The sequence below is a fragment of the Saccoglossus kowalevskii genome, chromosome 8 (assembly GCF_978046115.1).
Source record: "Saccoglossus kowalevskii chromosome 8, keSacKowa6.1, whole genome shotgun sequence".
In the NCBI taxonomy this organism is placed as follows: Eukaryota; Metazoa; Hemichordata; class Enteropneusta; family Harrimaniidae; genus Saccoglossus; species Saccoglossus kowalevskii.
This window is the reverse complement of record NC_140648.1, coordinates 35,719,895-35,780,842: the sequence shown is the minus strand read 5'-3', so window position 1 is coordinate 35,780,842 and position 60,948 is coordinate 35,719,895. Positions and strand designations below refer to the sequence as shown.

Sequence of the window (60,948 nt, the reverse complement as noted above, 5' to 3'; positions counted from 1 at the left end):
GCACCACAATAAACATTCATGTTGTCTCTAACATCTTAAAGTGGTCAACGTACATCTTTTTTTTTTTTTATCTCTGCCCTTTACCGAGCAATTATCGTCGTTATCAACCGTCACATAAAATAATACAAAAGAAACTAGTATTCAATGTTTTTTGGAAAAAAAAGTGGGTATCGAATTACTGGCAGCTGAACCAATTTACCAAAAAGGGTTACTCCATTACTATTGCGACTAATTGTGCACAGGAAATCTGTATTATTGCAAAGCTTTTATTTTTGGAAAACACATTAATAATTTAGCAGTAGACATGTTTGTAACATTGATCAGGCTCTCTAGAAAGTAGTTCTTATTGACAATGACGTCATGGCAAAGACATTCCGCGAAATGATGTTACACATGAATGTATGACATTTTCTTTATTGACATTAATACGAGATTAATTGCCTTTTATACATTTTTGACCAAACGTTCTACGCCATCAAAGATTGTTAGACGTAACTTAAATGAATAACGTTTGGAACTATTTTTTTCGCGGAATCGAAAGTAACTAACAGAGTGGGTTAAACGTCACATGCTAATTTAAATTAAAATGGCGAAAACAGACGACGTTTGAATTCAGACGATATATGTTATGTGTAGTTGTAACTTTAGTTTGCGTAGCCGTCCAAATGACTTCAAAATCAAAAACAGATTTTTCGAGACATGGACATTCAACAAGACCTTGATAAACAATTGAAAGCTGTGTTTGATGCGTTCGATCCGAAGCAGCGAGGATACATAAGCACGGAACACTTCGTCGGTCTGGCTGTTCAATACACAAACAAGCAGGTAGCTATAATGAATTAAGATTGTCTCAGATGAATTTACCGTGCGTTGATGTTTATTGTCGCACGTTCTTGATATGTTGTGTACTCGTATACGATGTATATATGCGATGTGTTTTCTTAGAGCCAACCCGACGACGAGCGTGTTCGTCACCTGTACCGGTGATGGAATGTTTACGTCAAGTCGTTATATTGGTTTCTTGTGTATCACTGCGAATTAATGTGTCACTTGATATCATTTTATTATCTGCTCCGCTAAATACGGAAGCGCAAGAATAAAAAAAACTTGCAATCCGGAACAAATTAATAAAACTGGCGTGGCGGTAAGGGCGTAGACACAATTTGGACCGTTATCTTGCTTGAACCCATGACGTAATGTTTTTATATAGTGCAATAAAAACAACCATACTATTAAGATACTAACATCACGTGTTTCCAACTAGCTGTAGTGTTTATGTATATGTTAAGGCTCAGATTATGTTATGACCCTGAGATCTTATCAGTGAAATGAAAATACCAAATAATCAAGTAGTATAACAGAAATCAATGATTCGGAGATAATGATTTCCATGGTTTTCTCATTTTGTGAATCCAGTGAACTGAAATTGGCAAAAATAAATGAACGGTACTGTGACTATTACACTTGATCAATTTGTTATTGTTTGCTACACACAACAATGTCTTTGAATTCAAGTACATCTTAAAGAAAACAATTGTTATGGATCTCATTGAACATAGCGTATGGATTTTAAGGTCATCTACTATTCAAAAAATATACAGTATCACAACTTTTGGTTCCTTAAGAGTATTAATTTGAACATAAGTTCAAGTACAAATTTTTTTAACAGTTTCTATGTAGCAATTCATGTTAAAAGCATTATTTCCTAAAAATAAATACTGCTGATCAGAATGTTCTATTAATTCCTAACAACCAGTACACAGTACCGTTCACAAATACATGTAGCTTACCAGATTGGGGTCTGGGTGTTTGATTAATTTTTGTTGCAAAAAAAAAAACAAAATAATAAAACCACATTTTAAAAGTCAAGTCAATCTAATGATGTATTTTAATGGTAGCTAACTACTTTTTATAATAAATAGCTTTTTTTTAGACAAATTGATACGTTTTTACTTTTTCACCACCAGACTTTATCACCCAAATTTTTCTGCTCTTTTTTTTATATTCTTTAATATTTCTGAAAATGATCCCTAATCTTGGAGCCAACAGACAAAATTTGAGTAAATTTTTAATTTTTACTCAAACAATTTTGCTATTTTTGTCCAAATCTTCTGAAGGAAAGTACAGACTATAATGGGACTATTCTGTGAATTTGTGATGAAAGTAAGGAACTGGTGGTGAAAAGGTTAAAATCATAATATATTGGAGGCATAACAGTAAATAACAATTATTTTATTCCCACAGCAAATAGATGAACTTCTTCTTCACTTGGATGTAACCAACTCTGGAAAGATCAATTTTACTGATTTTAGTCACGGTGTAAAAACAATTTTACAAGATAGCCAAGGTAAGAATGAACAAGATCTCCATTGGACAACCTGGTTTATAATATAGTAATCAAATTACCCAAAATCAAACAATTATAGCCTAAATTGTAATTATTTAGTATGAAATTAATGTAATGAAAAAATGTAGGACGAATAATGCAGCCCAGACTAAACAGTTTTTTTGGTTTGAAGGAATGTCTACTTTGCCTCTAATGATAATGGATTTTGTTATCAAGGTTGATCAACAGTTTTATGGATGTGGGTGAGATTGAAGTGGATGTACAGAAGCTTTCTTATAAGAATATGTTCCATCATCCCTATATTAGCATAGGGAAAACTACTGAAACTGGCATATCTATGCAATTTGTTCATTATCAGGAAATATAAAAAAAAATGAAATGTTCAGTGGAACAGGTCTTGTTTCACTTTTCTTCATATTTTAACTCCATGATCTGTGTAAAGTAAAATAACATTTAAATTTTAAAAATATGGTCCATGATTTCAATTTTTGTGTTCACACATTGTATATCAATAAGCAATATATTCATTAGAATAGAATAGAATAGAATAGAATAGAATAGAATAGAATAGAATAGAATAGAATAGAATAGAATAGAATAGTGCTTTATTGACACCGTAAAGAAAATATTATATTTCTTTTTTGGTTGTGTACATCAATGAAGTTGAAAAATTGTAATGTAAAAAGAAAACATAGTAATGTATTAAGTAAAAAATATATAATAAAAATAGCAACATTAGACTATACTACTAGTATGTTGATTGTGAAACTAGTCCTTTCACACATACTTTGATAATAAGTTTTGACATTGTTAGTCAGTGTTTGTTTTTTTACATTGAAAAAAGAATTTAGTTAGAGCATATATAATTGTCTTATCTCTTGATTGCATTATATAGTCAAATTTTTAGCTCCGCTGTCGACTTTGTCGAGCAGAGCTTATCATATGAGTGATTGTCCGTTGTCATCGTCGTCGTCCTTCGTTGTTTGGCGTCCGTCGTCCGTGTTAATGTTTTACTTTTTCGACTTCTTCTTGAAAACTACAAGCCTGAATGCTTTGATACTTGGTGTATATGTACCTTGGGTAGACCTCTCTTAGATTTGTTCATTTCATGATGATATCTTCAATTCTCTAATTTTGGTGAATATTTTTGTTATTTTTGGTAAAAAGTGATATTTTCAACTTCTTGTTAAAAACCGCAAATCCAATTGCTTTGATATTACATATATAGATACTACATGTGGACCACTCTTAAATTTGTTCATTTCATGATGATATCTTCAATTCTCTAATTTTGATGAATATTTTTGTCATTTTTGGTAAAAAGTGATATTTTCTTCTTGTTAAAAACCACAATCATTTATGGTGAAAAATGATATTTTTGAATTCTTGTTGAAAACAGCAAGTCCCATTGCATTGATACTATGCATATTGTTCATTCTCTAATGATATCTTCTGTTCTTTAATTGAAATGTGCATTGCCAACAGTGGAGCTATCTCAGCCAAGAGGCTGCTTGTTATCTTTTGTTTTTGTTTCTGAAGTCTTGCTTGATTAATCCTATGGCATTGTACAAAGTGTTCCTATATTCTGTGTATAAATTACAATCTATTAGGTGGTGTATTTCATCTTCTATTTGGTTACAATGTGTGCATAGTCTCTCTTCCATTGGTGTCTCGGGTCTTGTATAGCAACCTGTTTCTATTGCTAATCTATGATTACTTGTTCTCTTATATGATCTTGACTATTTATAAGTGTAATGTATTGTTCCATGTTGAGATTGTCTTTATATGTGTGATAAGTTCGTAACTTTGTATCGTCTCTCATATTATCTTTCTTCCACAATGCACTGTGATACTCCATTAAGTATCAGTTACCGAGCACTTCCATAAAAATGGAATTATTGGTCTTAAGATACTGTAGAGATGTCTGAATAAATAGTTCACTGCTAAGAATTCTTTCATATTTTTCCAAAATTTGTGCAAATTTGTTTATTAAAGTGGTTTTCCTTATCATGTGATTACTTTGAAACACACAGTTCATCTAAGACATCTAAGTTGATGACTTAATAAGTTAAATTAAAATAAAGAAAAAACTTCTGATGAAGTATTTAATGTGTTGTGGTGCCAATGTTATAACCATGGAGGTTACCTCCATGTTATAACTAATGCCATTGTCTATTATTGTGTTGTATTTTAATGTTCTAACGTCATACTCCAAGGTTTATATTTGATGTTTAAATGAGATAATAAAATGATCTTAAAGATTTTGTAGTACTATAGACCAAAGTGTCCATTCACTATTTATTGTGCATCAGGGGTATATGTAATAGATTTTAAACCTGGCACACTAAGAACTATATGTTCAGACACAATTCATTCAAGTACACGTAAGCAGACAGTGACCAAAATCTTGCGTAAAGCTGCTTAAGCTAACAGCTACAAATGAAATTTGCCTGAGGTAATAAGCCTGGTGTGTGCAAGGCTTTGGGTTTATATAATTATACATTTTGTATTGTCTTCTTGTTTGGCACTGTGTACTGTATGATATACTTGGTTACTTGTTGCTAAGTAACTAGTTGGCAAGGACCAGTCATTTGCTGTTGAAGAGAAGTTAAAATTATGGCATTGTTAACTGATGAAATATACATGTACATGCTATAGAATGCTATAGAAGATAGAAGCCTACTCATAAAAATACCAAGAATTTATTCATTTTGCAATAAATTGTACATTATAAGGATAATGACTGAAAAAAGTTGAGAAAAATATGGTTGTATTTTAGTGAATAGTTGCCAATTTGTCAGTATTATATTGCTTTTACCAAATGTTTGAAACCTTTCCATGGCAGGGATATTATATCATATCTTAAATTGTAGGATTTTGACATACACTGAAAAAATCATATATTGGTATTGATGGCATACTTTTTGTACCTTTCTGAATTATTCCAAAAATCTTCTATAGAATTATTTTAAAAATAGTAATTTTTGAAAAATATTAGGACAACAAAAATGCTATTTTATTGTGCCATGGGACATTAGCTCTATGATTGTACATAAACTAATGTCATGTGATTTATGACCAATTTTCTCAAAAATTACGAGTAAGTTCCTACCTAATAAAAAAAAACTACGGCATAGTGTTTCCAGCAGATCACAAGGTAATCCTGATCTGTGCATGATATTCCTTGTCAAACATATACATGTTGGTTTAGAAAAATTGTAAATAAATCAAGCTAGTATATCACATGATATGGTGGGAAGCAAATCAACTTAAGTCAGTACAGACTCATTTTTATAAGCTATAGGAAGTAGAATTCTAAAAACATTAGAACCCAATCATTACGTAGTTGATTTAAAATACTCACATAGAACACCCATGATGCAATGTTGTGTTTCTGAGTCACTGATTGGTTATCTACAGTGGTAGAATATTAGATGCCAGGGGTTGGCTGAGCAACTATGCAAAAATAACTTTTTTATAATTAAGAATTTTGAAATGATGTATTGCGGCAGACGTTGTACATATGAGATTCAATTTGAGAGCATGAGGCTGCTGAGCTGAAAAGGTTTATAAATGATTTATTCTAATCATACTCAATATTCTGTTTCATATGAATGATGATATGTATGAATTACAACATAGATTTATTTGGTGAAGTGTATGTGAAATTAAATTTTGCATATGATGTTGAGTTGTCATGGCAACAAACTCAAATCAGACATAACATTAAATATTATGAATTAAAGAACATACAATTGTAATATTTTAATTAATGTGAATTTTTTTAGTTATTTAATCACTGCATTAACCCCATTTTAGATCTATGGCTTGATATAGTATGTATACTGTACAGTAAATGACTGTATGCAGAATTGATTCAATCAAATCTACCTACATACATATGTAAGCTGAAATGAAGAGTGAAGCCAAAACATGAGTTTACTGAGTACATATAATAGAACATTCATTTTAGTATTTTGTATTGCAAAGACCAACAGTAACAGCAAACTCTATGAACTTAGCTAAGCTTAATTGTTACATTTATTGTACCTATTGTCAAACAGAACTCATAAAGCACACAATAGTTATTATTTGAACAGTTGCCAAGTACTTCTTACAAGGAAACTTGATACTATGCCATAGATGTTTGAAGGATTCAGCAGTCTTTATAGTTGGCACATGATATAGTATCACACATGTTTTGTTATACTAGTAAACTCTTGAACATTTTTTCAGGAATTTAATGTTTTACCACCTGTAAAGAATTTTGTGGAAGTCACCAGACTCCATTTCATGTCTCTGTTACCGTACTCCAGTGAAATGTTTGCTGCTACAATATTTTCTGATTATCCTAATAATTATCTTGCAAAATGAAAGCATATATAAGAACACATATAATTAATGTTATAGCTGAAACATGTGTTGAATGCATTGATTGCTGTGTGTCAGTTCAAATATCTGATTTATTTATCATGGTTTACATATAGTGGTAGTATTGTTGTACTCTAAAAGATAGCTTTATATTGTGTCGAGTAAAGACATTTTTTTTTTCACAATGGTGATGAGTTTTGAGTTATAGCACCAACAGTCAGTTTCTGTGTGAGTCGAGGGATTTCTAGCTTGCGTAATTTGTTTGCTGATTTCCCTGGTTCCTGATGTTCTTACAAGTTATTTACACGCCAAAATCAACACCCTTACGTAGACGAAATTGGAATGTTTCACACTTGAGCGTGTAAGTTCCTATGGTAAAAGCGGAACTTTAAAACTTGTTCAAAAAGTTGGCACGAGGTTGATGCACAATACGTGATACTCACAATTCTTAAACTTTTATGTTATATTTGAACAAGTATAATTCATATTTTAAGTTGATGTTAAAAAATCCTAGATTATGCTCACATCTATTGGCAGGTGTATACATTGTATACACATGAATACTGCTATAAGTATCATAACCACATTTATACAGTTTTTAGCAAAAAAATTGTGAAAATACTCATTTTTGATCAAAAATTAATCAAGAATAGTTGTTTGCAAATACTTATACATAATGCATGAATCCATATGTAGAGTTGTTTTTTTCCTGACTCTGCAAGATGGTAATTAAATTTATTTTACCATTTCAAATCATTCACTTACCAGCCTCCCAGGTAGTAAAGGTAGTAAGCAACATTCTGTGTTTATTCTTACTTGACTTCTATGATTACCTGTACATGTATATCCAAAAGATTCACTGGAATAACAGCCTGAAAGATTTATGTGTGCTTTTAATCATTATATATTGCAAGCAAAGATAGATCAGGATAGGGTGGAAATTTGATTCTATTAGGCCAAGGAAAAATATATTCAATCAACAGCGAAGCTTATCATATGAGTGATTGTTCGTTTGCGCCGTCCAAGTCAACTTTTCACTTTTTCGACTTCTTCTTGAAAATTACAAGTCTAATTGCTTTGATACTTGGTATATATGTACCTTGGGTATCCCTGTCTCAGATTTATTCATTTTATGATACATTTAATTCTCTAATTTTGATGAATATTTTTGTCATTTTTGGTAAAAAGTTATATTTTTGACTTCTTGTTGAAAATCGAAAATTAGATTGCTTTGATATTTTATATATATGTACTACAGGTAGACCTCTCTCAGATTTGTTCATTTTGTGATGATATTTGAAATGTGCATTGCTAACAGTACGCTATCTCAGCCAAGAGGCTGCTTGTTTGTAATTCTCTTTATTTTGTGTAGAAATTAAAAATATACATGTACATCACAGGTTTTTATTATCGGTAAGTGTTTTTGTTAGAATATCCCCCAAAAAATCAGTGTCCGTAAAAAATTAAAAACATAATTTTGATAACAATTTAAACAAAAAAAATAATTTCTAATCCATTTTAGAAAACATTTTTGCTAGGAAAGAATTGACCAGCTTTGTTATTAGTCCAAGAAAAGTGTTCCGCTTGAAATGTGTCTGAATCCCTTTTTTAATATGCAAAAATGTAGGAATGTACCAAGAAAATTGTTTTTCTGGAGTAAATTGTAGTGAATTTCACTTATGAATGGGTCAAAAAGTGCATGGAGATTTTATGAAAATGTGTGAATGTTAACATAATGATGTCGTTTGGTCACAGTCGCGCAATAAATAATGGACTATTTTGGCCGTAGTTACAAAATGTGTCACTGAAGTACTCACACACGTGCATGATTCCAAGAGTTTGTGCTGTGAAGAAACGCCATTGAAAAATAAAGTATTGTGTAATTTGTAGTGAGTATTAGCTCCCTTCGAAATTCCTATTGCCATCGGGAGTATGTCTACTACACTTATGCTAACCTAGGGGGTTGCAGGATTTAGTTATTCTGACCCAGGGGGATGCAAGATGCAGTTATGCTGACTTAGGGGATGCAGGATGCAGTTATGCTGACCTAGGGGATGCAGGATGCAGTTATGCTGACTTAGGGGATGCAGGATGCAGTTATGCTGACTTAGGGGATGCAAGATGCAGTTATGCTGACTTAGGGGATGCAGGATGCAGTTATGCTGACCTAGGGGATGCAGGATGCAGTTATGCTGACTTAGGGGATGCAGGATGCAGTTATGCTGACTTAGGGGATGCAGGATGCAGTTATGCTGACTTAGGGGATGCAGGATGCAGTTATGCTGACTTAGGGGATGCAAGATGCAGTTATGCTGACCTAGGGGGTGCAGGATGCAGTTATGCTGACCTAGGGGATGCAGGATGCAGTTATGCTGACTTAGGGGATGCAGGATGCAGTTATGCTGACTTAGGGGATGCAGGATGCAGTTATGCTAACCTAGGGGATGCAGGATGCAGTTATGCTGACTTAGGGGATGCAGGATGCAGTTATGCTGACTTAGGGGATGCAGGATGCAGTTATGCTAACCTAGGGAGTGCAGAATTCAGTTATGCTGACCTAGGGGTTGCAGGATTCAGTTATGCTGACTTAAGGGGTTGCATGATGCAGTTATGCTGACTTAGGGGATGCAGGATGCAGTTATGCTGACCTAGGGGGTGCAGAATTCAGTTATGCTGACCTAGGGGGTGCAAGACTCAGTTATGCTGACCTAGGGGTTGCAGGATTCAGTTATGCTGACCTAGGGGGTGCAAGATTCAGTTATGCTGACCTAGGGGGTGCAGAATTCAGTTATGCTGACCTAGAGGGTGCAGGATTCAGTTATGCTGACTTAAGGGGTTGCATGATGCAGTTATGCTGACCTAAGGGGTTGCAGGATTCAGTTATGCTGACCTAGGGGGTGCAAGACTCAGTTATGCTGACCTAGGGGGTGCAAGATTCAGTTATGCTGACCTAGGGGGTGCAGAATTCAGTTATGCTGACCTAGAGGGTGCAGGATTCAGTTATGCTGACTTAAGGGGTTGCATGATGCAGTTATGCTGACCTAAGGGGTTGCAGCATTCAGTTATGCTGAGCTAGGCGATACATGATGCTGCAACATTGTTATAAATTGTTGAGATTTTACCTCATGTAAATGCCTAATTTACTACATATCACATCTGAAAGACCACCATTTCGACATTGAACTATAAAAAAACAAAATTCAAGTTGAAAATCAAATCATTCAGTTTTTTGTGGCAGACTTTCTGTCAGTTCATGCCTTTTATGTATTATGCTTGATTTCACTGTTAATAGGATTGTATTGAGACTGTCTGGTAATTTGACTGCTTTATACATTCTGATCTAAGTTACTATGCCCTCATTAGTTAGGTGTATGATGTATACTTTGGTCACTTGGGATTCTCAAGCATTTAATTATAATAACTCCCACTAGGTTTCAATTACATTGTATTTTGTGAGTAATTGATACATTGTTAACCTTATGTGAATGCATATATAATTACTGGCACCAATTCTAATAAGTTCCAGAATATTGGAAGTAAATAATTATATGGAGAGAAAAAAATTGTACTGCATTATTTTAATGGTAATTTTGGCTAAGCACTATAAAAATTGAAAATGCGAAAAAAATGATTGTTTCCATGGAAACAAAAATATTCTCTAGTGGCCATACTGAATTCAAAAATACATGTATTAATTATTAAACCCGTATGTTATTTCAAAGATTTCAAGAGTAAAAGGTTATTTTCATCTGATCAAACTAGGTTTTATGAATACTAGACTATAAAGCTACAGAAAAAACTACTCGGACTGATAAATATAATATATGAAAAAATGGTGGTAGAATTCATAGTCTATTCATAGAAGTTAAAGTAATGTTATATCCTATTTTCAAGTCATAGTTATAAATATTAATATTTCTATACGTCATAGTAGTTGTAAACATCTAATTTACTAAGCTCGATATTAAACCAGTTATAATAATATTAGATTCAGAAAAAAAAATATTCTTGTCAATTTTATTTTATAATAACAATGCTAAAAATTGAAAAATAAATGATTTTGAAAAACAAAATGACATGAAACTGTTTCTGTTTATTTCTAGTCCTTTTCGCAACATTACAAATTCATCAGTACGTGCCATTTCCTATAGACTGTCTCCAGAGCATCTATCTTTGCTATAATTGCTACTTATATTGATTGCTAAACTACTAGACTCCCATGACGTCAATATGTCACATACATCTATGCTTTTGATTTCCTCTGCGTAGTTTTGTCAAATTAGAATAATATATATAAGAAGATATTTAATTAAACGTTGAAGATTGTCTTGGTTGAAAACAATGCATTGAATTTACATGTTCTGTGATATTTGAGATTTGAGCCGATTTGAAGATTATATATCATGTTCATCATACTTACATTTAATGGGTTTGTGCTATTAGGATACCGTAAAAATAAAATTGAGGTCACCAGAACATTTTTCAGGATGCAAGAGTTCAAAATGTCATGCAAAATGGTCACAACTGACATTTTTTACACTGGTTTCAATGGTGGATTATTCCGTCATAGCTCAAAATTTTGCTTGTTGATATGAAATGATATATTATTATTCATATTTAGTATTACAATGTTTTCTGAAAACACTTAAAATACTTGACATATAATTTTGTAGGTTTCCAAGGTGATAATAGTTTTCCAATATATACAATGGGAGGTTTTCTCCCATAATGCATTGTGTATATGTGCAGTAAACATGCTCATTAGTGTAGAATTTGAATTGGACTTGAGCTGCCTTAAGAGCGTGTCTATCAATAAAACTTATTTACTTTTAATGCAAGTCCTTCCGATTACGGATGGAGTGGGATGACAATAGTGGTGGTGAGGCGGACTGACTGAGGTTGATTTCTAAATTTTCAGAATGATTACAGATGACTGTCACTTACCAAGTCAATCAATACAACTGACAGTGTAAAAATAATGCCTATTTATTTATACATACATTTTTCATTATTTAAAGAATTAACAATTTAATGTTTGAAATTCAAAACATGTCTGCTGTACATATTATCATTCACTGACTGAGTCTACTGGTTTGTACCAGCTGTATATCCCTCACTTTTCAAATTACATTTAAAATATCAGTGAAACAGTTTAATAATGCACATTCTGGTACCTGCATGTGGAAACAGTATTAAAGAAAGAATTAAAGCAATAATTAAAACAAAAACTCTTTTTTTTTTATTTATGTCACCATCATCTGGGAAGTAGTTGTTGTTTGTTTTTGCAGAATCTATGTAATGCTTGCAAGAGTTGTTCATGTTTTGTGTTCATACTGGTTGGAACTTGTCCTTCACATTTGAGGGTGAAATAATTGCACTGTTAGCCTCTGTTTATTATCAAATTTACACTTAGCTATTCTAACCGACTTGTGGACCAAATATTGTCACTGTAAATAGTCAGCTAGCTGCTAGATATTTTTAACTCCACTCTCAACAGAGTGGAACTTTTCATATTGCTGATTGTCTGTCGTCAACTTTACATTTAATTTTTCAATTTCTTTTAAAAAATAATCAGCTGTATGGATTTCATACTACAGATGGGCTTGGATGGTTTTCTCTCAGGTTATTCATTTCGTGACAATAGGTTTAATTCTATAATTTTTGGTAAAAAATGCTGTTTTCAATTTCTTGCATGAAAACGACAGTCCAATTATTTTGATATTTTATAAGTGGGTGATTTGGATTCATTCCTCTATCAGATTAACTCATTCAGGTTTGATAACATTTTAGTGAATATTCTTTTTATCTTGAAAATTGCTAGACTGACTGATTGATTTGATATTTCTTTCTTATTATGCATCTTGAACAGCAGAGATATATCAGCCAACAGACTGCTAGTTTTCTCACACATGCTGGTGAACGTGAATGATATTAATTTTGGTGTTATTTACATAACATTATCTGATCAATACAAAATTGAATGATAAACGAATGAGAAAGCTCACTATGGTTTCACTATGTTTATTTTTCAGGTGTTGATGATAGCAGTTACTATAGTAACAGTTTAAGTGAAGATCTTGGTACTTGGGATGATGATAGCATCAGCTGTGGGGTAGGTAATCACCACTGTAATATAACATTGTCGACAGTAATATACACTGTTGACTATTCCATGTTCAGATTTGATTCATTGTGTTTCTTGTAATTTATTGCTTAATGTTTATGTGATATTGTACTGCTATTATATTAATAAGGAACCATATTTGTTGACACTTAGATTCCAATCCACTGTTCTCATTGAAGATCACATTTTACCATCTACATGTTAGATATTTTCTGTTAGCACTGTAATATGAAGTCTTTGAAAATTATATTTATTTTTGAATAAAACCGTGTTTTTGTTTGGTTTGTTCCAAGTTTCACTTTAAAAAACATGGAGTACTGTCTATCAAAGTCAACACTTTAGTGGATTTAGGAGATACTGCATCCCAGAATATCTACGTTTTTAAAAACAATCTTTTGAAATTTTCCGAATTTTTGAATAAATTCATGGTTTTGTCAATGAAAGCATGTTTATTTTTCATTCTAGAAATGCTCAATTATATTATTTTAAATTTTCTTTGTTAAAGGAGGTCAAAAGGTCAGAAAATACTAATTTACATAATCCATTTGTCTACAGATGATTGATTTGTCAATAAGTAAAAAAAAAAGAAGAGAGATTGAGTCGTCTTTTCATCGGTTCTTCTTGTTTTCATTTTGATTCTGTCTGTCGGAGACACAAACGAGGCAGAACATTCAGTTTTAGCATTTGATGAACATTCACAAATAGCACTATAGTTCACTAGCTTCATTCTTGTAGCGTAACTAAAATTGTCAAATAACGTCTCTGTGAAAGTAATAGTTGGTAGTTGTTTGATGCTATGTATTTGATTTTTCTGAGCACATAATCTAATGAAGGTCGCTGTGACCTGCTCTCTTAATGACCCCTGTAAAATGTTCATGCATAATTATTTGTGAAATTAAAAATAAATTTGTTAAAAGGGTTTTCTCTGTATTATAATATATATATCATAATAATATTATTTCAAGTTGATATTGGTATATGAACTTCATCTCTTCAAGTGGTTTTAAGTCTGAATGGTAAATTGCAATAATGGCTATTCATGACATTTTTGTAATGGTAATTTATAACTTGTGCTGTTACCATGGAAAAGACATCATAATGGATAGGTAAATCTACTATTTATAATAAATTATTTATGTTTGAGTCATGACAAGTCAGTTTCTATGGTAACGAGTGTGAATTATTGAATATGCTTGTCTGTATGTTTTTTTTATATTGGTCATCAGGGAATTTCCCAGCATGCACAGTGTGTATGTTAGTTTTCAGAATTACCTGTACCAAGCTCAGGGATAAAATGCGCCAAATATTGTTTATAAACATGATTGAGGAAATTTGTTAATTCATTTTCATCAGACTATTCAGCAATTATCCGTTTGTGATTGTGTTGTTTTGGGACTATTTGGTCTTGTATGGGAGGTCATCAAAACACAAACACAATGAAATTACATAGACTATTGTATCGGTCCTGTATCTGCAGTCATGGATAAGTGACTGATGCAGTCAGTGGGCACATATTTTGACTTTAATTTTTCTTTTAAAAACAACAAATCTATGTATTTAGCAATAATATTGGTTTAAATTGTTTTAAATTTCTACATGCATGGCGTGCACATCATATGCAGACTGAAAAACAACATGCATGGTGCAGTGTGCAGCCATGTATTTCACTTCCTAGTCATATGATCCAGTAAAACTGCCTCTTCTCCACTCACTGGCACATTAATCCAGTGTCTATGACAGACATTTGTCTGTTATCAAAGTGGCACTCTTGGTCAGTTTATGTCTATATTCCGTGACAGCGCCCTCTATTGACTGAAAACTGATCGCTTTGAAAGTATCACACTGTATGTGGAAGTTGTCATGACAACATCTGTACAAAACAACATTAACAAGTTGGAATAATATATAAATGATTTAAAACGTTCATATTTACTACTTTATACTTGTCATAAGGTAAAACTGTCAAATATGTTCATAATTTATATTTCATTATTGCAGTTGTTTGAAAGATGGTTATGTAACTGGTGGCCATTTTGGAAAGATTATGTAATTTTCTGCCATTGTACAAATCGTGTAATGAGTTGAACGATTCAACATTTATTGAATATATTTTGGGGGAAAATATCATGCTGAACATCGATATAATGGTGAAAAATTTAACTGAAAAATAAAAATAATTATACCGGTATATTAAATGTTTAGAATATAGGTTATATTTTTGATCCGGTAAAACTTAATTGTCTACTGATTTGAGGATTACTGTGTAAGAGATTAGGAATGGAATTATCATGATCTGAGATTTATTTTTTATACTGTTCTCCCTTTTTTAATCAGCCATACATATGCAATTAGTACACAAGGTTTGCCATATAAATTATTATCGATTATTAATAACACAAATTTGTAATTTGCTGAACAGTTTATATTTATCTACAGTTAATTTCTCATATGAGACGTGAAAATGTCTCACCAAATCTAACAACCTGTGAAAGCTATAACTTTTAATAGATTACAGTGAAGCAGCTGCTTCTGTTATTCACACCCTGATTCATGCTCAAGTTGCAAGTGTTATTTCTCGTGTATCTATATACATGTACATGCTACTCATGCATCACTGTCATTCTATTTGTAACAACACTAAAAACTTGAACACATTTTACAAAATTAAGCAGCATTTTTTTTCTAAAATTTTGTTCAAGACTTTGTAATCATTTATTTTCATTTGGTTTAAAACTAACAAAAATTATATAGAAATACGTACAAATTTGCAAAATGTTGAACCAAAAATTTGGCAAGAAAATTATGGCATTGAAAGGGTTCCGGTAAGTCATAGAGGAAAATGAGATAAAAATACATTTTTCTAAAAATGATGTACCATAAAGTTTTTTTTTTATTTATTTTTGTTATTTATCGTTTGTCCAAATTTATTTGGTGCATAGTTATAGTTTATTTAAAAAAAAAATGTAGGTAAACATTCCACCATACATTTACATTTACCAAGAATAAGAGTCGATTTAGATCAGATGCTTACAAAATATGATTGCTATAGAACATTTTTGATAACAAATAAGCTGTTTATCCACGGTCAAATATGGAGAAAAGTTTATTGCATCTTTATGTGACTTCAGGCCAACAATGCATATATGTTGTCATAGTAACATGTGTAGTACGGTAACTGGTTGTCCTACCTTAAAGCTGCATTTTGGTACCAAAATAAGACTGGCTGCTTAATAAATTATTTATTGATCAAAGTCAAGAGGATATTTAAAATTGGAATTGCACTCTATGAATATTATGTACCAGTGCTTAAACATTTGTCTTGAAATGGAATATAAATATTCTTCTCTGTCTTAACAACTTCTGTGAAATTCCTATCATATCTCAAGTGACGTCCTGGCCTGGCCAGCTTCCTCTTTCGTGGGTTTCTTCGTCCCTTTCCTTAACAGTCTGGACATGTTGCCTAGATTTTGTTACCATGGTCAGTGTGTGACTGTGATGTTGATTGGCTGATAAATATAGCACATTGCTCATCTGAATATGCTAATTTTTTCAAACAATGGATGACTGTGATGTTGATTGGCTGATAAATATAGCACATTGCTCATCTGAATATGCTAATTTTTCTGAGTACTGGATGACAGTGCTATGTTCATACACATGCTGTATCAACAGATACAAATGTAGTTGCCACAGAGACCAAAGTGTGACCGTTTCATTTTTGATTACATTGTAATAAATTTACATGGTTAATAAGCGAAATCTACGCAATATTTCTAGACTATTATGGAGAGGGATGAAGGACCCACAAAATAATAGGAAGGTAACCGGACATGTCCAGACTATTACAGAGAGGGATGAAGGACCCACAAAATAATACGAAGGTACCCGGGCATGTCCAGACTATTACGGACAGAGATGAAGGACCCACAAAATAATAGGAAGGTACCCGGGCATGTCCAGACTATTACGGACAGGGATGAAGGACCCACAAAATAATAAGAAGGTACCCGGGCATGTCCAGACTATTACGGACAGGGATGAAGTACCCACAAAATAATAGGAAGGTAACCGGATATGTCCAGACTATTACGGAGAGGGATGAAGGAACCACAAAATAATAGGAAGGTACCCGGGCATGTCCAGACTATTACGGACAGGGATGAAGGACCCACAAAATAATAGGAAGGTACACGGGCATGTCCAGACTATTACAGAGAGGAATGAAGGAACCACAAAATAATAGGAAGGTAACTGGGCATGTCCAGACTATAACGGACAGGGATGAAGGAACCACAAAATAATAGGAAGGTACCCGGGCATGTCCAGACTATTACGGAGAGGGATGAAGGAACCACAAAATAATAGGAAGGTAACTGGGCATGTCCAGACTATAACGAACAGGGATGAAGGACCCACAAAATAATAGGAAGGTACCCGGGCTAGTGATGTTGCACCAATATTATTAAAATAATAAAGTCAATACTTAACTACTGCCATTTTCTCTAATATATTATTATACATAATAATATTAATATTACTGTTATCCATAAGTAGTTATCAATAAATAAACGCTGCTCAGACTGATATATTTGGTAATCATCCTAAGTAACTATTAAAACTATTATTTAATACTGGTAGTTACTTAGGACACTGATTACCAAATATTATTTACTGTTATCCAGATTGGAATGATACAAACATATCCTATATGCATAATGATTTATTTAAAAAATAGTTCACATCTTATGAAATATTTAAATATTATAATTATATTGTTTGTAAGGTACAAATATGTTTCACAAATACAACACATATAAGCTATATGGTGAGTATAAGACAATTTATATTTCATTGTTTAAATGATTCAAATGTCTCCAAAATTGACAAAGAAATTACGAGAAAATATGTAAAGTTGTGCAAAATGAAACACCAATTTTTGGCGTGAGAAATTATGGCTTCTATAGTACACGTACAGCAGAATCTTAATTTTTATCAAGACTTGTAGACAATAGGATATTGTGTTAATTTGTCCAAAATTGACAAAAAAATTATTGAAAAAAATGTGCAAAATGGTACACTGAATTTTTGTGGGAAAAATCACGGCTTTGTAGTACACAGCAGAATCTTTTATTTTGGCTGGATGCCATCAATCTTTAACGTAAGAATGATCTGATTTTTTGTTGTGATTAGTGAGAATTCTGAAGTATATTCTTGTAAAATTAGAAAATTATGTTTTATAGTACAATATTTGTTTTTAATCAAAAACAATTAAAACATGACAAAAACAAATGATTTATTATAACACTAAGAAAAACCAGTGGAACTTTCTTATGGTTGTACAAGAACAATACCAAAACAGAAAGCAAGAGAACAAAAAAAAAACAGTATGTTTTCTTGCTTTTATCAATTGTTTTAAATTTCAAATTTGATTAAAACAATTGAGAATGTTACTAAAGATTATTTGTTTATTAAGGTATGAACATAAGAAGCAGGTCTATGGAATATCATATTTCAGATAAATATTTTTCCCTGGATTATTTGACTGTCTGTTTACAATCTAAAAATAAATGTATTAATTACATTAAGATATTTGGAAGTCCTTGTCTGAGCATCTTACGAAAGCATTTGTTTATGACCTTGAAATAGTAGCTTGTCTGTGATTGGTTGTTGAATACACACTCATTAACATAATGAGGCTACCTTCAAATCTGCCATATTGTCAGGCATACATTAACCCTATTGTTATGCAAATTAACCTGTACAATTCGTAGCTGTGGACAAACAGCTGAATGCGTAGGTGATCTGCACACTGAAGCAGCAGATCAAATGTACTACGGTTACACCCAAATTTGTCACAGTTTTTAACACCTAGTTAGGTCTTGTGTATTTTTTATTGAGTGGATTTGATAAATTTGTGTTGCTGTGTTTGAAATCAGACCGTGAAGGTGGCAACCTATGCTATGGACGATGACGATAGCAGCCAGGTAAAAATACTGTTATTGTTTTCATACCTTGTGTTTGGAAAGGTTTTTGTCCTTCAAAATTAGTTTCAAGTCTTGTTTTACAAGCATGACACTAGCATTCTGTATGTAGACCTATATCTGTGCATATCTAAGACATACATATAGTGCCTCTCGAGGTCAGATATCCTGACTGCTTGAAATTACTGCATGATATCAATACTTACCATATCCACAATCCATCTCTGTGTGTTTTTACACAGAATCCATCTCTGTGTGTTTTTATACACAATCCGTGTTTGTGTGGTTTTACACAAAGATTTGCTTTTAATTATGATTTAATTAAGCAATCACAGGTAATTAAATACTCTGGCTTGATAGGATAATTAGAGAATTGATGTAAACATTAAAAAAAGGGTAGGGTGTGAAAGATGTATTACATAACAGCATGTGTATACCTGTGGAGTGACTAATCCCATCGTTGACTGCCTTGTCCAGGAATATAGATATACCGGTATAAGGTTTCTATACAGAAACTGCATTCTAATTTTACTTTACTTTGAATGCTACCTTACAATGCATTGGTAACCAGGAAATAAATGTATCTTGTTTCACCTAAAGTTCCTGTATTGTCTGTCAAAAACTTCCTTATACGAAGTGTTGATGTATATTTTTTTTAGTAGAATTTCACATGATGAAATAAATTGACCATTTATTCCTGGTTACTTCCTGCTCGACTTATGTTACTTATTAACAACCTAGTGTAATGGTGTTTCTGCCCATCATCAGGGAGTTTGTGAGTTCCTGACTCTCATGGTCAGCTGCCCTCCTAACGGGATTAGTCCATACTGCCACTTAAATTACCAGGCTCATGGTGTTAGTCAGGAGAATGGCATCCAGTGAGAGGAGATGTAAAACACTGTGTCTTGTGTGTTGTTCCTGTCCTTGGCACACATGAAAAAACCACAGCCTCCTTGTCTCAATGAGTTGTGGATTACCACAGAATGGCTTGAACTTTCACTCACTTTTGGCTTCTTCAAAATTAGTACTAGCTACTTGCATTTGCTCTGTGAGTAGCACATGTGCTCACATAGATGAAAAAGGTATTTTTCTGGTCAAAATAAGTCTTATTTTAATGTTACAGTACACAGTAAATGTAATTTTTCATTTGTATGCACTGCTGTTGGAGATGTGCTTCTAATAGAGCAAATATGGTATATTAAAATAACTGGTAACTGTAACTATTATGTCACTTTCCTAAGTAAACTAATTTGTTATTTGACATCTATTGGTTTTACAGTGCAGGGTATTAATAGTTGTGTCGCGCACAGCACTTAGCATGGGCTAAAAGGTCCAAAATGTTTGCCCGTGCTAAGAAAACATGCGTGAATGCTTAGTATCAGCTAAGAATTGGTAAGTACAAGCTAAATCTGACTCATTTTAAAGACCTGGTCTAATCCTTAGCACAGGCTAATAAAGTGTGCGATAATGTCTTGCCCGGGATCAAATCGCCATTGTATTCAAACAGTGCATTATTGGTCTGGCACCTATTTGTCAAACAGTGTATTATTGGTCTGGCACCTATTGGTCAATCAGTGCATTATTGGTCTGGCACCTATTGGTCAAACAGTGTATTATTGGTCTGGTACCTATTGGTCAATCAGTGCATTATTGGTCTGGCACCTATTGGTCAAACAGTGTATTATTGGTCTGGCACCTATTGGTCAAAAAGTGCATTATTGGTCTGATGCCCATTGGTCAAAGAGTGCATTATTGGTCTGATGCCCATTGGTCAAACAGTGCATTATTGGTCCTGGCCCCCATTGGTCAAAGAGTGCATTATTGGTCTCTGGCCCCCATTGGTCAAACAGTGTATTGCTAGTCTGAGACCCATTGATCAAACAGTGCATTATTGGTCCTGGCCCCCATTGGTCAAGCAGTGCATTATTGGTCTCTGGCACCCATTGGTCAAAAAGTGCATTATTGGTCTGATGCCCATTGGTCAAACAGTGCACTATTGGTCCTGGCCCCCATTGGTCAAAGAGTGCATTATTGGTCTCTGGCCCCCATTGGTCAAACAGTGTATAATTGGTCTTAGACCCATTGGTCAAACAGTGCATTACTGGTCTGACACCCATTGGTCAAAAAGTGCATCATGATCTGACGCCCATTGGTCAAACAGTGCATTATTGGCCAGATGATTAGTTACACTATGCATTAATAGTCTGACATTCTGTTAGTTTTACAAATGAACTAATAACTGAGAGTCATGTAAACTGTTACTCGGTACAAGTACTAAAACATTGATCAAAATAAAATTGGTATCACTGCTGCAAAATGAGACATTTTAACAGAATACATTGCATTCAATGTAAATGGGATGTGTAACACAGTGACAAACAAAACAATAACTCATCACACCATTACATTAAAATTCATGTCACAGTTGTTGTGTTTTATTTTTATCATCAGTGTTCATTAAATTTCACCAGTATCTTAGCAACTGATCCATTGTATCCATGGAGATTCATCTCTTGATGGGAAAACAAAATAATTGGCATTAAAGGAAGAGATAAAAATTAAAGGTCATGAATGACTTACTTGTAATCGGTATTGTATCACATAGAATTCATCATGTCTTGTTTCAGTTGTAATTGATTTTTGTGTTTGGAGTGTCAGTTCATGAAAAATCTATACAATTTTTTATTATGAGTTATCTGCTCCAACAACAATATGTGCAGTCTAATTATAAATGAAAACATTTTAACCATGTTCATTCTTTCTTGGAATATAGTTTATCTATTTCTTGTATTAAATAAATGTTGTATACACGCCTTTTTTTCTGTATAACCATATTGCTTCTGGCTATATTCGCTATTGCCTTGATTTATCCTCTGACCTCAATCAAGGCCATGAAATCATACCTAGATGCAAATATTTAATTTACGAGCATGACTGCATATAAATGTAAGTTTCTATGTGCATGGCAATCAACCACCTAGTAATGATTGTAATTGATTATATTCAAAAATGTTCTCTACCCTGATATCTGGAACACACATTTGTTATAATATATATTTAGTTTTTTTATTCCTCTGTTGTCAACTTCAGATTTTTTTATATTGTAAGCCATATTATTATTGATTGTTCCCACTAGAGTGACTGTCAACAGACCTTTGATTATCATTTTTTCTGATTGCATCGTTTATTCAAATGACAAATCAAAATTGACAATTCTCATAAACGCAAACAATAGGCAGATGTATGCCTGACAAATTTCATTGAGTATAAAATACTTTGCAGCTACAAACTATTATTTCATTTCATTTCAGTTGCATAAACTTACATTCATTCTTTGTATATATTTTCCCCTTTCACATTTAGTGATAAGTTCATACTTAGACTCCTGTGTGCGAAGCACAAAAATAGAGTTTTTGCAGTTAGTGTGTCTGTCTGTCTGTATGTCTGTCTGTGTGTCTCTGTTCCATCGATATCTCAAGAACCATACATTGTTTTTTGATGAAACTTTGTGCATAGATGCTCTGGGCCAATGCGCAGATTTGATTAGGTTTTGGTAAAAATCCATGCATAATAATAACCTAATTTGCATGATAATTAGCTTAATAATTTTTAGCTGTTCCACTGATATCTAAAGAACCACTCATTGTATTTTGATGAAACTTGGCACATATATGCTCCAAACTAATGCACAGATTTGATTAGTTTTGGGTAAAAATTTGTGCAATATTAATTACCTAATTTGCATAATGATTAATCAATTTTCGGCTTTTCCACTGATATCTCAAGTACTAATCATCACATTTCAATAAAACTTGGTACATAGATGTCATAGGACACTGCACAAACCTAATAGTTTTTAGGGTAATATCAGTACATATTAATTACCTAATTTGCATTATAATTCATAATTTTTTTGTTCTGTTCTGTTCATACTAGTTACCTGATTTACATAATTAGTTTTCAGCTTTTCCATCAATATCTCATGTACAAGTATTTTTGAATTAATTTTTAATGTGTCTTCAATACTCTCAGCACACGGGAGTTCTTTCTAAGCTTTCTTTGATTTTTTTTTTTACCGAATAAATAATTCTGTATTCATAAAAGGCTTTCACATCATAAGGTCCTGCAGTATGTGGTATTCTGCAAGTATTTTCAGCAACTTGCTTTGAGGCTATCTGTATTTTAAGACATATAGCATACAACAATGTAAGTTTTCACCGCCATTATCCTTAAATATTATGTGCTGTAAACTGCTTAATTTTTGCTGCTGGAAATTTCTGCGATTTGATGATTAAAAGGCATTCTAGAAAATTTTACTTAACCCATTCTGACTCCATGTCTTTTTACTGCTACAAAATTTCACGATTCCCTCACAAAAAAATTCCCTCAAGAAATTAAAGTTGCATTTGTGTGTATTAGACGTGCTGGTAATCGTGAAAATAGTATGTAAAGTAATCATTTTATGGTGATAGTAATGCATTACGTTCGTGAGATTGAATGTTTTTACTATGAACAGGCAATTCATTACATATTCATACAGTGCGCTTTCATTTTTAAAAACAAACATGCAATTGTACCAGTACCACAGGTATGTACCAATTTGAAAAAATAAAATAAGAGGGTTTGCTACTGGGGAGATAAAAAAAAAGGAGATGGGTCTAGAAATCAATGTCTTTCAAACTGACAACTTATTCATTCAAAATAAGCAAATTAACAGATTTTAAGTTATTGACGGACAACTACATTGTAAAGATTAAAACAATACAATTACATCCATATGTGAAAACAGAATATGCATGCAAACTTGAGACACATAATACATGCATTTATTTGTTTTTGATTCCTGTTCCAAATTAACTTGTAGTTGAAGAAATCAATTTAAATTATTTTCGTCTTTTAGGTGACAGTTTAAATGACCCTAATGCATTGAGCTAGATGGCGGCCATTTTGCCAGAACATTGATCATTACTTTCCATTTGCTGTTCAAAGTATTTACCCCGGTACCACCGCTAGTCTGGTCTGTTTGAGAGCATTAAAAGTGTTACCTTACAAACATGTTCACTGAAGTAAAAAGCATAATTCATTTTAGGCATTTAGCAATTTCTATTTATTTTAATTGCTTAGCAACTCTCAGAGTCCAAAAATGCAACGATAATATTACGTAGTCAGTACATGAATAGTAACTAATCAGACCTTCCTTTAATTCATTAGATTTACCTTGTCCCATTATATTATTCCTCCTGCTTGAATGTGTCGCTATGGCTACAGGGTATGAATACAATTATGTGCATACAATTATGTTATTATTTCGCATTTGATCGAAAATACTCAGTCACGTAACTTGTAACCGTATTGTATACCTGTGTCAAAGGAGAACAATTCAAGGCTTTTACCATAGTTATATATCGTTTGCCTTCCAATTTCATCAAGATGTGATACACCTATAACCTCTACTCTAAACTATGACACACTGTATCTATTTGAGTTGCGGGTGTAAACCTTGTCACATGATAATATCAGTTATTGTTCTACTGTGCATCTGATGGGGTTGTAGTTACATATTAAGTCGTTCTACGACATCACTCCATGCAGTCAAACGTTGTTGTGCATCATTCCCTACGTTGCTGTATATATATAGCAGTAACGTATCTTTGTAGTTTTAATAGCCAGTATATTGCTGTGTCGTACATTAAGTGTTAGTACGGTAAGTAATGTGACCTGAATTCTGTGTATATTACAAATGACTGAATAGAGTTTTCCTATTAAGTTATGGATCTGTTAAAATTCTATTTATCTTGTATTCTATTCTAGCATTAATTCTATCTGAGGACTAACATAATTTGTCAGGCAAACTGGAATATTGCATATGCAACAGGTGTATGTTAGATGACAGGAAACTGGCATAAAATCATGAAACTATGTCTTATGGATACCAGATTAGCATTAGAATGTCACGGTTCACTGACAAGTTGAATATTGATCAAAACATTGACTCAGGTCATAGTTTATTCGCGAGGTACGGTTAGTCATCGGTGACCAATCTAATTGCGGTCACAGTTGTGGTTTCCTTTATGTATATATTATACAGTAAACATCAACAACGTCAAGCTTTGAAATCGTCCGTTCGTTTTAAACCTGCCATGGAACAATCACCTCAGGTATCTTGCTGTAAAACCGTTTCTATTTATAAAACATGTTGTTTAAAGCTGTGGTTTGTCGGTGTATTTGAGATCTTTTGTATTTCTATGTAAAATTGGGTCAATGTGTAATTAACTGTTGTTGATAAAAAGTTGCACCATTTTTTATCTGAACTGTAATATCACTTCGTGAGTACTACGTAGAAATTAGCATATATTATCCTGTTAACATTGTTAAATATTCATACATACACGTTATTAGTTTTTAAAGATAATTAATTTATTTTTTAATAACCCTGTTCCTCTATAATGTACTGGCTATGTGCATGAGTCTACACAATAAATGATATTGTTATTTACAATATGTGATCTGTAGATTACAGCAGACAAAGTACATTTCTAAGTCTGTTATGAATATTTCAAATTGTACTCGAGGACTGAGTGTACATGTACGTAATTATTAAAGCCAAATTTCCTAGTGATGTTATTGATCGTTAAGAAAACAGTCCAAAGTCCAAGGTATAGCAGTCGTTCTGTCCAAGGTGAATTCACATAGTGGTGAAGGACTTAGTGTCAGGATATTTGACTTTATACAATTATGAAACGTTGGTCTTAAGAAGCTGGTGAATGGTAACAGTGTAGGTTTTGTGAAAGTTCTCTAATAGAAGCATTTAAAAACCAAACATTGTATGTATTGTATTCTGGTTCATTAAAATTGTTAGATAGATACATGTATGTCCTGCTTACTACCTATAATAGAGCAAATACGCTATAATACCATTAGATTGAATTGGACAACCATTATAGCAATACAGCATCAAAACCCTCATATGGTAATCAACAATATTTTGAATCATGTTTTTATTTTTTTCAGACTTATGAAACTTCTGAGAGTACATACAATGAATATGATGAGATGAACGATGACAGTGTGATGACGGACGCCACTGATGAGGATGCCATAACGCTTCTAACAACTGATGACACAGACAGTGCCTTGACTCCATCACCTACCAGTAGTACAATGAATACATTAACATATACAAGGAAAAAGTAAGATATGTTGTTTTTTTTTGCTGGTTGTCCGTTCGTTTATCTGCTGGCTTCCTTGTGTACCATATCTGGACTTTCACTAACCTTTCACAAGAAAATAAGGCTGGTAATCTCTCTTGTTTTTAAATCCATATCCTTATATCAGGAGTATTAGTGATTGCAAAATGAATAAATTCTGGGTATTTGTATTTATTTGGAGATTCCCAAGATAGATAGTTGTATCATTTTTGGGATAACTTTGTATTATTTTGTTAAACTCAGACCTCGAAATGACCATCCATTGATACTGACTGTGAGGTCTTCTAGTGATGATGAAGAACAGTTTGTAGACTATGGAGAAGGTGATGACATGGATGGTGATGACTCTGATACTGATATACCTGATTACTTGTCTGATTCTAATAGACAGACGCCGACCACACCAACACCAATGCAAACGTAAGTTCCACCTATCACATATTAAATTGAATGTGCAATATTTGCGCCAATCAAGCTCTACCCATATATAGTAACATCTACTATATGTTCCTGTAAGTACCGGTATATACATTATGTCGTATGTATTTCATCATTGTCAGCAGAATACACAAAAGCTCCATCCATATTTCCATGTAAATTTAGCAACATTGGATGTTATGTATTTCATCCTGTGCAATCATCAGTGTAATCTAGCTTATTAATTTTTATAATATCTCCAAAAATCCTGTGAATATTAAAAATGTGAATGTTATATGATTTCTAAGTTTTTTGTAATAACGAAAATTTATTCCATTTCTACTGTAAGTGAGTGCGCTTGGTGGGGTCACCACAATTCTGGTTGATTCAGAGGTATCAGTACTTGACATACATTGATGTACTTTTATCATTCTGTATTGAACATTCTTACCCAAATATTTTTTTTGAGAAGTCATTCACAGCAAATTACATTTTCATTTTCAAATTGATTTAGTTATTTTGTTATTACCCGGTATATTCGCATTCACTGTCTAAGTTTGAGATTATTTCTCGCACCTTTCAAACAGAAAGTCAGATCATAATAGTTTGGCATAAAATCGTAATAAAACTCAGAACAATTTTGATATGTGGAAATGACATATTTTGTAACACCTTTGCATGCTGTGTGACGCATTGACAGAACTTGGAAAACATCAATTGTTGAACACATTCATCAGTCAAAGTTAGGATTGTTGATATCACATCTTCCAGAAAAGGTCCCCAGATTGGATTAAGGAACCTAGTACTTTCTGAGTCAAACTACGATCAAACAATTTAGTTAAAATGAATCTTGAATTTATTTTTAAAAGCTGGAATTGTTTTTATAAATTGTGAAAATTATTAAATTATGTTTCTGTTACATATTAGTATGTTATGCAAATTGTACATACACAACAGTATGATGAGATAAACATAGCTTTTTGAATTTAATTTCCTTTTTGTTGAGAATGTCTGGAAGAGTGACTTAAAGGCCCAGGTATACTATAAATACGATCCTAAACAATAGGAATTATTTCCTTGCTTGTCACGCTGTAGTAAACAGCTCCAGCCAAGCTCCAGTAATAGCGCGTTTTCTCGAACTTACATGTCTATTATGTCGTGCCAAAGTGGATGCATGTGACTATGAATATCACAACAGTGACTGTGTGTAGTATTTATTACAATAAATAGTGTAAGAGCTAAGATTTTGGTGTATAAAAGTCAAAAACATGAACCGGGGTAAGGGACGCGCTACTAATCTTGAATAATTAACTATTGTCAATCAAAGTCACGTGATGTTGGACCGCTGAAACAGGATGCGTCATAGGCTATGCAAGTGATTAACAACACTCATTAGCATAGCCACACCTCCAATTCACACTTGCCCTGGGCAAGTGAATTGGGCCTTTAAATAAATCCTTTGTTGGAATGTAACTATGGTTTGCATTACGCTCTGATAGCCTGAGCTGTGCATACAAGTCAGTCTATCATAATACCTGGTTACTATGACAACCCGACAAGCCATGATCTCTCTGTATTTACCGTAGTAGTCTTCTATGCTGAATATGAATTTCTGAGTCTGGTAAAGAAACTTAATATTCAGATCGTGAGGTGGATTTCAGTCTGGAACTGAATTATTATTAAATAAGTAATTAGAATTTAATTTCAAGGTATTCTATATGGTAATTTAAGTGTATCAACATGCGTCCATGTAAACTGCAACTACGGTTATTGTAGATTGTCATGCCTCAATGCTTTTATATTACTAGTTATTTTTATAGCAACGTATACAGCATTAGAACAAACGTCTTTAGCTTGTGTGATCCTTTCACTTCTTTCTTTGTTGTACTAAACTTGCAAACAAATTTTTGTTGCTGATTGAAAGGTTGAATCGAGTAAGTGCTAAAACGCAAATAAAAAGATGGGATTCATGAACTTGTTTCCATAGAAACAATGACTGTGGTTCCCTCATAGCGCTTAGTCCTACTCAAGTTTTTTTTTAAACTTTCAAATAACTAGTCGCAGAGAAAGAAACGTGTGTTAGCTATGTGCATTTTTAACTCATTAACATTATTATTCACACTGAACTCTTACCCTGGTTTCTGACTGTGTTCACTCATCCACTCATTTTAGAATTCAGTATTGACTTATCTCTGTGAAACTGTCTCCATCTTTTCCAGCTTATCTTTATCCTTTGATAACCGAAAAACAATAACACAAAAACGAGATGTTTGGGGCAGAGTACGTCAACTAAGCTGGTACTGATCATTATTATAATCTCATATCTTGTATGTCTCGCATGCTGTAGAATCCCCCTAGTAAATGACTTGGTTTTATTGTCGGTGTATGAAATAAATTCCTTGGCTTGATTTCAATGTAAAGCATGTCATAACGTGAATTGATACGTCTGTTGCTGTCTCATTAGATTGAAACGTGTGTATCGCCTTGTGTTACGTATACTGTGTGAATAAGTGTCAGTGTCAGTATGGTACCGCTGTGTCAATATGTGCATCATTATGGCTGTTCATTCAGTGTATACTGTTACCGTATATCTGGAATACATGCTATAAAACTGATATCATTCTGGTGAGGATGTAGATGAGGTCTTCTATTTTTTGTTTCTCTACCACTTCTCCAATCAGCATAGCATATTGTATCAACCTGAGAGAAGTACTACCTGTATATTTAATCAGATGTGATTGAATATTTATTGTTGTGGGGCTTTTAGAATTTGGTTATATGGAAAATTACCCTGTGAGAAAAAAAAAATGTCTCTTTCCCTTTTTTTTGAAAACAAGCGACTTTAAGGAATTAATAAGGTCTACAATAAATATTTGTAGACTTGGTTTGAGTAATATGTCAGTATGAATTCCAGATTGTCAAAACATTACAGATTTTACTTCTTATTGTGCACGTTTCTATAGATGTTTAATGGTTGTGTATGATAGATATGGGAATATATTAAATTCATCCTTTACTTTTATTCCACCTGCCTGCCTTTCATACTGTCATAGCTCCAAGTGCAAGGCCAGGTTATACGTCGGGTAAATGACTATTTTCTCTAACACCTCAGTCAGTATTCTGACATGGCACTGTGTGTCCTTCTAACCAATGTTCTATTATTCCTAGTTTTGTCAGTCCCATGTATTGACTTTACCATATAAGGGGGAATCTTTTCAACACTTGATAATTCTCAGCCAATAAAATTGTTGCTCTATATACATCAATATTTTGAATCAAACAGATATATATATTTTCAATCATGCGGATGTGTTGATCTGAACTACTTTTAGCCATAAAATATAAATTTCTTTTTTCGTTCGTGAAACATACAAGATTAAGGTGCTTAGACTGATGCATCATGTCCCGTGGTTGCACAAAGTCCGAAAACAGAAACTTACTCTACTCTATCATGAAATTTTCTTCTTATAAGTTTAATATAATTTGACAAGACCAAAAATGCATTTGACAATACAATTATAAAATATTAAACTTTTTGGCTTGACTTAAAGGGTGATAATCATCACGCTGCACGAGTTCATGTGAAAATTGATGTATTTCACAAGCATTATGAGTCTCTTATCGAACAGGACATGGCGTGACAACCACCGCCCTTTAAGGCCAGAAATAGTTGAATATAGTGTTGAATGGATTCCCTGTAATTTGGTGTCTTTATTCCAATCTCTGATTCACTACCTGCACGGCACTCTATGATTCTGTATAGGGTCAAATACATGATTAAGTGAATGTTAAATTTCAAAATGTAGCGAAATTTAGATAACAAATATATTGCTTGCTTTAAAAAAAAAACCTGCCACAAATGCATCTGATAGGAAACTGAACATTTGTGTCTCTTTTGCTTCTCTGTACCATCACATTCCTAACGTTGGACGCAAACATAATTTGAATTTTACTTCAGGGGGACAAAATTACCAATTGGAATTTTTTTCTCTTAATTTTTTATTTGTATAGCTAAGCATTTTTGCCTATCACGCTTTTATTCTTTGCAACCATTTATTACTTAATGCTTCGTTTTCCGCCAGAATATGGGAATACTAATTTAATATTTGACATTAATTTTTCTTGGATCAAGTAACATTTGTGATTTATTTTTCAACAGCTGTAACTCTTAAATAATTTCTTTTCAACTGATATTTTTTTTATTATTTCTTTTGAACAGTCCTGTGAGAAGACTTACAACACGTGAAATAGCAAGGTGTGTATCGATTAATTCTCACATCATTCAACACAGTATGCAACACAGTGACGTCACATGTTCAAATGTGATTTTCTGATTGGTTGCTGAATTTTCAGAATTTTAACCAACAAAAATCTACAAAAATGTTTTCAGCATAGAATAATAATAAATTATTATTCATCGCACAAAGCGTTTTTGAATCTTTCCATAAATTTTTTAAGCCACCTCATAGCACTGTTAGCTAATGGTATTAAATGCCTGCAAAAAATATTCTTAAGGTGCTTGCGTCTCCAGATGTACTGTTATTGCATGCATGTAGTATTTCATATTTAAACTTTTCTGATGCTTGTTCATGTATGTCATGTTTCTTTACCACTATCTTGTGGTATGTTGAGTTTCGTGTAATGATTTATTGCTTACATAAAAGTAGCAGACTTTGTATGTATACGGGGATACAAATTTATGTAACTTTTAAAACATGGAAGCCATAAAAAACATGTTACCAAGAATTTATAAAATGAGGCTTATGCATATAAGTGGTGTGATATGTGATGAAGAAGTTGTGTGAATTGCAAGATGATAATAAAATCTCATGACAAATCTACATTTCTAGAAATTCCAGTATAAATAAAGTATGAAAGAGTACATGTAGCTTAATCCCATTGTACATTGGTGCAAATTTGATAACACTTCTATTTTCCATTTCCTGATCAGAATTATTTTTTCATTTCTGTAGCCATCTATACAAAAATTCAGTCTCCGCTAACAACAGTAAACACAATAGTTTAGAAGATATTTATGGAGAAACTGCTGCATCCGATGGTGATGTGACTGACCTCAATGATAAGGTAACTCCCTCCTCACCCCTTCATAATAAAAGAATTGTCTGATCAGCAATGGATTCTAAATAAAGTGAATCTGGCTAATAAATGTCTATATACATTGTATATATATTTATGTTTTCTGATTGGTTATTTCAATGAAAAAACAACAGTATGTTCATGATAGCATGTTTGAGGGCGCTGTTTGTTGTTACATTAGCAGACATGGTTTTATTATGAGAACAGTTTATCATTCAGAACCCACAATTAGAGAGTTGTTTGTAGCAATATTAATTACCAGTTTTGGGGATAATACAATCCTGCATATTTTAATGAGTCCTTTTTGCTTGGAAAACACAATGTAGGAGTTAATTTCTGTTTTCAAGCAACGAGAATGTTTTTTTTTTTATTCAGTTTTTATTTTCAAAAAACTATTATTTTTAACACTGGTATATTGGGCAGGTTTTTTGTCATTTGCCAAATGATGAATGATGTTTTCTATTCCTGGAATATATAATATTGCATTATGGGTATTTAATTAACCTTGGCTTACTATGTACCTCACTGGAGCGCTACAAGTGTTTTTTTCTGAAGGTTCCATACTAATAATGGTGTCTGGAGTGAATCATGTCAGTGTAATAATTTATGACATAATAATTGAGCTGTCAGAAAAGTCACCCAGTAATTAGGCTAATAAGAAAAGTCCCTCTATTATTTAATTTGATTTCTGTGTGTATTTGATGGTGGTGCTTGGTTGAGGGGCTCTTATGACAAATTTGGAGTTTAAATCAGGTTACCATCTACATGACAGCTGTAAGAAACAATTCAATTCATTCAAATATGTTTTGATTATAATGAATATTGCATGATGAGAAATTATGATAATGTTATTGTTTATTTTACAGGTTACTAAGTTACAATCTCAAGTTAATTGTTTACAAGCTTATAAAGCATCCAAAGATGACCTGCATTCCAAATTGAAAAATGAAAATGCGTTTCTTAATGAAAAGTAAGTATTATACCGGTAATAACTTTGATACATAACTGAGTCATTTACTGATACAGTAAGACATAAAGAAAACAATGAAAACAGAAATTAAAATAGCACATGCTGGTTTGTATATTTGTTCTTCAGAATTCGATTTTATGAAGAACAACTTAATGACACAGAAAGAAAATCACAAGAAACTGTTGATCGAGAAAGACGGAAAAACAGAGAAACAATGGTAATTATTGGTAACATTTTGCAAAATAATTATTTTGTGTATGTGAAATTGGCTTGCCCAACTTACATCAGTATGCCTGGACTTTAGCACTGATTGCCCAAATCACAACTTACATCAGTATGCCTGGACTTTAACACTGATTGCCTAAATCACAACTTACATCAGTATGCCTGGACTTTAACACTAATTGCCCAAATCACAACTTACATCAGTATGCCTGGACTTTAGCACTGATTGCCCAAATCACAACTTACATCAGTATGCCTGGACTTTAACACTGATTGCCCAAATCACAACTTACATCAGTATGCCTGGACTTTAACACTGATTGCCCAAATCACAACTTACATCAGTATGCCTGGACTTTAACACTGATTGCCCAAATCACAACTTACATCAGTATGCCTGGACTTTAAACACTGATTGCCCAAATCACAACTTACATCAGTATGCCTGGACTTTAACACTGATTGCCTAAATCACAACTTACATCAGTATGCCTGGACTTTAACACTGATTGCCCAAATCACAACTTACATCAGTATGCTTGGACTTTAACACTGATTGCCCAAATCACAACTTACATCAGTATGCCTGGACTTTAGCACTGATTGCCCAAATCACAACTTACATCAGTATGCCTGGACTTTAGCACTGATTGCCCAAATCACAACTTACATCAGTATGCCTGGACTTTAGCACTGATTGCCCAAATCACAACTTACATCAGTATGCCTGGACTTTAGCACTGATTGCCCAAATCACAACTTACATCAGTATGCCTGGACTTTAACACTGATTGCCCAAATCACAACTTACATCAGTATGCCTGGACTTTAACACTGATTGCCCAAATCACAACTTACATCAGTATGCCTGGACTTTAACACTGATTGCCCAAATCACAACTTACATCAGTATGCCTGGACTTTAGCACTGATTGCCCAAATCACAACTTACATCAGTATGCCTGGACTTTAACACTGATTGCCCAAATCACAACTTACATCAGTATGCCTGGACTTTAACACTGATTGCCTAAATCACAACTTACATCAGTATGCCTGGACTTTAACACTGATTGCCCAAATCACAACTTACATCAGTATGCCTGGACTTTAACACTGATTGCCCAAATCACAACTTACATCAGTATGCCTGGACTTTAACACTGATTGCCCAAATCACAAATTATAAAAACACTAGAGTTTTTTTGTTTTTTTTCATATTACTCTCCAATAGGGAATAATGTTCATTTGATCTGAAATTTTAAAAAAATGTCTGAAATGTTGCACCCAAATTTTGAAAAATGGTGATTGTGAAATTAAATTGTTATGTCTTGAATGCACTTGTATATTAGTCTGTATATGTACGCAGTGTACTCTGCTTACTGTATGTATTATGAATTACCAATAAAAAATTCAATAAATGGTTCCAATTTGGTGGATTTTAATTCACTTATTACAGTGTGTTTCAATTTTGTCTTTGTTCACAGCAATGTTATACTCAAGATGATAGTTATACTTGACTTGATTCAGAAAAGTTGGAAAGTGGGGTTTTAGGTTTCTCATTTTTATAAGATAAATGTGTCTTTTAGCCAAACGCAGTAAGTGGGGTTTGTAACTTTTCTATTCTGTTTTTAGCAAAGGCTAGAAGAAGACACAAAGCATGAAGTAGAATATTGTAAACAAACGTAAGTTATTCTATAACTCCCTTGTGTTCCAGTAGATGTAGCTAACTAAATGTTTCTCTGTTTTGTTATTTGAAAGTCTGAGAAAAATGGCATACCTGAATTTTAAAATTATGATTTTGACCAATTTCAATTGAAAATGACCACCACCCGGGATGTAAACTCTAAGAATAAATTATACATGCATTTTTTTAGATTATGCAAATATTAGGATATGTACATTTCACCATAGCAGTGTTTTATTCTCTACCTGTTGTATCTCTCATAGGACCTCTTAAGAATGGAATTTACAAACATTGACACAGACATAAAAGAATTCACACAATCATTTATCCAAGTGTAAACAAAGTGGTTACGCAAATATCCATTCCCAAAGTTGATGAGTTTTTGAAAACTGAAAAAATCCAGTTGAAGTGTCAATAGCATGTTGTCTCAATTTTAATAAAACAAATTTAAATAAATAATAAAATTACAAATCTTTTAATCTGTCTTGATTTTTTTAATCTCCAGAATCAGCGCATTAGAAGAGGAAGTCAGTAAACTGAAAACAGACCAGCCTCGATTGAAATCTGATATTGACAGACTCAATGAGGTGAGTTACCTTGACTGCATAAGCATTTGTGTTCATCATGTATACTTCCTGTGTTAACCAATACATGTGATCTATTTATAAGCTGTCTCGTAGTTTTTATCATAGATCTTCAAAATTGGTGATCAAAATCATTCCCTATTCCCTAACTAAGAACTTATGTAAATGGGACAAAAAATAGTAAATGTCTGTCCAGTTGTTGATGTTGTCATCGTCGTCCAATTGTTTATTTTGTGGTTACAATCAACTTGAGTTTCTAAAATTGATGTATCCTTATCGATAGGATAACCAGCGACTCCATGTTGAAATATTAGATAAGGATGCTGATGTACAAAGAATATCACATGAATATAAAAGATATCAAGAGCAATGGCGGACTGAAAGGCGTGCTATGCGAGAAGATATAGAATCTAATGCAACGGTAATAACTCATTCATTTCACCATTCAGCTGCATTGATTGAACATTTTCTGCAATTTTTTTTGGCGTAATACTGAACCTAAATAATCTTAAAGATACCAAATGAATACACACAAGAAATGCACATACAAACAGCACCTGGACAGCTGGCTATACACATACAAACATTACCTAAACAGCTGGCTATACACATACAAACAGCACCTAAACAGCTGCCTATACACATACAAACAGCACCGAGATGGCTGGCTATACACATATAAACATCACCTAAACAGCTGGCTATATATACACATACAAAGTGCACCTAGCCACTGGCTATACACATACAAACATCGCCTAGACAGCTGGCTACACACATACAAACATAACCTAAACAGCTGGCTACACACATACAAACATCACCTAGATGGCTGGCTATACACATACAAACATCACCTAAACAGCTGGCTGTACACATATAAAGAGCACCTAAACAGCTGGCTATACACATACAAACATTACCTAAACAGCTGGCTATACACATATAAAGAGCACCTAAACAGCTGGCTATACACATACAAACATCACCTAAACAGCTGGCTACACACATACAAACATCACCTAGATGGCTGGCTATACACATACAAACATCACCTAAACAGCTGGCTGTACACATATAAAGAGCCCCTAAACAGCTGGCTACACACATACAAACATCATCTAGATGGCTGGCTATACACATACAAACATCACCTAAACAGCTGGCTGTACACATATAAAGAGCACCTAAACAGCTGGCTATACACATACAAACATCACCTAAACAGCTGGCTACACACATATAAAGAGCACCTAAACAGCTGGCTATACACATACAAACATCACCTAAACAGCTGGCTATACACATACAAACATAACCTAAACAGCTGGCTACACACATACAAACATAACCTAAACAGCTGGCTATACACATACAAACATCACCTAAACAGCTGGCTATACACATATAAAGAGCACCTAAACTGCTGGCTATACACATACAAACATCACCTAAACAGCTGGCTACACACATACAAACATCACCTAGATGGCTGGCTATACACATACAAACATAACCTAAACAGCTGGCTACACACATACAAACATCACCTAAACAGCTGGCTATACACATATAAAGAGCACCTAAACAGCTGGCTATACACATACAAACATCACCTAAACAGCTGGCTATACACATACAAACATAACCTAAACAGCTGGCTATACACATACAAACATAACCTAAACAGCTGGCTACACACATACAAACATCACCTAAACAGCTGGCTATACACATATAAAGAGCACCTAAACAGCTGGCTATACACATACAAACATCACCTAAACAGCTGGCTACACACATACAAACATCACCTAGATGGCTGGCTATACACATACAAACATAACCTAGATGGCTGGCTATACACATACAAACATCACCTAAACAGCTGGCTGTACACATATAAAGAGCACCTAAACAGCTGGCTATACACATATAAAGAGCACCTAAACAGCTGGCTATACACATACAAACATCACCTAAACAGCTGGCTATACACATACAAACATAACCTAAACAGCTGGCTACACACATACAAACATCACCTAAACAGCTGGCTATACACATATAAAGAGCACCTAAACAGCTGGCTATACACATACAAACATCACCTAAACAGCTGGCTACACACATACAAACATCACCTAGATGGCTGGCTATACACATACAAACATAACCTAAACAGCTGGCTACACACATACAAACATCACCTAAACAGCTGGCTATACACATATAAAGAGCACCTAAACAGCTGCTATACACATACAAACATCACCTAAACAGCTGGCTATACACATACAAAGTGCACCGAGCCACTGGCTATACACATACAAAGGACACCTAGCCACTGGCTATACACATACAAAGAGCACCTAGTCACTGGCTACACACATACAAACATCACCTAGACAGCTGGCTACACACATACAAACATAACCTAAACAGCTGACTATACATATACAAACATTGCCTAGACACTGGCTATACACATGCAAAGAGCACCTAGCCACTGGCTATACATATACAAACATTGCCTAGACACTGGCTATACACATGCAAAGAGCACCTAGCCACTGGCTATACACATACAAACATAACCTAAACAGCTGGCTATACACATACAAACATCACCTAAACAGCTGGCTATACACATATAAAGAGCACCTAAACTGCTGGCTATACACATACAAACATCACCTAAACAGCTGGCTACACACATACAAACATCACCTAGATGGCTGGCTATACACATACAAACATAACCTAAACAGCTGGCTACACACATACAAACATCACCTAAACAGCTGGCTATACACATATAAAGAGCACCTAAACAGCTGGCTATACACATACAAACATCACCTAAACAGCTGGCTATACACATACAAACATAACCTAAACAGCTGGCTATACACATACAAACATAACCTAAACAGCTGGCTACACACATACAAACATCACCTAAACAGCTGGCTATACACATATAAAGAGCACCTAAACAGCTGGCTATACACATACAAACATCACCTAAACAGCTGGCTACACACATACAAACATCACCTAGATGGCTGGCTATACACATACAAACATAACCTAGATGGCTGGCTATACACATACAAACATCACCTAAACAGCTGGCTGTACACATATAAAGAGCACCTAAACAGCTGGCTATACACATATAAAGAGCACCTAAACAGCTGGCTATACACATACAAACATCACCTAAACAGCTGGCTATACACATACAAACATAACCTAAACAGCTGGCTACACACATACAAACATCACCTAAACAGCTGGCTATACACATATAAAGAGCACCTAAACAGCTGGCTATACACATACAAACATCACCTAAACAGCTGGCTACACACATACAAACATCACCTAGATGGCTGGCTATACACATACAAACATAACCTAAACAGCTGGCTACACACATACAAACATCACCTAAACAGCTGGCTATACACATATAAAGAGCACCTAAACAGCTGCTATACACATACAAACATCACCTAAACAGCTGGCTATACACATACAAAGTGCACCGAGCCACTGGCTATACACATACAAAGGACACCTAGCCACTGGCTATACACATACAAAGAGCACCTAGTCACTGGCTACACACATACAAACATCACCTAGACAGCTGGCTACACACATACAAACATAACCTAAACAGCTGACTATACATATACAAACATTGCCTAGACACTGGCTATACACATGCAAAGAGCACCTAGCCACTGGCTATACATATACAAACATTGCCTAGACACTGGCTATACACATGCAAAGAGCACCTAGCCACTGGCTATACATATACAAACATCGCCTAGACAGCTGGCTACACACATACAAACATAACCTAAACAGCTGACTATACATATACAAACATTGCCTAGACACTGGCTATACACATACAAACATCACCTAAACAGCTGGCTATACACATATAAAGAGCACCTAAACAGCTGGCTATACACATACAAACATCACCTAAACAGCTGGCTACACACATACAAACATCACCTAGATGGCTGGCTATACACATACAAACATAACCTAAACAGCTGGCTACACACATACAAACATCACCTAAACAGCTGGCTATACACATATAAAGAGCACCTAAACAGCTGGCTATACACATACAAACATCACCTAAACAGCTGGCTATACACATACAAACATAACCTAAACAGCTGGCTACACACATACAAACATCACCTAAACAGCTGGCTATACACATATAAAGAGCACCTAAACAGCTGGCTATACACATACAAACATCACCTAAACAGCTGGCTACACACATACAAACATCACCTAGATGGCTGGCTATACACATACAAACATAACCTAAACAGCTGGCTATACACATACAAACATAACCTAAACAGCTGGGTACCCACATACAAACATCACCTAGATGGCTGGCTATACACATACAAACATCACCTAAACAGCTGGCTGTACACATATAAAGAGCACCTAAACAGCTGGCTATACACATACAAACATCACCTAAACAGCTGGCTATACACATATAAAGAGCACCTAAACAGCTGGCTATACACATACAAACATCACCTAAACAGCTGGCTATACACATACAAACATAACCTAAACAGCTGGCTACACACATACAAACATCACCTAAACAGCTGGCTATACACATATAAAGAGCACCTAAACAGCTGGCTATACACATACAAACATCACCTAAACAGCTGGCTACACACATACAAACATCACCTAGATGGCTGGCTATACACATACAAACATAACCTAAACAGCTGGCTACACACATACAAACATCACCTAAACAGCTGGCTATACACACATAAAGAGCACCTAAACAGCTGGCTATACACATACAAACATCACCTAAACAGCTGGCTATACACATACAAACAGCACCTAGATGGCTGGCTATACACATACAAACATCACCTAAACAGCTGGCTATACACATATAAAGAGCACCTAAACAGCTGGCTATACACATACAAACATCACCTAAACAGCTGGCTATACACATACAAAGTGCACGAGCCACTGGCTATACACATACAAAGGACACCTAGCCACTGGCTATACACATACAAAGAGCACCTAGCCACTGGCTACACACATACAAACATCACCTAGACAGCTGGCTACACACATACAAACATAACCTAAACAGCTGACTATACTTATACAAACATTGCCTAGACACTGGCTATACACATGCAAAGAGCACCTAGCCACTGGCTATACATATACAAACATTGCCTAGACACTGGCTATACACATGCAAAGAGCACCTAGCCACTGGCTATACATATACAAACATCGCCTAGACAGCTGGCTACACACATACAAACATAACCTAAACAGCTGACTATACATATACAAACATTGCCTAGACACTGGCTATACACATACAAAGAGCACCTAGCCACTGGCTATACATATACAAACATTGCCTAGACACTGGCTATACACACACAAAGAGCACCTAGCCACTGGCTACACACATACAAACATCACCTAGACAGCTGGCTACACACATACAAACATCACCTAGACAGCTGGCTACACACATACAAACATAACTTAAACAGCTGACTATACATATACAAACATTGCCTAGACACTGGCTATACACATGCAAAGAGCACCTAGCCACTGGCTATACATATACAAACATTGCCTAGACACTGGCTATACACATGCAAAGAGCACCTAGCCACTGGCTACACACATACAAACATCACCTAGACAGCTGGCTACACACATACAAACATAACCTAAACAGCTGACTATACATATACAAACATTGCCTAGACACTGGCTATACACATACAAAGAGCACCTAGCCACTGGCTACACACATACAAACATCACCTAGACAGCTGGCTACACACATACAAACATAACCTAAACAGCTGACTATACATATACAAACATTGCCTAGACACTGGCTATAAACATGCAAAGAGCACCTAGTCACTGGCTATACATATACAAACATTGCCTAGACACTGGCTATACACATGCAAAGAGCACCTAGCCACTGGCTATACATATACAAACATCGCCTAGACAGCTGGCTACACACATACAAACATAACCTAAACAGCTGGCTATACACATACAAACATAACCTAAACAGCTGGCTATACATATACAAACATCGCCTAGACAGCTGGCTACACACATACAAACATAACCTAAACAGCTGGCTATACATATACAAACATCGCCTAGACACTGGCTATACACATACAAACATCGCCTAGACACTGGCTACACACATACAATCAGCACCTAGACAGCTGGCTACACACATCAGACAGCACCTAGACAGCGGGAAAATCGCTCAGTTATTTGCATGTTATTTGCATAAATGACATCACCATGTGTTTACTCTTATGATACCGCAAGTATAAAACTGAAAAAAAAAGCACATGTAAATGAACAATTTCTTCAACCAATTTCTGAATTATTTAAGCAATAAACCACCGCCGGAGGCGGATATACAACGAGATATTGCACAATTCACGACATATATGCACGAGCGGCAGCGAGTCGAGTGGTATACCCGTCTCCGGCGGTGGTTTATTGCTATTATATTATACCAACTTCATTTCTGTAGCATTTTCAACACTCTCGGCCTTTTTTAGCTCCGCTGTCGACTTTGTCGAGCGGAGCTTATCATATGAGTGATTGTCCGTCGTCGTCGTCGTCCGTCTCCGTCGTCCGTGTCAATGTTTTACTTTTTCGACTTCTTCTTGAAAACTACAAGCAGTGTAGGAAATTCCTGCCCGTCCGCACGCCCGAGACGGGTAACTTTCGTATCGGACTGGTTGAATTTCAAACTTCCCTGTCCGGTGGTCGGGTAACATGTTACCACATTCTTCCGCCGAAATTAAAATAAAAACAAGCTACCATTCTTTATATGTGCTCTAAACATTTTAAACAGAAACGTGATCAGCCAAAACTATGAAAATATTGCATTGCCGTCGCACATCGTGACTTGCCGACACGCATTCTCAACCCACAACACGGAATCCATTGACTTATTAACATAATAATAGGTACGTGACCTCGGGTCAGGTCCTATCTCCCATGGTGCAGTGACACTTCCGGTGACCCCTGACCAGTTCTATCGTTGAGTAGTTTGTTTACGAAGTTTTCATTTCGCGTACAACATGTATCGTTTTTTGGGGATAGACCCTCCAACAAAGAAACAGAAGTCGAGCATCGATAGAATTGCGGCAAATAAGGAGTATGACCAGTCAAAACGTACTCGCAAAATCGTTCCAAGCTGGAAGACGGAGTTCAAAGAATGGCTGGTCACCGATGTAGCCCTGCGTACAGTGCTGTGTTTACGGGGACGCGTTCGGTTGATAGATGTCCCAACCACAGCCTTGCGTACCTCCATGGACAAAGTCAGGGAGCGCACCGTAATTGGTGCGCAAGTTAAAAATAAGTAGTTTCCCAGCCGAAATCGGTTGAAATGACGATAGTTATCCGTAACAACCATTACAAAGTTATCTGAAACTTGAAATGTCTTTAAAAAGCGACTAGTAAAGACGGACAAAATGTAAACGCGTTGATACCGGAGGAATTATCCACCAAACGCCGCCATTTTTAATTTCATTCACGCAAGAGAATGTGTTTGTTTTTAGGGCAAAGTAGCCGATTCCATCCACAATTGGACTCCGAACTGGGAGTTCTGGATATATCTGGTGATCGATCATCATTTTTGGTACCTGGGCATGTTATTTCATTAAAAAAATTATATTTTTCAAAGTCCCGGACTTTGTCTATGGAGGTACGCAGGGCTGTGGTGGGGACATCTATCAACCGAACGCGTCCCCGTACACACAGCACTGTACGCAGGGCTAGTCACCGATGACACCGGTAATCATACGGTGTATTGCCGTATCTGCTGGGCTATTTACGGGCCGTTATCAAACCGCAAAATACCAGACAAACTCCGTAAGTACGGAAAGGGATCGTTTGTAACCGGCTGTACCAATTTAAGACATGATGCCCTCACATGCCATGAAATGTCAATTGGTCATAAACAAGCCAAATCGATATTCGACGCAAAGAATGCTCCACCCACAGTCACTTGGGGGCTGAAAATCAATAAATACTAATTTTTTTAAAAAACCAAGTTTTATGGAAGGACAGAGGAGAAAGAAGTTGAGTGCTATACAGGCAGTAGATGAAGCAGTAGAGCAGCAGAGAGCTGCTGAAGCACTTGATGAGGAGGAAGTTGCAGAAGCTGAAACAGATGGTGATGGTGATGCTCATTTGGTAGCTGGATTAGATTCTGACTATGGTTCAGATTTTTCTGATCTAGCCGAGAGCAACAGTGACACAGACGTCTGATATATCATGTTCTGAATATGCATGTTCTCTACAGCTACTTTGTTGTTAAAATAAACCGTGCATAGTATATTGTATACAACTTGTGTTTATTTGTGTGTGTGTGTGTGCGAAAATAATTGAAAAAATGTGCGGGACTGGTAACATTTTAGCAGGGCTTGTAACTTTTGAAAGTTACCAGCCCTGATGTCTGGTATGTAATCTGGACAAATTTCCTACACTGCTACAAGCCTGAATGCTTTGATACTTGGTGTATATGTACCTTGGATAGACCTCTCTTAGGTTTGTTCATTTCATGTTGATATCTTCAATTCTCTAATTTTGGTGAATATTTTTGTCATTTTTGGTAAAAAGTGATATTTTCGACTTCTTGTTAAAAACCGCAAGTGCAATTACTTTGATATTACATATATAGGTACTACATGTGGACCTCTCTCAGATTTGTTCATTTTGTAATGATATCTTTAATTCTCTAATTTTGGTGAATATTTTTGTCATTTTTGGTAAAAAGTGATATTTTCGACTTCTTGTTAAAAACCGCAAGTCCAATTGCTTTGATACTACATATATAGGTACTACATGTGGACCTCACTCAGATTTGTTCATTTCGTGATGATATCTTCAATTCTCTAATTTTGGTGAATATTTTTGTCATTTTTGGTAAAAAGTGATATTTTCGACTTCTTGTTAAAAACCGCAAGTCCGATTGCTTTGATATTACATATATAGGTACTACATGTGGACCTTTCTCAGATTTGTTCATTTTGTGATGATATCTTCAATTCTCTAATTTTGGTGAATATTTTTGTAATTTTTGGTAAAAAGTGATATTTTCGACTTCTTGTTAAAAATCAATAGTTCAATTGCTTTGATATTACATATATAGATACTACATGTAGACCTTTCTCAGATTTGTTCATTTTGTGATGATATCTTCAGTTCTCTAATTTTGGTGAATATTTTTGCCATTTTTGGTAAAAAGTGATATTTTCGACTCCTTGTTGAAAACTGTAAGTCCGATTGCTTTGATATTACATATATAGGTACTACATGTGGACCTCTCTCAGATTTGTTCATTTTGTGATGATATCTTCAATTCTCTAATTAAATTATTTTGGTGAATATTTTTGTAATTTTTGGTAAAAAGTGATATTTTTGACTTCTTGTTAAAAACTGTAAGTCCGATTGCTTTGATACTATTCATATTGTTCATTTTCTAATGATGTCTTCAGTTCTTTAATTGAAATGTGCATTGCTAACAGCGGAGCTATCTCAGCCGATAGGCTGCTTGTATAAAAGAAAAAAGAGTCGTTTTCGAATGACGTGTAATGAGCATCGGCTGGTCGACATGGTGATCAGATGAAATGGGCCCTGGAACCAGTATTTAATCTCTTATCACACACTCGCGCTCAGTACACAGAAACGCACAGAACATCAAGTTTAGATATCATCACAATCAAAAGAAGTTTGTTTCTACAACACAAGAAACTAGCCAATAATTAGAAATTGAATAAACAAGCTCGACGCTAGATTTACATATGAATAGCTGTGAATAAATTATCATCAGCAGAAATTACCGGCAGCGCGCACTGTGCGCCATTTTTGAAAACGTGTTCTGTGGACTTATTATCGTTGTCGAATTTTCTATTTTGTGTTTGTTATGCTGACATTAATTGGTCCACTAAAGGTACAGTTATGGAACAAAGCAGATGCTGCATGTGTACTTTGATTGTGGGTATTAGAAATAGAAGCGGTTCCAGATTCTGCGGGAGTTGGTCCAGACGCTACTATGCCAGTGATTCCCAGGGTACAGATGCCGTTGTTGGAAACATCAGCTTCGATCGCTACGGTCACTTCTCTATCAGAGGATTTGTTTTTATACCAAAAACTGCGAGAAAGGATACTGGGCATTCCTTGACTCCGGTTATTTGCGAGTTTGTTGGTGTAAGACCGAAACACTAGCTTCGTTTTTAGGTGCCGTGAAATACATAATCTAACACAGTGCACGCAGTTGCCCTAACATAATGATGTGTATAAATTGTCAACAAATTTGCTGCTATCGAAATCTCTTTCATCACAGATCCCAAATTATTTTCACGAATACCAGACTGTATCAGTGGGTGTTACATTTACACGGGGCCCCTGAAACAACGCATTTTGCAATTTGGACAAATACATTTTGAAATGCTGCAACGGGACAATTTTCGCCGCCGGTAGCATACATTTTAGCCTGTGTTTCGAAATCGTCAAGGTAAATTTCATTAAAATTGGCAAAACGTTTCTTTCTCTCCGTCTTGACGATTTCTCCGGTTTCTGCAAGAAAATCTTGCTCTGACAGCTCCCGAACATGATACTCGGCCATGTCTATGTTGCAGACAATGAAAACATGTCGCAAAGAATAGCATGCAAAAATTGTAGGTTGTACAATTTTTGTATTTAACCACTGCCAAAATAAAATATGTATATAATGTCTTCATGCTATCAATATTACCCCAAAATTTCCCTAATATTTAAATGCCCTTCCCTTTATTTGTTTACGAATTGAACTTGTATTCATATTTTGGGGCCTTATTTGGAACACCATAACTGTGCATTTTGCTCTATTTAACCACGGCTTGCATAAATTAAAACAGTCTCCCAACCAATCACAATGATGCATTGATGGCAGTGACACACTGGTATAATATAATAAAATATATTATTATGATTATAGACACGCGTGTCATTTGAGTAAACACATGCATTTCTAATAGAACAAATATGGTATTGTATGCTGGATCATTGAAATATGAATTATTACCACAGACATATGCATAACATTTATGTAAGCGTGTGCGCTACTAATAGAAAAGATATGGTAGCATGATGTGCAAAATACAATGATGCAATCTTGGTAGACTGATCACATGGTGATATTGTGAGAGGTGTATGTTTGCAGGTGGTGGTTGAAATGTCTAAAGAATTAGAGGATTTAAGAAGATACAAAGCAGAACATGAACGAATTGGAAGATTTCGTGCTTTGGATATGCCAAGTCGATGTGCTGAAATGGAATCTGAAATTAAATCACTTAAACAGGTGGGTGACTTTTTGAATGAAGCACAAATGTTTCGCAAATTGAACTTTTGGTATATTGAATACACTGCATGTGTTTGATTTAGCGGCAATCCCAACTTTTGGTATATTGAATACACTGCATGTGTTTGATTTAGCGGCAATCCCAACTTTTGGTATATTGAATACACTGCATGTGTTTGATTTAGCGGCAATCCCAACTTCCGTGTTGGCACATTTGGTGTTGCACATAAAAAACTTTTTCCTTCAAAAAGTGCAAGTACGAAAGATGTAATAATTGAACATAGTGTGTTTATATTAGTTGATGACCACACATTTACAAAGTATGTTTTCTTTTTGTTTATCTTTACCCATGATGCAATGTGTGAAAAGAATGACAATGTTTGTATAGTACGTGTAATTTTGGATCCATGATGATAACATCTAGTTTTGGCTTGTGGAATCGTTTACTAAGTTCAAAAATTTCCCATCCTTACTCTGTAGTCACCAAATGATGGGCAACCCTTACCTTTTAAACATGTGTTTTATGCCTGTTCACTCAATGGCTTATATAACCATGTAGTGGTCGATATCTGGAAGTGATTGCATTTGACAAGTTGGTTGGTATCATTGTAGATCTGTATGTTTTCAATTCTTGATAGGAAAACATTGCGTTGAAAGAAACAAATGAAGAACTGAATGCACAGATCATACATAATAGTCTACAGTTGGGGAAACAGTTATTGGGTGTCAGCGTATGTAAATCAGATTCCTTTGCTGCTGAAATTGAAACTGCATCTAAAGATGAGGTGAGTGACATTTCATGGTGTATCTATCAGGACTACCAGCGGAAATTCACGATAAATAAATTTATAAAGTCAGTCTTTGTATTTTGTCAGATGGGACCCCGAACATGTGAATAGTTCTATCAAATAAATGAACAAAGATAGCAAATAGTAGGGAATAGCTGACTTACTTTCCATGACCTTATGCTTTTCATATTGTGCTGTATTAAGTACTACTGCAGCGACCATTTTAAATTGATAATTGATAACAATTTTTACAACTGAGATTATTTAAAAGCAGCTAATTTTTTTGTAGAATGAACACAAATATTGAAATTGAATTCAAGGGTGCATTTTTTGATAATTCAAAGTGACTTAAGGTGCATTCTTTATTAATAAAGTTTGTTATTTTCCAGATTATGGCTGCTTTGAAAGAAGAGGAGCAGATGAACCGAGACCTGAAGGAGTACATTGACAGGATTCTTGTGAGAATCATAGAAAACAACCCGTCCTTATTAGAAATTAATCCATGTGGGAGTCCAAGATAAGTCAATCCTTCACCCCCTACAAACTAAACAGACAACCAATGAAATTGGTTGTCTTGGAACACCAGCCAATGAAATCAGACGTCTTGGAACAACAGCCAATGAAAATCAGTAGTCTGGGTTATTCCAATATTATTCAGGGGTGTATAAACTTAAATTTGAGGTGCAATTTTGTTGGTAATTTCCAATACTGCCAAGACTGGACTAACTCACAACAGAGATATGCATCTTCTCAATGAAGTGATGAATGAGTGCTTTCATTAAATACTGCAGCCATAAGTCAGTGGGTGTCACTGCTACCCATGATCCATAACAACATATTTGCTTGTTGGTGCTTGACAAGCCATTCCATTCTGTGTGCCAACATATGCTTTCAACGTAGCATAAACAAATCTTTATTTGATGTGCTTATTTATGTGCCAATGCTGTTTGGATTAATCAACTGCTTGATTGCTCAGATATGACTAGAAGTAAGTATTAGGTTGCACAGACACTGTGTTCACAGAGTCAACTCTTAACTCCAATACTGCTGTCATTCACGCCACCAAATTTTACATTAGTGATTTGACTATTATTATATGTGATTAATTTGTAAACTAGTGATTCTGCTGCCTGTCATAATGTGTGATTCATAATAGATGCCACTATTTCCTACATAGTAAAAATACAGAAAATATAAAAGCACTATGAATCCTTGTTATTGCACTGAGCAAAGCGTTACATCATGGATATAACAAGGAGTAAATTAAAAAAGTGGTACTCTGACACAGTCAGCTGGCATACAAGTGATAATAAAATTATTCCTGATTTGTATGAATCTCAGTGTTGATAAATTAATTGCCTTTATTTTATTATCACTTGTATGCCATCTGACTGTACTCTGACTAGTTTCCATGGAAACAATGAGTTTGTGATTTTCCCAAACCTCTACTCTGGCGGCCATTTTGAATTGAAAATTCGTCAAAATGCATACATGTAAGGTTCCTAGTTTGGGTACCCAAACTTATAGCTAGTCACAAAAAATACTTGAACAAAATTTCAGGAAATTCTTCTGTCAAAAACGTTAGCCATGTCATGTCCATCTTTAAATGATTTTTTTTTTTCTGTAAATTTAACTGACAACCTAAGATTACCAATATATAAAATATGATACTTCATCAGTTTCAATGAGTGGGGGCGCTGTTCATTTGTTTTAAAATATTACATTTTGATTAATATTAAGATATGACAATGATGAATTACATGGGGTCTGCAAGTAAACTGATATGCACTGTACAAATTTGAGATGCAGCTTTTCTGCAATTCTTGATCAAAACTATAATTCTTGATTTTTTAGGTAAATAGCTCTGTATTCTGGAGAAAGTAAGATGCCGATCTGCAGCGAAACATACACAAAAATTAGTATCAGAGACAATATTGTTTACTGACTGTTTATTGCATATATTTACATAAAGATTAATGAGGCCTCCTCACAAAATATGCTTTTCAGTCTAAAAACAACCTCATGTATAACTTTCTAAAAGACATTCAGTAGAATTGATTATCTCAATACCTAAATATTTCAGTGTGCTATTTATGTAAATTAGTTGTTATGCAAATTTATGCAGGTATGAATAGCTAATATGCAAACTACCCATTTACTTCAGTTCAATTACCTCTGGTTCTGTTATTTAAAACAAAATGTAATCGCAATCTTTGTAAAAATGTGACAGTTTTTGCTATCATAAGCAGAACAATAATGCCATGGTAACAAAGGTGCTAATTAATGCAAACAGAGTATCTAACTTCGATTCAGTGTTTCGTGATCAGATTACACAAATTATCTGAAACAATACTTTAATTAATTTTAACTGTTTTGACCATATTGTTTAAAAATTAAAATTAAACAAATTTTACAAAGAGGGAAATGAAAAGTGAAATGAAATGCGCAGCTCTCTAAAAATATATACTGATAACATGACATGGCTGGCATATGTCAAAATATGCTTGAAAGATGTATCTTTAGAATTGAATACAAAGATGAAGGAAACAAAAACTTTTATCCTATTTGCAACTATGTTTATAATATTGACAATATCAATGTAGATAAATTCACTTCATGAGATCTTACTAGGATCATCATTGCATTTCAAGGACAAGTTGCTTACTCACATGTGATACCCTTGGTCCTAATATTATAGCAATTACAATTATTAGTATATTTGTAGAGATATGTGGTATATATAATCAGAAGTCTATTTTTGTATATTTGATTGTACAATGCTTTCTGTGTTTTTTTTAAATGTCTTAAAATTTTCCAAAAAAAAAAAAAGGTTCTTTTATTCTATTTCAAACTTAAAGTAGAATTTAAACATGTTTGGCTGCATTTGTGTTACGTGCAATATATTTTAATGATAACTCAGTACTTTTTAGAACTGTCCAAAAATGAGGACGCCCTCTGTAGTCAATGATGTCTCAGTATTATTCAGCAGCCCAATTTCCAATTGAGACTGAAACTGTTTTGTTCACTTGATTTATTTCTCTGACGTATTAGCTTGTATCGTGTATAGCTGTGCACTCCGTACATCAAGGGCATTATGGTCCCCTTGTTCAAAACCATGGGTGACATTGATCTCTGTACAGATTATAACTCTAAATGCATGGCTTGTATTTTGTCAACATCCAGACACTATAATTCCTCTATTAGCTGAACCACTGATTTTTTTTTTTAAAAAAGAATAATTTCTTTTTCTTAATCAATTTCGACCACCTAATAGAAAATGTTTCTTCTTACTTATAATAAAATAAAACGCCTTTGACACTTTCTGTATTTTGTTTCCATTTCACACTTTTTCTTTTTTGAAATGACCTCCCTTGATACCTTTAATTCTATTATTATTTTAACATTGACTGAAACAAGTATAATTTTAATTTTTCATCTTAACAATTTAGCGACCCGATCCAATAATAGAAGAATTATGATACATCTTTTTTTCATCTTTGCTCATGAAATTAGACTGTTTTTTATTTAAAAGATTACGTTTTTATTCCATGTTTTTATCGTTCTGAGATGATTTTAGTAGACACCTGTTGTCGTCATTCCTTTTAAATACACTGAATAGCAGCGTACCATTCCTCTGCCTATAGTGGTCACGATACTTATTTGAACTACAGTATATTTTTTGCTGTATTTTCATCATTGGTCTGTAATGTTCCTCCTTATTGGTCGCTTACATTTTACTGTAATGTCAAGGGATTTTATATTTACTAATTCTACTGGAGTATAAATTGAAATTAAGGAATGAATACCCATCTTTGAAAACTTGATATTCACGGCTAGAAGGAATTGCAATGTATTTTTTTAATCATTATCCTTTAATATGTCAACTTTTAACCAATAATGCAACTCACATGTGATTTATTTACTATTTGGCTGATGCCACATTCTGTCAAAAAGTCCAGTAAAGACACAAATATATTAAAAAAAGTGTAGGTGATGATTTAACTGCGACAGATATACTGTAAATATAGTGTGAGTTGATCTCTGATTTACCTACTAATGCTTTAGAAACGTACGCATGCTTGCACCAACTGAAAAGCTGTGAATGCCGCTGCAAGTATTGTAACCATGGTAACAGCAGCCCACCATACAGCAGCTGTATGAAGTATGATACCACAATTCGCATACTGATTGGCTGCTTATAAACTATTCACTGTCTATTCACCCAACCAACCAGCTGTTGCCGATAAAATTTCTAAAATGTCAAAGGGCAATTGCAAGGTACTGAAGTCCATATAAGGACACAGCAATATAAAAATCTGGTGTATCAATTTATTTATGGATTATAATAAAAAATACCAATAATATATAATCTATTTTATTTTTGAAATATCTGTGTACAACTATATTGCTCAAAATGCTTTCACTGTCAATGAACTCTTGGTTTTTACTGAATTTGTTTTATTATCAGTCTACTTTGTCCAAGCAAGAAATTTGTTGTGATGGCATTTATATGCTTTGTATAAGTTTTATTGATTATTTTCTAAATAAGTTTTTTTTATTTATTTATTTACAGCATTGAACTGTTTGCAAATAATAGTAAAACAAATATTGATTGCATCAGAATTCTTCTTTGTCTTATTTCTTCTTGTCTAGAGTACCATATATCTATAGCGTTTTAGTAATTCTTGAATCATGATTCAAAAATATCAAAGACAAAATGTGGATCACAAATACTGAAATGAAATTTTGTGTGTGCGTGGGTGCTTGTGCGTGAAGTATATAAGTTCTTTGGAATTAGCCTTATGTACATGTTTAGTTTAGGGTTGAATTTTGTGCTTAATAAATACCTAATTTGCATAAATTAACCAAATTATAGGTGTTCCAAAGATACCTTGAGTGACACTCATGAAATTTCAATTAAACTTCATACATAGGTGCTTTTGGATAACCCACAGATCTGATTACTTCTGGGTTGAAAGCCATGCATATTAATAATCTAATTTGTATAAATAAGGACATGTGACCTTATTAATCTGTGAACAAATTGAAAACCTTTGTTAAATCCACGATGTCAGATAATTAACTCATATATTCTCACAATGTCCCCGATTCCAATATACTTTAAAAACGCCAGCTTATGTTGTGGTTGTTTCAACATTGAGGGCGCCAACGTCGCTTTTGAAGTACTAGCGCCCTCATAGACTTTTAGCTTCCTTCAATTCTCTTCTCGTGTTTGAAAATAATTTGACATTGATTCGAGGAAGACTCATAGGTATCTTGTCATAATGTATTTAATTAGGGTACATTTACTAGTCGTGATAATGTTGCCATGGAGTCTTAAAGTACTGTAACATTATTGATTAATCACCGACTAATAATATTGAAACAAGTGATGCAGATTGTGTTCGTACAACATGGGTAATCGCAATCTGATTAAAATAAGATCCTAGTTTGGGCTTTTTTTTTTTTTTATGGTAAAATAATATTATTTATTAAATTATTATAATCCCACGTGAGCTCTCGCGATTACCAAAACTTAAAAAAAACACCAGTAGATAAATTAAAAAAAAAAATAATAGATTATATGAAAAAAAAAATATAAATGATATTATTTTAACCAAAAAAAAACAAAAAAAAAAAAACCCAAACTAGGATCTTATTTTAATCAGATTGGGGTAATCGCCAACTAAGAAATATTACAAATCAACGGCCAACAGTCAACCCGCTGTCATTGCACTCGAGTACTTAACCTTGAAAAGGGGGTTTCCAGTTACGGTTTTGTTAGATGTAAACTATCACACCAATTGTTCATGTACTGGTGCATTGTAATATCCAGTTACTTGGGCCGACATTTAGCGACCTATATTTTCAGGGTGAAAACATGAGGGAAACTAAAGTTATTTATAGTCAATTTGAACTATTATTCCGAAAAACACACGGGCGATATTTCTATCATTTTTTAAATGTAATCTACCTTGTCTCACACGTTGATGGTGATTCGTTTTGCCGACGTGGTTTATTCGCTAAATCTGTCTTTATACTGAGCATTAAATGAGTATACTGAGTTTAAATGTCGAAAGCTCAAGTTCACGGCTGCTCACATTTTCTGGTGGTCATTTAACATAATGTGGGATAGATCCGGCCGTCGTACAATACAAATAACAATATCAAGCGTGATAATATATTCAAGTCATACCAAGTTTGTTACGTTATTTCATTTCCCGTGTTGGGTTTATACAACATGTAATGGACCCGAATTAATCAGTTCCTGTCGAGTGAAGCTGTTGTAAACTGCTCAAGTCGTGTTCCGGTCAAGATGTTTCTCAGTCGACTAAAAGATCGCTACATAGCACCAAATTTGGTAGAAGTGCATCGCTTACGAATCTATATATTGATTTCGTTCACAGAAAGTCAAATAGACAAACTAGGAATACGCGTGTACGACCAATAAAAGCTAATTATCGACCCGATCACATTAAATAGGAATTTAAAACAGAATAATTACAACAGCATCAAAGATGCAGGCGTCTTTGTTTTCACATCTGTGCATGGGTGTGACAGCTGCACGGTGAGAGGACGGGATATTAGCAAACACGGGTCGGAATAAATAGCGTTTTATGAAGCCATTAGCATCACCACAAGTCGAAGACTTCATTTTTAAAAGAACTCCGTGATTTACACTATTATACAATAGTTGCGTTTTTTATAAAACAGAGAGGCGCATGACAGCCAGTTTAAAATTTTCGACAAATTGCGATGTATACAATGCGCGTAGAATATTTTACACAAAACTAGGACCACCTTCAAAGTGTGCAATAGACCCTAGATAACAATCTTATTATTGTTATCTCACAATAGTCAGAAGACATCTAATAAAGACACCACTGGTATATTTGTATTATAGTATTTAACAAGTCTAAACACTATACAAAACGAAAGAAATTGCGGGGGTTCTGCGCACAATCACGTCCAGCAACGATATACTGTGGAAAATTATATATTTTGTGTAATTCCATCCATGATATTATCCAGAATGTCACATACATCTATCACTTGTCGGTACCTTAATGGGACATGACCCGAGCTACACGGCTGCCACACTCATTGCCAGTGGGAAGCCAGTGATTGGCGTGCCTCGGGGGAACGTCTGAGGCAGTACGTAAATAATTTAACCTCTGTAATACTTTCAGTGTGTGTTGACGGCAGCTGTAGTTGTGTCAGTGAACTCAGATAGCCGGCCTATCATTTCAACGTATATGAAGTCAACGTGAGAACTATTTTAATAGAAAAAAACAACCTTTCACGTCGGCGACGTGCAATCAATCACCGCAACGTACTTTTTTTTGATCATTCTGGCTTTACTTTGTTCAACAGGTCAACTTTCAAACCGTGTTAGAATTTTAATAGAAATAATACCAACGTGAATAGACTAGATTATAGTGTTATATCGCAAAGACCCTCCGGCATGGTCAAACATCACGCTTCAGTGGGACAAGATAATATACGGAAAGTGAAATGTACATCTAGTTTGCATAACAATTGAATGAAACACGCCAATTACGGAGAGAATAATACGAATCAACATTGATCGATTCTTAACAAGCGAGCGCTTTGCTTTAAATAGACGTGGAGTCGTGAGAAAACGCAGTGAAGCCTGGCAGAGTTGTGATATAACGTTACCTCCTCTGTGCCTTACTATATACATGATATAACCGTTGACTGCTTCGCTCAAATATTGCAGTCGATTGAGCAGGTCACAATGAATGTGATTCTCGAACCTATATCTTTCAATAAGTTTTCAATCTTGGAAAATTTATACTTTGTTTGAAACAGAAAATAACGCATCAGTCTCCGTATGTATGTAGACGAAGACCACATACGCACATATCGCATATCATTAAATGATATAAAGCCTGTCACTAAATTAAGTTCTTCCAATTTATTTCAGTCCAAATATAAAATAAAACGCCGCGACGTATGCGGTTACGTGACAGTCAATGCAATATGCTAGGATATCTACATATATATCAATCTCAGCAGATTGCACCATCCATTGGTCCTTGTCAACACGTCAAACTACTCGCATAGTTATAGTATCTTGTCTTATTTTCATTGGTTTGAAAACCGACACCTGTTGTTGCTGGTAACGGATTAGACGCGATAGTCGTATCACCCATATCGTTGTCTGCCAGATACGGCCACAGTGTTCACAAGGAGCATGCTTAATATCAAATCGTCGTTGCCATGACTACGTTGGCTCGACATATTTTTGTTTTTGTATTGATATTGTGCTCGCCGTTTAGGATGACGCCACTACCAGACGATTACAATCAGTGTCAATAACGGAAATCCCACGTGGTGACGCTACATGGTCAACGGCCTGACGATCATAATCCGAAACACCTGCAAGCATTGTGATCGTGTCACATTACGTCACCATTCAAATATACCCTAATTCGGTAATTTATAGTGAGTCACCGCATTCGTGATTCATACCATATTGTATTCAAATATATCTCGACGAAACATCAATATTATAATACATTCATTTTATTTGCATGCCTGACTATGCGATAATCCGCATTATACAATACGTAGATGTTAGAAGAAGACATATGGCACTAATACAGTGCTGGTTGCTGCTTTTCAAAAAGTGTAGTAATATTTTCATTCATCCTAGCGTGATGTGGGTCTCCTATATGCCGAACCATTGTCTTTATTGCGTTATGGTCAGCTACTAGGTCATTGACCTTTGCGTGTGTATCGTAAAAGCCCTCATTGTGAGTGTTCGTGTCATATGCAAATTGCGACCTTGCCATAACGAGTATATTTTCTGAAGTGATTCACTGCTGCGTCAATCTTAAAACGTGCAAATATAAGCCAATTAACTTAATTAAGTTTTATCTTAATGTGTTGTTGTTTGTGCAGCTTTACCATGACACGTGTTAACTACGTTTACGACCATTATGCTCAGTGGCAATGACAAAGTCAGATTCCAAGTTTTCGGGGATTGATTCGTTTTCTTGAAAATATGCAATTTGTTCTGGTAGATGTAGATTTGCAGACCGTACACACCCTTTCATGCTGCAGATATTCCGCTGGGTACTCTTGCAATGTAACATTGCGATTAGACATACCGGTTATACCATAGACTATACTGTCTATGGTTATACACGCAGTCTGAGTATTCAACAGGTTGTCCTTGTTCGTTGAGGGCGCCACGCTGCTCACGTTTCCGCAATTATATCACGCTATGCATTCAAACAGAGCTTTGTGGTCCTTTTATGAAGTAGCTGAAAACACAGTAGATGCTTAATAACCACCGCTCCCCGTGCGACTGTGCGTGTTTATTATGGTGCTGTGAACGTGGACAATATCACGACAAAAAGAAATAGTATATTAACACAGGCGCCAAACCGGCCTCGTACTGTTTGTTTTCAGAGTATACGGCTGTGGCACTCTGGTGAACATCAATATATGATAATAATAGTGGTATTGAAAGAATAATGTATGATAGACAATCTAGTGAACTCCATTGGGAATAAAGGAACATTTTGAAACCGGACGAGGGCTGAGTTTATCAAGTTTATAGTACACATATTTCAAAACAAATTACAGGGCGCATTACATGATAACAGCGTCTTTATCCTTAGTAATGAATATATGTAAATAGTCCAGCTACTTCCAACAAGCACTTGGCAATGTGCCAGCGCGTCCCTGTGACACAAAGGGGAGGTTTTACATTCCAAAATGATGAGGTAATGGCGTGGGCTTTCCTAAGTTTTACATCTGTTCTACAAAGCACACTGACATCCCCCATCCGTCGTGGTTTACAGGCAGCGCCACAATCGAAGATTCTCAATATTTGTGTCGATTGTGACTCATTTTGCGCCTATATCTGGTACAGCGAAAACGCGTGAAGATAATACCACTACAGCGAGCTTACATGCAACTGGAAGCCGCACCACATGTTCACCCACACTGTATGAGTCATTCGGGATTAAGCCCCTCCAAAATGACGTAATGCGCCCGGATCTACTTTCGTTTTTTACACACCTCAGACCAGAATATGTGACTCAGCCGATGTATGCACTATGTCTTTATTGTCTGTTGGTTATAAATAAACTGTAATTACTGTATGACAACCGTGAATTGTGGTCACACCCGACAGAATAGTTCATGCATGTTGCGGTCCCTCCGTTTTAGGGCTTCCGTATCGATAGCATATATATCTTCCATCATCCTACCCGCGACCCGCCCACGTCAACCCCAACTAGCTTTCAGTTATTGGCAGACATAATGTAAGCATATGCCCGATGTTGGAACGAATTCCACACAAAATTGCCATTGTGGACCAACTAATTCAGGAGCACGTTAGCAAACAGGTCGATATTCAAACTGTACAAATCCTTCATCCCCCAACGCCAACAATTGTTTGAGGTGACGTAAGATAAGTTGCTATTCATAACTGGACAACCATGGAAGGTCGTGTTCGTGAGTGTGAGGTTGCATCGAGCACAGACTATACTGGTATATTAATTACGTGTCTTATGTAATCTCACATAGTATTGTACGTGCTCATATCGTCAGTACACTCACACTAATGATTACATTCAGTTGTACTAAATTTATGCACGTATTCGCACATGTGACAATTTGCATATTTTATAAAAGTGTTACGTGGCATTTCATCTTATCGGGGTGATCAATGCTTTCTACATGTATTATAGAATTTCCATTGCATGTGTCTGCTCCCATTATATTTATTTATTTATTTATTTATTTATTTATTTATTTATTTATTTATTTATTTATTTATTTATTTATTTATTTATTTATTTATTTATTTATTTATTTATTTATTTATTTATTTATTTATTTATTTATTTATTTATTTATTTATGAAAAGGATTACAAATCAGATATTAGTAAAAGAAAAATAACTGCATGAAAAAAAAAGAAACATAAATCAAAGATATTAGGAAAAAAACAAACATTGATACTACAAATGCAAATACTGAAAACAAATGATAACAATTGGTATACAAGGAATGTGTTACTGACTTAGTTAATGAGGTGCTGCTCTTCTATTTTAAAACAGTTTTTTTTTTAAATATAGTGCCAAAGGAAATGACATTTTCTTATCACTTTATTTATTTTCATTACTAAGTTTATTGTGTACGAGAAGTGACAACGCTCCTAAGTTACGCGGAGATTCAAATATAACTCCCCTTGACGATTCAAGGTGTGGCAAGCTTTGAGTTACGTTCATGGCTGGAAAACGTTGTTAAAATCATGCTATTATGTTCAACTCGCCACGTTTTGATTGTTTGATTTGACATTCAGTCTAAAGTCAGGCCGACATAAAACTGGCGAGAGTCAAGTCCATTGCCCGAGACATCAAGATGGCCTTCGGCAGTTGATATGATTTTCTTAACTTTTACGACATGGTTATATTTTATGCTGCTGTTCACAAAACCAAAATAACAATATTTACTGATCTATTTATTTTTTATTAAATTAGGCATGGACATTTTTTTTCAACAACGAAAATAGTAAGTACTTTGGACAAAAGCAAAACAAAACAAAAAACACATCTGTCCTAATCCAAACTTATTTAGTACGCCGGAAACACAATATTGTGATAAATTGTTATTTACATGTATCGCGTCGAATACCCGCGAATAACAAACGCCTTGAGTTGTTACGTCTATTTTTACTTTTAGTGACAATGAAGTAAAAATTACCCACACATCTGCTAATATTCTCTGAAAATAAAGCTCCTTGACGCGGCACAGATGTAGCAAATCTTCAGTGTTGGCTATTTATGGTACGTTAGCAAAAAACAAAACAAACCAAACCAAACAAGAAAACGACACTGTCAGCCAATTTGTACATGACCCTAATAAATATCATTCAAACGAAAACATGTTTCGCTTGTAACTTTACAATAAATATGCAAAACTAATATTGAAACCGCCTGAATTGGTATTTAATTTTAAGTATATTCACCGGTCGTTGTCATTATTACCACCTGCTTCCGAATACACCCAAATGCGTGTTATCGAATGATGAACATTCATCCAACGAACTTACAACTTTGTATTTGACACGCCCATTTTTCAATGTGAACCAGCGCACTTTTTGTCATGTACTTTCTGTGTACTATAAAAGGGCACTGTCAGTGCGAGTTCAAAACATGAATAGATAACAACTTGCTTGTCATCATGAGACATCACCCCCTCGTAATATGAGACATCAGAGACATCACCCCCTTGCAATAATAAATAATCGACTGAAACTGGTTGACAAATTTGCGACGAATCTGCACTTTTGTATGTGGCGCCTGTCAGCACATATTAGTTGTTGTGTCGGTATTTAGCTCGACTGCACTCCAATGTAATCGCCGGTGACTGTTTAACAGTAGCGTGATTGATAACAGACATGTGATTATCGGTAATTACGATTCGAAACTGATCTCATCTCAATATACCAATAAATACAATATAACGACTATTCATCCATTCAGTATTTGTGTATTTGAAAAATTCCGATGCGTAATTTAGAAATAACGACGCCAACGTGAACCTGTCTATATTTTGACAAGACAGTGGACGCCAAATCTGTATGCTTCACTCTATCACATTCTATACGACTCAGCATTAGTACACAACCAATTGATGTTCAATATACTAGTAGTTGACCTGTCGCCGACCGGCGGGCGCGGAGAGGCATCGCTGAAGAATAGACTATACGGAAGTCGGTTTGCCCATTGTGCTACGTATTTTGCAAGATAATAGAGCAAACAACTGAGCTAACTATATATGTTTCTTTTCATTGCCCCGTTCTGTACAATACCTTGCCGTCAACACTGGTACAATTGTACTCCACAAAGGGACTGTTCGGCCAAAGAACATCTCACTAATTAAGTTAGTTTTAGGTAAAGTTACCGAATATGGACAATGCTCATTAACACTGGACGCAAACGTCAATTCACACACTACAGCTATTGTGGGCTTGATGGTGAGAATTTCAGATATTTAAGTGAGTATATTTGTAGTCAGGCACTCCCACACGATACCCGCACCTACTAAACACACGGGTTCTATTGTGCGTTTACTTTTCCTTTTAATATAACCCTTTCTCTAATTTTCAATAAAATAAAACCGTCTCCGAGTCTTCAACAATAACATTTATATAGAACATTGACATTTAATTTATTTGTAAATTTTGCAAGTGCTCGTCTCACAGTGGGCCAATGCCATTACAATGCCTTGGACCAGTGTTACGTGTACAAGTTGAATATTTCTGCAAATTAAATATATTTCTACGTTACCATATGTTTGGCGTATATCGTCATCACGACATTATTTCACCGCGTCAATTAGTTGTAATATTGTAATTTGAGTCACGATTTTTGTTCGATATTACGACTTGATTTTTTCTCAAGACTATTTGTTTTTACAAGCTAAGATCTTTATTGTTTGCAGCACACAGCATGTTAGACGCCGCGTGAAAATAATGAGCTAAATAAACGCGCATGCGTTTTGAAATAATAGTACGTACCGTAAAGAAAAAATATGCGCAGCTGCGTATTCGACCAATCACAGTCCATCTATCACTATGATTATAGTGGGACTGTGGATCAACACAGTAAATCAAGTATGGGAACA

General features: G+C 34.8%; 1 protein-coding gene across 4 annotated transcripts; it reads left to right on the top strand.

Moving 5' to 3' along the window:
* The first annotated feature begins 572 nt into the window (after positions 1 to 572).
* Positions 573 to 51,898, top strand: LOC102804090 (rab11 family-interacting protein 4-like). Of its 4 annotated transcripts, XM_085502558.1 has the most exons (17): positions 573 to 825; positions 2,245 to 2,347; positions 12,751 to 12,830; positions 25,835 to 26,013; positions 26,275 to 26,451; positions 28,668 to 28,745; positions 29,502 to 29,531; positions 30,668 to 30,703; positions 31,422 to 31,533; positions 32,412 to 32,515; positions 32,642 to 32,732; positions 34,376 to 34,425; positions 34,933 to 35,014; positions 35,295 to 35,432; positions 46,350 to 46,487; positions 47,126 to 47,272; positions 47,665 to 51,898. In XM_085502558.1, the coding sequence occupies exons 1-17, from the start codon at positions 700 to 702 to the stop codon at positions 47,794 to 47,796; spliced, it is 1,803 nt and encodes a 600-aa protein (XP_085358684.1). In that variant the 5' UTR covers positions 573 to 699; the 3' UTR covers positions 47,797 to 51,898. The 4 variants fall into 4 exon arrangements, with proteins under 4 accessions (XP_085358684.1, XP_085358685.1, XP_085358686.1 ...); XM_085502559.1 differs by lacking the exon at positions 29,502 to 29,531; XM_085502560.1 differs by lacking the exons at positions 28,668 to 28,745; positions 29,502 to 29,531.
* The last annotated feature ends 9,050 nt before the right edge of the window (positions 51,899 to 60,948 follow it).

Bases quoted from the DNA above. Each gene is read 5' to 3' on its own strand.
- LOC102804090 (XM_085502558.1), top strand. From the start codon at position 700: ATGGACATTCAACAAGACCTTGATAAACAATTGAAAGCTGTGTTTGAT. The intron at 30,704-31,421 runs GTGTGTATCGAT...TCATTTCTGTAG, and splicing joins ACAACACGTGAAATAGCAAG to CCATCTATACAAAAATTCAG. The intron at 34,426-34,932 runs GTAAGTTATTCT...TTTAATCTCCAG, and splicing joins GTAGAATATTGTAAACAAAC to AATCAGCGCATTAGAAGAGG.